The sequence below is a fragment of the Ammospiza nelsoni genome, chromosome 5 (genome assembly GCF_027579445.1).
Source record: "Ammospiza nelsoni isolate bAmmNel1 chromosome 5, bAmmNel1.pri, whole genome shotgun sequence".
NCBI lineage: Eukaryota > Metazoa > Chordata > Aves > Passeriformes > Passerellidae > Ammospiza > Ammospiza nelsoni.
This window is the reverse complement of record NC_080637.1, coordinates 19974445-20035392: the sequence shown is the minus strand read 5'-3', so window position 1 is coordinate 20035392 and position 60948 is coordinate 19974445. Positions and strand designations below refer to the sequence as shown.

The 60948-nt window shown below is 41.7% G+C and overlaps 2 protein-coding genes across 4 annotated transcripts; both read right to left on the bottom strand.

The window, feature by feature from the left end:
* Positions 1–223: 223 nt before the first annotated feature.
* Positions 224–14964, bottom strand: SELENOO (selenoprotein O). Its single transcript, XM_059472410.1, has 9 exons — positions 14456–14964; positions 12960–13163; positions 11802–11982; positions 8644–8774; positions 8000–8280; positions 7503–7653; positions 5567–5752; positions 4362–4518; positions 224–3695 (listed from the first exon to the last, which is right to left on the bottom strand). Exons 1-9 carry the CDS (start codon positions 14962–14964, stop codon positions 3504–3506), a joined length of 1992 nt encoding a protein of 663 aa, XP_059328393.1. The 3' UTR covers positions 224–3503.
* Positions 14965–18047: 3083 nt separating this feature from the next.
* TRABD (TraB domain containing) lies at positions 18048–49158 on the bottom strand. Of its 3 annotated transcripts, none has more exons than XM_059472887.1 (10): positions 49100–49158; positions 37185–37247; positions 34983–35061; positions 32157–32323; positions 31152–31292; positions 28564–28674; positions 27040–27179; positions 25604–25776; positions 23885–23996; positions 18048–21309 (listed from the first exon to the last, which is right to left on the bottom strand). In XM_059472887.1, exons 2-10 carry the CDS (start codon positions 37206–37208, stop codon positions 21135–21137), a joined length of 1122 nt encoding a protein of 373 aa, XP_059328870.1. In that variant the 5' UTR covers positions 37209–37247; positions 49100–49158; the 3' UTR covers positions 18048–21134. The 3 variants fall into 3 exon arrangements, with proteins under 3 accessions (XP_059328870.1, XP_059328871.1, XP_059328872.1); XM_059472888.1 differs by lacking the exon at positions 49100–49158 and adding an exon at positions 40145–40235; XM_059472889.1 differs by lacking the exons at positions 34983–35061; positions 37185–37247; positions 49100–49158 and adding an exon at positions 32461–33091.
* Between the last annotated feature and the right edge of the window lie 11790 nt (positions 49159–60948).

The window sequence follows — 60948 nt, the reverse complement described above, 5'->3', positions numbered from 1 at the left end:
ACTGCACTGCACACTAAACACCTCCCACTGTCAACACAGGAAGCATGAAGCCAAATGACAAGATGTAACCATGTAACCAAGGTAGTGGCAGCATTATTTAGAATTCAGACTGTGTGATCATACACTGGATGTGACACCATTGTGAAACCCTCCTGTTGGGTTCACATCTGTGATCAGTGTTGTTACCAGCAAAACTTTCAAGAAATAGGCATTAAGAAAAATATTAAAATTGCTATTTTAATTAATTTTAATAAAATAATAAAATCTATAGCACTTATTTGGAAAAAAAAAACCAACAAACCCAACCCAGAAACAAACAAACAAAAACCCCAAACCCACACAACATTCCAAAATAAGAGCTGACATTAAAACGTTCTGCAACTGTAGATTTACAAGCTCATGAAGCAGAGTTATGGTGAGATCTTACCCCAAGTAATGAAAGGAGTCCCACTATCACATGAGACTGTCCAGAGACTCATCTCCAACAGGTTCTCATTTCAGCTTTGTAATCTGGGTGCCACTTGATTTTATGTGAGGGTACTTCAGGATATATGGTATAGCCACATACATGGCTTAGCATATGGTATAGGCTAAGTCTGTGGAAATACTTGATCAGAAAGCTTTTGATAGGAAGAGTCACCACTTCATTTTGAGCACAACTCCATGGTTTTTATATAAACAGAATATTTGGCCAGTAATAAATACTATTTTCAGAACCTATTGCAAATACAAGCAGTAGAAATCAAGAAGCAAATTATGATTTAAGTATTTAGATTCCCAAATGCTGTAAGCTGCACTCCCTTCTCTCTGAGGAACTGAGCTAAGTGATAACATTCTAGTGATAATAATTGTGCTGCTGCTTAACCTCCTGCTTCTACACTGCTCCAGAAACAAGAACAGAAGGAACTCACTATCATCAGGGATCAAACTATGACCCACCTGCAGAAATGAGAGTGCTGGAAGAGCACAAGCATTCCACTTGGCTCTGGACCATCATGCTTCTTCAAACACAAAGCCCTGATGTTACTCATGCCCTGGGGAACCGAGCAGTTGGATGTCAGTGCAGCTGAACATGTGAAAACCTGAGTTTCTACTGCTGGTGAACATCTGTCAGACATACAACTTTACTGAGTGGCACACCAAGGGGCTGCATTAATCATTCCAACCCTGGAAATTGATTGCAAAACCTCTTGCACTTGATTGACATGTGAGCAAAGAGTATTTAGCAGCAAATAGCACTGTGTTTGCAGTTCTCACTGTACAATTCATTTTCCCTTTTAAAGATAAGATAATTGCTTGTAAATTATTTCAAAGTATCTCCTCCTGTGATTTTGGCAATATAGGTGCACAATAATTTGGTAGTTAATCCAAATTCTTGCATGTCCAAACACACAGTTATAATATTCTCCTTCTCTGTACCACTATTAATAGAGATCTACTCAACCCCCCCAAATTATTATTAGAATGCTGTTAAACAGACTTGATACTTTAGGCATGGTTAAGAATCATTACTTTTTACACCATTTTGGTCAGGAAAAAGCTTGGACAGAGCTCCTCTAAAACTCTGTTCCCCTCTGTGTCCCAAAAGAAAAGATATAAACTGAGAAACAGAATCAGCACAGTCATGTTGATCAGTTTGGAGCAGCTTCTCCCCCCTCTGTTACTCCCTTGTGGAGCAGGCACATTGTAAGAGAGCACAGGTTCTGCAAGGGGATGTCTCAAGTGTATTGCAAATTGCCAGCACACTTTCCCTCCCTGATGCAATCCTGTTTACCCAGCACTGACTTTCTCTTAAAGTTTCTATTAAATGGTTTGGTTTCAGTAACCCAAATTTAAAGGAAGGATAATCCTCAATGAAAACTTCGAATTCCCACAAAAATGGATTATTCCCAGCAGGCCTCTTTCAACTACACCATTCTTCCATGGGCTAGGTAATACACCTAGTCTGTCCTTTCTTTAAGGACTCCAAAATCCCAGAGAAAGTGCTGTGCTTGTCAGAGATCACAGTTCATCACAAATCAGTTCCTCCAGCTCCAAGACAGAGAAAATGTTTACATTCAAAGCATGCCCTATGTCCTGTGACAGTGAGGAGGATAGTCCAACTGACTATTAGTACAGTTGGAAAAGCAACAGTCCAGCTGTTCTCCATGTCTGCTGACAGCTCATACTGAGGAAGACTTAAAAAAACCACAATTCAACCCAAACTGGTAACAAGTTTGTATGGGGGTAGCAGAAGAATTTCTTTAAAGACACATAAATCACAAGTGTGAGACAGTGGTCTCTTTGGAAAGAGAAGCCTTTGCATTAAACCAAACCTTTCAGGTGTCTGAACTTGTAACAAACAGAAACTCAGAAAGCTCAGTAACAACTAACTACAGAACAACTGTGATGATGTGACAATAATGGCAACCAACCTTCCCCTGGAACCTCAAGTGAAGCATTTTAAGTAACTTGTGAGCAAGTCAGCTCCTCCTCTCGTCCCACATCCTCCAGCATCTTTTACCCCAGCTCAAACAGCACGTTCCTAAATGACAAACTTCCAGCTTGAAGACTTTCAAGAACCATGGAAACCAACTAAACAGTGCAAGAGTAGAGAAGGATTGGAAGAACCCCACTGACCAGTGTCATGAGCAGGTACCTCACCTGCCACACTTCTCAAACAGGCAGACTCTGTTAGAAGCACAGAAATAAATACACAACACACCTGGATTTGAGTGCTGGGGTAGTTCAAGGCTCAAGCTAATTTGGCTTATGGATCCTGCCCAAGGCAATTGGGTTACAAACTGCACTCCTGAGTTTACTAGATATTTATGGGTGTTGTGTGCAGACATACTGAACCTGAATAAATTTCATCACCAAGTTTTCAAGTGCAGATGTATATAATCTCCCTTAATTCTGCTCTTAAAAAAATTCAATTGCTCCCCCCAAATTCTAGCCTGCACACATTCTCAGAAAATAGATAATGATTAAATACCAATCTGAAGGTTCAGAAGAAATGAACTACTTAATTAAATGAAACACAGCTTCAAAACAAGCAACAATGAATCTGTTCCTCCATTAAAGAAGACTAAAAGTTTCTGCATAGAGAAAGCAGTAAATAAATACCACAAGTACTATTAGTTAAGACATCAGACAAAAACAGATCAGATTCCTGACTTGCTATTTTTGTCTTCACATAACAACAATTCCATTTGGATGATTGAAGTTCAGCCTACATCAAGATAAAATACTGCTTTTGACTTGCACTGTAGTGAGGATAAAGGAAAGACTTTGGGCCTTTAAACATTTATATTACTGATGTGTATGGACCGTTGATTGTCACTGGTCTGTTCCAAGATCCACAACTGCTTCAAATTAAGCACAGCTGAAGACTGCTGCAGATGCATCCAAATGTAGTGTTGTTTCAATAACTTAATAGCACTTTGATGTTTGCCTTGCTGAATTCTTCACTGCTGAAGGAGGATCAGAGTCTTCAGTTCACAGCAAAAAACAAAGCAAGGCAGTTATGAAGATCACGTAACGCAGAGCTCCGAAGCCCAGAGCGGAGGTTTGCTGCAATAGGATTGTTTGCTTCTGCTCTCCTGAGAACAAGCAGCTGCAGCAGCTGCTCCCTCCTCTTCTGCATCCTCCTTCACCTCCTGGAACCCTTCTGCTTCTTGGAATGGATGTTCTAAAAGTTTCAGTACATTTCTTACCTAGAGAGAAAACATAGCATGGTTGTTAAGAATTTAGGAAGTGAAGACAAAATGATATGGAGAAGAACCTCATGCCAAATAATGAGCAAGTGTATTGTACCTAATACATGAACTCCAGACAAGCCAAATGTTAAACAGATGAACAATATATATAAGATGCAAACTGTAAAACTGAACCTGGCTGAGTTTGTATGTGTATGGAACTCAGGCTCAAATAACTTGAAATGCAAATATTAAATACAAATTCTTATATAATTTCTCAAAATAAATAATTTTCCCATATTCTCCATGTAATGTTCCAGATGCTGAGGGTGAAAGTTGTAAATTTTAAAAGATAACATTTTCCAGAAAGGAACAAGTGAAAATTAATTCCTAACTTCCTTCCAAGCCACTCTCAGGACAGTAAAAGCAGTGTACATGCTTTGTCCTGAGGTCAGCCTACACGAGCTGGTGAAGTTCAGATTCAGAGTTTTGACTCCATTATTTGTACTGCAGACCTTAAAATTACAGTGACAATAAAAACAATAGAGATCTCCTGAGCAGTGAATTCCCAATGCCCTTACTGCCCAAGATTCCAGACTAAATTTTGCCTGGTATAATGTCAGTCATTGACAGCACCACTACACATCCACACAAACCTAGAGAGAGAGAGCAGTAATAGCATACCTCTGAGAAATCCCCATTTTCAGCTGCTTCTATGGCATTCTGGGCAATGTAATTCCTCAAGATATATTTTGGATTGTTTGAATTCATGACCTTGACATGCTCAGTGTTCCAGGCATCAGCATTACCAACACTTTCTATTTCCTTCTGCAAACGGACTCTGAAATTAAGCAGGTGACAACGACTGGTTTTTACCAAGAACCACATGTAGAAGTGGACACATTTTCTTGTTTTGAGATACTTAACTTGCAGTTCTTAAAAAATACTACATCATCTATAATCCTCTCAGTTTATAAAATGCAGCATGACAAGAGAAGAGAAAACACACTTAGTTTAAAAGCAGTACTAGGGACAGTCAGCAGGTCCTGACACAGCTCAAGGAAGTGGCACAGCACAGCTTTTCTGTTCTCTAAAGTCAGATGAAGACACAGGATATGGTCTGTTCTGCATTGCTCTGCAATGACTGACACAGTCAGGTCTTTTCTTTCAAGTATTTCTATATTGTTTATTGGTTAAAGTGTTTGCTGTTCTGGTAAAAGCACAAGGATGCAATACAGCAGAGGCAGTTTGAGGTACTTTCTATCAGTTAAAGAACTTTCTCAGCCCTGCTGGAGAACAAGATCACAGACAGCCAGGAAAGGAAAGATCTGCCCTAATCCACATACAGAGTACAAAAAGTTAAAGCTGTATTCAGGGGTTTTCTTAAAAAAAAAAAAAAAAAATCTCCTGCTAACACTTTTTAGGCTTTAGACAAGTCTGGATATTTGTTTTTCCTGGCCATGATTTCTGTTTTTACTCTTTGATTAAGAATACTTGCTTTCTATATTAACACAAATTTCAAAGGATAGAATGCTTAGAGGTCAATCAGTTGTAGTTACTGAGCACTTAAAAGTTCACAACTGGAATTAGTCTATGTCAGAATCAATATCAACACTGGTGAAGCACTTTTCATACTAGAGTTGATGCCTGGTGATTTCTACATCCTCACACTACTTCAAAATTTAGTAAACAAAGTAAAAAGATGACCTTGAACTTTCACAGCAACAAGGACACTGATCATGGCAGTAGATAATATTCTCCAGTTGCATGCCCTCCTCACCTTCCTAATCTGTATTGGAGACTTAGTGTCTTTTGTGAGACATGCACATTGTTCTCAAAATGCAGAAATACAATATCAATAGTGAGATATCAATACTGAGAAACTTTACCTGTATTTCTCCAGCCATTCCTTCCAGTGTCTTTTATTTCTGCTAAGTAAATCATCTGCTGTTAACTGCTGCAGTTTGGAGAACTGTTCAATGCGTTCCAGCTCTTTATTTATATTAGCTTTTGTTCCAATTAATGCTAACAGCTGAGGGTTAGACTGAGCCAACATCAGCATCATTGACAGCTGTCTGGGAACAAAAAGAACAAACAAAGTTAGATACTAAAGTTGAGCTGCTCATCAAGAACCATCTCCTTGCAATCAAAGTAGAAACAAAAACATTCACAACTGGGATTTCACTAGAGAGGTTAAGTAACAGAAATTCATAATTAGCAAAACAACTTTTATTATAAATGATCCTAATTTCACTGTTTCTTCTCCCTTCTTCAGTGTGTTTAATTCATATTCCTGTGGTATATAAAGTGCAGACAGTAGATTTTCAAAATTACTGGTTTAGTTGCACAATTCTTATCAAAATACCCTTTGAACTTCAAAAGGAATTTGCTTAAAAATTTTGATCTTATTTAGATTTTACGATAATACAGAATTCACAGGTTTTGTTGTTTGAAGGTTTTTTTTATTTCTTTAAAACCTATTTTTGCCAGTACTAATAAAAACCTAAATGATATGGGGAAAAATACTTCATTTAAGTCCCATGAGACCAACACTGTGTTTGACTTTTTTAATTAGCCAGTCTAAATCACAGATGAGAACTGCTTTCTGGTAATAAATTCCACACAATATCCAGACTACTCTGCTGCAGGTTTGACTACGATTGCATCTTTTAATATTTCACTGTGTTAGCTGGTGCTGTACAATAGCTCCACCTTAGTTTGCAATACTATGCTAGCTTTCATTTTTCCTGAATTAATAACTGCAGCATAGCATAAAGTAAAATAAAAACCCAAAGAGTTGCAGCATATCAAAATACAAAGTGTTTTTATTTCCTCTGTGAATCCAGTTTTAAGCAAAGGACAAAAGAAACATTTCTCCTGGCTTCAAAATAGACAACTCATTATATCAAGTTATATTGTCCTACTTTCAGTCAGCAGAGATAAGCCAGGTGCTTTGATTTCTGAGTTTATATAAAGTACTATTGAGACCTGATGTACACATCTGATATGCCTAGATCTGTGATATCAAAGGGCTGGGATTAAAAAAGAAATCAGTCATGCACTCACACTAACACAGTACTATTCCCCTCCAAAATGTCACATCCCTATCATGATGACCTATAGCTACTTTTCATGTTTCTCTAGTCCTGAATGCAGTGTATTTAAAAAATACTGTCCCATCTCTACCACAAAAGCTATCTCTGTATTGTGCTATCAACACACAGCAAAAGCTGAAAAATTTGGTGGGTTCATCCTTCATGGAGCACTTACTTAAAGAAGGCAGGGGGAAGGGAGAGAAGTATACCCAAAATATCTTTAATTTTTTTCCCCGTCTGCAAAAAGTGAAAATTTGCTCCAGTCACTGCAGTAGTTGAACATGAGTTATTATTTTTCCAGGCTCAGAGTAGCTGGGCTGCAGAACAAACAGGACATGGACTACACTACCTAAAGGTTATCCTGAGGCCAGAACTTCAGCACTTGAAAGTGACTTTTTGCTGAGAGTACACTAGCAGAACACAGCAGCATTGTAGCTCAAACCCATTTCTTCTGTAAAATACTCCCATATCACTTCATTATTTGGCACTCTCATTGCCTCAAGTCAGCAGAAACAGGGAAGGAAATGAAAAAAAAAAAGACCAAGCAGAAGCTCAGACAACTTTAACTCAAGAGCCAACTGCTGAAAGTCACTGTGTGTATCATGGTGCATCTTCTTAACAGTGACATTTCCAATCTCAAAATCAGTGAGATATTATATACCATGCAGAGTTCATTATGGTTATAATGAAATTAAAAGCAAAAACCAAAAGCATTTAAGCAGAGTAATACCTTGGATCCATCTGTGGTTTAAAAACAACTTTCAACTCTTCCACAGAAGCACACTGACTTGTAAGCTCTTCTAAGAAATCTTCAAATTTTGAAGGATCAATGTCTACTGAGAATGAACTCAGCAAGTAAAAAATATTTGTGAAGTCTCCAGCTGAAAAAATTAACTTTATTAGTAATGCAACTAATAAATCAGCAGGAAAGCAGTTTCCATACCTCCTTCTACCTCCTCCCCCAGCAGTACAGGTCACCATTCTAAAGAGGCAAATAAACTGTTCTCTCAGTGAGGGTGCAAATGTGAGACAGGGGCCCCGCATTAGGCAACAACTACTCCACAGCTCACAATAAGGTAATTATTTTCAGCTTTTTGTTCTTCTCCCAGATAACAATGTAGCTGCACAAGGCTACTTTCTTTTAAGGTCAAGATATAAATTGTGTTTTGATTTGATAATAGATTCTGACAGGCTATTAAATAAGCACCTTCTGTGCTGTTCACCAACCTGTGAGATGCATGGTTTCAAGCAGTTCAGACACCAGCTTACTGTCTTCTTCTAATTCCAGTTGGATTAGGCCTAGTTTTTTTCTCATCTTCTGCAAATAGTGTTTCTCAAATTCTGCATCATATTCCTCTTCCAGGATGAGTTGGCTTATTTCCAAGGGCAGCTCTGGAACTAAAGCTTCAGCAAGTTTCCCCAGGTTCCACTTGCAAATCTCTGGCTGTTTGTTGTAGGCATAGCGCCCTGTGTTATCAGAACCATTGCACACGTGCTCAGGGTCGTACCTACAGGAGAAGAAACTGTCAGCATTCTTCTGCTCACCTGGACACCAATACTGGGAGAAGTAGTACTTTTATTATTTTAGTCTGCTCTAGGTATTAAAAAATTGGAAGGAAACAACCCTTGATTCTTTTCCCAAAGCCACAGGCTACAAGAACAGTCTAACAGCTGAGATGCTGTGAACACAGTTGCAACTACATTGACAAGAAGAATTACAGGAGAACTAGAACTACCTCGATCTCCTTTGCCGTGAAGATAATTCAAGAATCTACTTTAGAATTAAAATATTAAAGCAACCATGAACACAAGGATTGTCCTGCAAAGTAAGAACAACATACCCACATTCCCACCAGTGATGCCCCACTGACCTGTCCATAAAGCCAAAAGGGCCATAGTCAATGGTGAGTCCAACAATGCTCATGTTATCTGTGTTCAGCACGCCATGGCAAAACCCCACACACTGCCACTCCGCAACCAGCCTCGCCGTGCGCCTGGTGACCTGAAAGAAAGGGCCTGGTGTTCATTTGGCACCACAACAACCTATTTCCAACACATCCATGTATTTCCTAGCCTGAACTGATGTTTCTACAGCTCCAGTGGAAGCAGATTCTGGCACTATGCACACAAACATCTTAAGCACAGTTTGCCCCTCTCCTCCTGTTTCCATGCCTCCCATTTCCATGTGCATCCACTTCTCTCCTTCCATGCTTGACTGGCCAGTCAACTGAACAGCTTTCAAATGCTCTGGGGACAGGACACTGAAATAAACTGTTTGACATCAGACCTGCATACTAGTGTAGTCATTATACTAATATATTATTTTGCCTAATATTAATTTTAAAGAGTAACTACAGGCAGGAAATCACATCAGCAAGCGTTGTATTTTGGTTTACCTCATATGTAGGGGTGATTTACAGGGAGGCTAAAGTGCTGACACAAAAAACCTATTCAGTGCAAAGAGGTTTTAGCACTGATAAACATTTATCTCCATGTTGTGAGAGTGGAAATAAGACTACAAGATTAAATGAAAGTATTGCAAGAATGATGGTTTTATTTAAATACAATTCTTCACCAAATGCATGTTTCATTAGTAATTTTCCACTGCTGAACTGAGAACTATTTGTATGGAATAAAATCACTGCATGTGCCCCATCCTTCAAATAAATAGTGTAATATTTTAAAGCAGTTCTAATTATTTAAATACATTAACCCACCTGGCAACTACAATACTAAAAATCTACAAGTCAGAAGCTAACATGGTTTTTAAATAAAACTAGTTGCAAATACTTTATTAAATTGCTGTAAGTAAAAATTTTGTATAGCCATTCACTAAAAGTTAAATCAAATTATTTTCATAGATAAAATAATTTTTCTTCCCAAACAGCTAACAATGCACAGAAATTCAAAACAACTATTTGCTCCATGCTGCAGTGTAAGTGTATTCCATTAAGGTTCAAAAACAATTGAACAATTGTTCAATTAGATGTTTCTATGCCTTTGTGTTCAAATACAGAATTTTTCTACCTTTTTTTAAAAAAATACATAAGTCAAGTAAAGGAGAAAAATTAGACAAATCTTGCCCTGACAGGCAGTGAAAACCACAAATGATGCATGAAACACAACCTCTTGGTCTACCTTGAGATCCCACACTTGTATTTTTTCCAATATTCTCATGGTAGGTACTTTACACATCTTTCCTGAATGCTGATTCATGGGGCAGCTGGAAGCCAGCAGCCAGCTGCATGTGTCCAAAACTGATTACCTAGGCCATGACCCAGTAAGAGAAGCACACCCTGCACAACGGCTCTGTGCCAGGAAAATGTAAAATTTAAAAATAAAAAATCCTGGCCACCAGGGTTGGGCTGAAAGCACTCCAGTGGTAAGGCAGTCTTTGTATGGATGCACTGCACACCACCAGGGCTCTGGTGAAAAGAAATCCCCCTGATGAGAGTGCCCAAAAGCAACTAAAGCTTGGGTGACACTCAAAGATGAGTATATTGATAATGAAGAGACAGCTCTGCATCCTCTTTAACCTTTATTATTTTTGATCAACATTTTTCTACAGCTAGACAAACCAGAAGGCAAGTATGGTGTGTGTATAGATGAGACTGTCAGCTGAAGGACATGCTCATTTAAATTTAGGAAACAGCTACAAATTATTTGAGAAGTACAGATAATGATGTCTGCTTTCTAGGCAGTGCTGTGAAATGCAATCACATGCAATGCAATGTACTTTTTTCTCCATTTCCTCCACAGTGCAGAAGGAATGACAAAACAAGATAGAGCTGAAGTGACAGCAGTTCCCTGTAAATAGATGTGTTTGTTCAATTAAAAAAGGACTGGGGTGATTTTCAGGTGGAGGAAAGTCTGGAAAGTCTCCACTAAGGATGAGAGAGAAAACATGAGGAGGCAATGATAGCACAGACATGGAGTGGGGATAGGCAGTGGCACGAGGAGCACAACAAACAAAAAATGGATCTGTGGAAACAAGCAAAGGATGCTAGGAATACAGGTGGGGGGAAGGAGAAGGAAACCAGTAGTAACTGGGCCAGGAAAAGCAGCCAAAAGCAGGAAGAGGCAGGACTGAGCACACACACACACACATCACAATGATCCCAAGTCCCATGACTTCTGTTCCATCCGGAAGCAAACATGCCACCACTACAGAGCTGGACACAACAGAGTGAGTGACAAGCCACAGCTCTCCTCATCAAACCAAATTGTTCACACACAAAGGACTTGTCCAGAAGAGTTAAATTCTTTGGAACATAGTGGTGAACCAAGCCACAGCTGGCTTTGCAGAATTAATGCAATATGCACAGGTTGTGGTAAAGAAAAAAAAAAAAAGGGCAAGAAACCAAACTCTGGAATGTCAGCTGTCAAGTCTGGGTTTTGACCTCTTATCAGTCTGGTATGAAAGTGCATCATGCTGCAGCCATTCCCTCAGTCCATACCAGACCATTTCAGGTTTCAAAGCACCACAACAGCTTTCAGATAGATTAGTCAAGTATTAGACACTGATATTTTTTAATTACTCTTTTTGCTGGCCAGTTATAAAAGTGCTCAACTGCCTTTTAACATTTCAGTTCTAAAGTCTGAAGTTAAACTGATTTGCAGACAACATTCCTGTTCATAATCTGGAAAATGAGACTCAGCATCTCAGTATTTTACAAAATGATGCCCTGCAAGTAATGTCTCAGCACCATCAAGTCATCATCTGACAGTCAGAGCCAGAACTCCTTCTCCCAGTCTAAGACAGTCCCAGAAAATGGAGACAAGCCTTCAGAAGCTCCCCCAACGCAGGGAAATCGTGATTTACCATTAGGAAGGTTACACTGTTTCCACTGGTTAGATCAATATCAACACTGTTTTCATCAATAAGGTCTACTAAGAGTGCTTTCTTCAAAGAAGAGTCCAGACATTTGAGTGATACAAAGTTCTAGCTGACTCCAGTCATCTGTGCCTGCAGATGGACTTCCTCAAGACGACTGGTATGGATTTATGAAGAGAATCTGATCTTCCTTACCTCTTTGAAGAAAGCAGCATTCCTCTGAACAGTGTTGTCTGAATGAGCCTCCTGGATTTCTGGGTAGAAAGTGCTGATCACATAATCGAGCATCTGTATTCGAATGTCATTTCGGTTCACGCTGGGGCCCTTCCGTCCTGTGTACTCATCAGGGGGCTTAAAAATTTCAAAAGAGCCAAACCTGTTTCAAAATGAAAACATGTTTGAGAATTATCTGATACTATTAACATAATTTGATATTGCATGTAATAAAAACATTTACTGCTATTGCAGTAACAGCACATCATCTCCTAACATCAATTCTTAGGTGACTGAGAGAAAAGACCTGCAAGATTCCTGCACTGAACGTGGTGGGGCTCAGTGACTTGGGGAAAGGAAGCTCCTACATCCACATGGACCTAAACTGACCAACTCTGCCAGTACTCAACAGCAGCTCATTAAAGTTCCTTACAACTACTCCTACTGAAAAATTTTTATCCTGCAGGTATGTAGAAGTTGTACTTATTTTAAATACTAGACTGTACATCAAGCATACCAAATATATTTTCCAGCTATGTAAACACACAGGAATGCACACAAATATACACATACATATGAAAGCACATATTCCTCATACCTCACCTTCCTCTAATTTTCTGTAACCTTAGAGGAAGCAATGCAACTTCCTGAAATGCCTAATAGCTTCTGCTGGAGCAGGAACCTCATACACTTCTCAGGCAGGGAAAGTACCCCCAAACTTTCACAGAACTCAGTAGAATTTTCACAGAACTTTACAGAACTTCACTTTCACAGAACTTTACATTAGAACTGGAATTAAGGATGGAGGTATAATACACCACTACTACTACTATTAAAAAGAAAAAATCATGTATTCTGTACAGGAATAAACACGAAAAATCTCTTCTCCTAAGTCTACAGAACTTAATTCTTCTTTCTACCAGGCCAGCATTCCTAGTATTTATCTGTCTCTGTGCAAAGACAGCAGCCCATCCCATCTGCTGAGCAAGAAAAGCAGTTTCCTACAGCCCAGCAAAAGAAGTTCCAAGCCTCCAGAACAAGAAACACAAACGGTGCTGTTAGAGAAATACACTTTAGAAGACTGCTTAGTTTTAAAGGAAAAAAAACAAAACAAAACTGATCAACAGAATAGGCTCCTACCTTATAAATGTAGAGGCTATTCTCAGAACGACTGTACACCTTTCATGTTTTGGGTTCCCATCATAAAAGACGTCCCGAAGGACTCTGGAGTCGGAGGTGACGCAGGTGCCGGCGCGGGTGGTCGGGATCCCCAGGTGGAACATGGCCTCGCTGCACAGGAACTCGCGGATGCTGGAGCGCAGCACCTTCCGCCCATCCGCCTGCCTGCACCAGGGACACACGGACAGGATGAGCCTCTAAGGCACCAACTCCTGTCTCCTCTGCAGCAGCACAGAAATAAAAGCCTAGGAGAAACACACTCTGTCCATGGCCCCAGAAGAAAGCAGTGGCAGATGTGAGAAGCTGGACCTTCAAACTTCTGTTAAAGTTCAATTAGATGGACACAACAACTTGCAATGAAGAGCACACATAACAGAATAAACCTTCCAGGCACACATATCCCTTCTAATCATTAACTATGTTTGTTTTATTGATGCAATACTATTTAATTTTTTTTAATTTGGACAGGTATAGCTATTTAATTGTATATCAACTCAGCGGTTTCCTCTTCATTAAATGAAATATAATGAAAAATATTACTTTGAATCTTTCTGGATAAGCAATCTAGAAATGTGGTCCTAAATATGAGCATGCACAACAGCTACACTAAAAAAAAATAAAGAGACAGACAACAAACTAGCTTATTTAATGGATACTAAGCAAATGGAACAGACACAGGTGGTTCTCAGCCCATACTCCCAGCACTTCCAAAGCCACAGGCAAGCAGGAGAGCTGCCCAGGGCAGACCTACAAAGCTACCGCCATATCTGGGACTTTCACTGAGATTTCCTTAACCCTCACAGACCTGAAGAAGGCCTTCAGAGGACCACATACATGAAACTAAAGTGTTACCAAGATTGTAGGGCTGGAACAGACAACACAGGAAATGCAAGTGGGAAAAATCACCTGAAATATTTAAAGTGTTTAAAGGCTAATGTGACTAATGCAGATACCCATCCCTTGCAGGGATTTGGCCAGTACGCCTGGCCAAATCTGGGGACTTTTCCACTATTGCTTCCACAGCTGGGAAGAGTGGAAAGAAGGACCAGCAGGACCAAAACGCCCAAATTCAAATACCATCTGTGTGGGCAGCAATTACACACTGCTCTCCCCACTGTCATCATGGCCTGCATCCTCCCAAAGGGAGAAACCGCAGGGATTACCAGGGTTATCCTTGGAGGATAACCAGGGACAGAAGTAATGTGCCACCTGAACGATGCAGTGAGATGCAGTTACACACTTGTTTCCCAGTGGAAAACTTTGCCACCTCCTGATCTGGCATTTAAGCACTACACTCGCTGCTGCCAAAGGTAAACAAAAAACAAATAACCACGAGGGCTTAAGAGACGACCTTTGCCTCAGGGAATGACCCTCAGCACGGCTCCAGCCCCTCGCTAATGCGATCTGCGGGCCGCCGAGTCCCTCCCCGTGCTCCCCGCACACCGCCCGGGCCTTACCGGGAAAACGGGGTGATGCCGGCGCCCTTGAGCTGGATCTCCCAGCGCTCGCCCCGCGGGCCCAGCACCTCGCCCAGGTACATGGCGGCGCCGTCGCCCAGCTGCCCCGCGAAGCTGCCGAACTGGTGCCCGCAGTAGCAGTGAGCCGCGGGCTCCGCGCCCGCCGGCACCCGGTTCCCGCTGAAGAACAGCGCGGCCTCGGCCTCGGCCTCCTCCGGGTCGGCCGCGGGCGCCTCCAGCCCCAGCAGCGCCAGCGCCGGCAACGACATGGCCACGAGCCGCGGGTTCTGCAGCGGGCTGGGCCGCACCCGAGCGAAGCAGGCGCCGGGCACGGCCCGCGGGCCGCTCTCCTCCGAGCCGTCCACGGGCAGCGAGCGCAGAGCCAGGTTATCGAAGCGCAGCGCGCCCAGCCAGCCCCCGCCGCCCTCGGGCCGCTGCATGGCCGGGCCCGACGCCTCCCGCAGCAGCCGCGGGCCGAAACGGCGGGCGCTGCGCAGCACCGAGGCCATGCGGCCAGGCCGGGGGCGGTGCTGCGGCCAGTCCCGCCCATGGGGACAGCCCGGCCGTGGGCACAGCCCGCCCATGGGCACAAGCAGCGCGGCCGTGGGGCCAGCCCGCTCATGAGACAGCCCGCCCATGGGGACAGCCCGGCCGTGGGCACAGCCCGCTCATGAGACAGCCCGCCCATGGGGACAGCCCGGCCGTGGGCACAGCCCGCCCATGGAGACAGCCCGGCCGTGGGACAGCCCGCCCATGGGCACAGACAGCCCAGCCGTGGGCCCAGCCCGGCTGTGGGCACAGCCGGCCCGTGGGACAGCCCGGCCGTGGGCACAGACAGCCCGCCCGTGGGGACAGCCCGGCCGTGGGCACAGACAGCCCGCCCGTGGGGACAGCCCGGCCGTGGGACAGCCCGGCCGTGGGCACGGACAGCCCGCTCGGAGAGCCGAGAGCGCGGCCAGGCCCGGCGGGTAAAATTGCTCCCCGGGCGGAGCAGCGCAGCCAGCCGGTCGTGGGGATGCTGGACCCACAAGAAGAAAAAAGATAAACGAATGTATGCCACAAGTCAGAACTTATTCAGAATGCGCCTGTTTTGTGTTATTTCAATTAATAGCAGCCACCACAGTGGTGGGTCAAGACCAAACCCCCCAAGGCTCGCACATTTACTTTCTCTGAAGGGTCTAGTGGACGCCTCCACTCAAAGCCGGACACAGCAGGTAAACCATCTGCAGACAGTAGATGGCACTAAATTATTACTATTAGTTGTACTTTCCAACTGAACTCAATCATGAGTCTCAGCTCTAAAGAACTGGGGTGTAACCATCGCAGAGAGGCAACATGGTGATGGCAGCAGGGAGAGGGAGAGGAGCTGCCCAGTGGCAGGTGATGCACACCCAGAACCCTGTTGCATTTGTACAGACCTGAGCAGCCTTGCCAGGCTTGCCCACACAGCTCTCCTGCAGGCCCTGGAGAAAGCAGATGTGCAGCTTAGCTGCTGCAGAGACACATCACAGTAATAACCAGCCTGCTCTAATCAAATATCACTTTTCATTACTTTGTCCAGTTTGTAAATCATCTCTGTAGCCAGAATCAGGGACTGATCTTACCACTGAAATAATGTCACCTAGCTGGGATAATTTTTTTCCACTTTCCCTCACACATTAGTTATGATACACAAGTATCTTGGATTAAGGCAAGAGCGAAAGGAGCTGTGTGCATCTTTCCCCCTGCCCCTATCATCACTAGAGCTTTTCCTGCACAAACCAACAGATAAAACATCCAACAAGCAAAAGTGTTTGCTCACTTTGCAGCACAGTCACTCCCAGCAGGGAGCTACCAAGGAGGAGCCAGAGCCAGGTCAGGCGTCAGGACTCAAAGGACAAGGGCTTGTGATGGAAAAGAGTACACATCCCCCAGCTCCCAGCCTTTTCTCTGCTGTGAGTGAGGGTAAGGGTAGTCCCATCTTTGCCGCTGTTGCCTCCCTGGAATACAGAAAGCTCCTCTCTGCAGCAGGCACAAGGCAAATGATGGAAGGAGAGGATAACTACACAGCCCCCAGCCAGCTTCTTCAGCTGGGAGCAGCTGAACAGGAGAGCTGCTTCAGCTGTTCCTGGAGTCCTCCCATACACACACGGACACACAAGACCTGCTGGTGTGAGGATATGCACAGCTGGTGCATTTTTGCACCCAAAGAGACAGTAGACTGATTTCAGGTGTGTATATCTTTGGAGCTACTTTTGTCCTGTGCTTAATGTCTTCCATGTGTCCTCTTTCTACAGCATGGGCTTGGTCCCCCACTGAAGTCTGTCCATCAGTCAGCCCCACATGAGTGACCCTTCTCCTGCCAACACTTAAAAACTCCCACATCTTACAAAAATGTCAGTCTTAAAACACTCAAGTCTAAAATTAAAGTTTATTTCAGTTTTAAAAAGAAATAGGGAAATACATACATGAGTATCTTAAGAGTTACACCAGTGGGAACGTGATGTTTCTTTTCCCTGTGTAGCTCCCACTGCCTGGCACTTAGAGGTAACTTGATATGTTTCTCTTTTTAGATGTTTTACAATTCACACAGAAATACAGCTTCCAGTGGAAACACAGACATTTGAATCCACTTCAAAAAGTCAATTTTTAAATTTTGTTCAGTATTTGGTATAGAAAAGACACCTCAAATGTGACGTGGGCCAGCAGCGTGCAATGTCATGCTGGTGAAGGATATGCTCCCAAAGCAGGCAGCTGCCTGAGCCAGCACTGCTCCAGAGCAGAGCTGCTTGCAGTGTCCTCTGCCACTCCCAGGGACAGCACTACAGTATTTAAAGTTTTTTTCCTTCCACCTAAATGGTTTTACCAGCAATCCTTTGCAGCCACGGCTCCAACTGCAACTGGAGGGAACTTTGCCTGATCAAGGAAAAAAGGGCTGCATTTTGCTTTACACACAATCAAAAAAGATGGACCACTGATTGACAAAGGGTACACACAGACAATACATTATCTGTATGGAATACAGCTTATCATATATATGAATACAGGGTCTTTGTATTAATATATATATTTTTAAGTAATGGTCATATTGATTTACCTGTGTCAATTTGAAAGATAAAGCTCTTTGCCATGATTCAACATCTTTTGCACTTAAAGGATCTTTATTTCCCACACAGAGGAGAGCACTTTAGGTACAAATGACTGTGCCTGATGTAAAGCCAATGTTGGAGTGCTCTGCTGGACTGGGACTACAGCTGTCAGCTGCTTGCAAGACTGAGCACTGGAGTCATGAAAAGCAACAACAACAAAGTCAACTCACCATGCCTAACTCTGAACTCTGAATTTAGGTTCTCACATTGAGCAGACAGTCTCCCTGTGTGTTCAGTAGGGCAGGGAAACTCATCCTTTTCCTCTTAACCAGTTACATGGGGTAGGTAGAGAAACTAGTTCCCCTGCTCCAGCATTACACTCAGCAGAAGATAATTAGTCCAACTAATGTTCTCCAGGAAAATGTGTTAGATGGTGGAATTATCCTGTACTAGATCTAGCAAACCAGTGTTTGCTCTTAATAAAAATACTGGTTAATTAGGAAAATAAATGCCTTCAACAAAAATGGTGGGTAAAATATTTTATTTTTTATATAATAGAACATACTGCTGTTTACTTTAAATCACTTTAAAAGGCACACATTGTTAAAAATACTTCAAATTTACATCACATGTACAAATGCATAAAACAGATGTACATGTCACCAAAAAAATACAATATGGCTTCATAAGGTTGAGGTGGGGCTGGGACAATTCAACATATACTTAAATTTTACAGGATGCTGCTAACATTGAAAGGACTGACTAGAACAGAAAAGAATGGACCTAAACCATGGATTATGTTATATAAACAGTACAACACATTGAATATACAACATCAAGAATCTGTGTATGGATTAATAGAATTGTTAGTTCTGCAAATTCACCACTTTCCAGTGCCACTGAATAAACAGTGCATGCGTATGATCTGCCAATTTGCAACAGTGGGAAGATAAATTGCAAATTCTCCAAGAAGTTCTCTGAAGAATCAGCTGATATGGTTTGTTAAAAAAATAAAATAAAACAAAAAAAGAAAAAGATTGAAACAATAGAATTAAGGTACTGACTGGAGAGTATAACTGAATAACAAATGGACACTTTAGATGGTAATCACTTTTGGCTAAAAAGCATAAAACAAAGTCTACAAGAATGCTCCATGACAATCATTTAGCATTAGTCCCACCCAAGATTAAGGCTCCTATCTAAAATTTACCTTAGATTTGTTTTCCTTTGTGTAAAATTACCTGAGCACAGATATCAAATATCTACAGAACTTTTAAAATAGCTGCAGATACTTTAAAAATCTGTAGATAACTTAAAGCAAAATATCCATATATTTAATTCTACCAGCTAAATATTCTCAAGAAAATAACCAGCAGAACAACATTTTGGTATGTCAGTAAAACAGGAGAAGAGTGAGCTTAAGCTTCTGCTTTCATCTTTTAAAAAATGTACATAAAACGTAATAGAATTATTCAGATAGTACTGCTTAATTGTAAACAATACATTAAATGTTTTTAAAAAACAGGAATCAAAATTTAGGCAGTTACTCTACTATTCTATAAATTGTTTACAAATACTGCTTCTCCTCTTGCTAGAGATGGCTGGTGGTTTCTTAAGCACTAATAAATAGAAAATAAAAGGACCTGCCCCCACTGTTTTCTGTATTATCATTTATACTTTGTGTCCTAGAAGCATGAATTGCTGTCATTCTCATTTGCTAAGATTTATTCCCTGGACACCTGTAAGGCCCAGACCCAGACGAGCACCTAGCATCACCTTAGGAGCTCTGCAGAATCGGGTTAGATTCAGTAAGGTTTAAGATAAACATGCACTTTAATCATTTGCTGCACTGGAACTCATACAGTTCTCAAAGATCAAGCCAGAAAAGCATCAGGTTGCATGGACAGACCAGCTCCCAGCAATATCAAAGCCATCACAGAGAGGAGCATCAGGCTCTTAAATTTAAAAGCTCAAAAAAGACTATACTGTACAGAAGACAGATGTACATACTTTTAGCAAACAAAGACTGTATGGAACTATTTCCAACACAAGCCTTTGGAAATATACCCTATTAAAAGTGGTTTCTGGATTTTATTGAACCAACTGAAAAACCACAATGAAACACAAAACACAACATCACCTTTTCCTCCTCCTGCCTCACATATTGGTTCCCATCTTTCATTCCCAAAAGAAATTAATACAGATAGAAACCTCACTTTAAGCAAGGAACAACTGTGTATGAGCCTGAGGAGCAAATGGGACTTTTCCACTCAAATATATTGGGTTAACTTTGATATGACAATGTTATCTCTGTTGTTGAATCAGGACTAGCTGATTGCCAAGGGCATTTTACAATCACTGACAATCCTATAAAAAGGGAAGGAACCAAAAAATTCCAATGAAATATGAAGCTAGGATTAAAAAAACAAAAGAAAGAAAGAAAGAAAGATTGATGATGGATGAGTGTTCCAGATAATTAAAAAAGAAAGTAACAGCAGTCTGTAGTACCCATAATTCTGCATATAAATAGCAGGTAATCCAAATAAAATGCTACATTGGGTTGAAAAACTAAATTGAACACTGCTTTCCTATTAAATAGATTAAAATATTCATCCACCAAGAAATTACATTGATAAATAAAGTATATTCATGTAGCAAAAACAAGGGGCAGGTTAATTCCAGGCTTTTTATGCCAAATACGAAAGGTCTGAGAAACAAAAGTAAATTGTACAGTAGTTCTAGTCTCTTAAATTTACAATACTGGAACCAGCAGGATTTGGCTAAATAATAGTTTAAATAAGCTAAAGGAACAGAGTGTCCTGTAAACATCTGACACAAACCACACTGCATTCTGATGGGGTGGCTACACCTTCTCTATGCAGGAGAAAGACAATTCAACTGGTGGTGGTAACAAGGGATGCAATCTAAAGGCAACATTCCTGTTCTTCGGTAAGGCTTGTAAAAAATTTGAGCCGTGTACGTATGACAGCCTGTACAATTCTGAAATTTCTGGAAAGCTCTTAAGTTTAAAAAAAGCCTAAATGTTTTAGGTATAAAACACACATTGAGAAGATGTCCTTTAAATTATGTGTAAAAGTGTCTGGCACCAGAAACAAACACTTGGTATTATTATACCTAAGAAAAAAGCAAAGAATCACTCAAGTGTCCCTGAACTTCAGAGGAGATGCAGCTGATTAGGATACTTTGTGTTGTTCTTTCCTCTGGAAAAGGAGCCATGAACACACACCCTTTAAGCTGCCTGTACTACATCATCAGTTTTATATATATATATATATTATATACAATGCATATATATAGTGTACATGTATATAGTATGCATATATAATATATATATATTTTTTGGATACACATTTCTTTTACCTCAATCTGGAATCATCTGGTTTCATGCAACACACCTATCAAGAATCAAAACTATTAATTAGATCATAGCTGGTGTAACTTCAGTACCAAATCTTTTATTATATAGTGATTGAGTGTTGCTCAGCATCAATCAGGTCTGACTAGAATCCTCATCCTTCAGTCCAGTTCATGCATTGCCTCCATCGCCCTTTCTTCAGCCACCTTCTTCACAGAGAGCCTCTACTGCTTGTTCACTGCTGAGGCATCTCTGTCAGCCTCTGAAGATAGCTCTGTGTTGCTGGCATTGAGAGAACAAACTGAACTGTCCTGTGACCTATTCGGTAGCAGCTGTATCCCAGCAGTCCAAACACTGTTGCTTTTAAAACAAATTTGAAAATCTTACTTGAAGCTGATGGAGGAGGCACACTGAAATAAAAGACAGAAAACAATATTAATATTTGCATAGCTGGAAACAGTAGGCATTTTCCAATTAAAAGAAAGAAAAGGGATTTTTTCCTCCCCTTCCTTCCCAGTGCAGGAAATTTTCACGTAACAGATGCATCATGAATGAACAATGTATTCTTTCATGTTCAAGGGCTACATACAATTAAATAACAATAAAAATTAATAAACACTAACAAAGCCTCTTCTACTTATGCCACTCTTCATGGCTAGGAACCTTTACTTGTCCATCACCCTGCTAAAATAATTAAGTCAATATTCAGACTTTCTGAAGTATACTAAAAGAAAATATTGAGATTTTCACAGAGCCGCTTGGAAGCCTCTGCACTGGCCACCTGAACCAGGAGGGCAGAGGACAACAGGCACACCAGGTCTGCCCCCCAACATTCAAGCAGTCAGTCTCACTGTGGGCATATGAAGCAAACAGTTAATATTACCTTCCCAATAAAGTTGACTTTGAGAGCACAGCCACATGCAAGTGCAGCCCTGTATCCCCACTAACAGGCTCTGCACCCACAGCAACTCATAATCCTCTCACAGGCAACTCAGAGGTTTCCATTAACTTTCAGAGGAGCCTTAAGTTATCATTTATTTATATCCAGAAAAAGTTTCTAATGTACTCAGAAGTAATCAACTACAATAGTGCAAAAACACTGGATGCTCTCAAACCAGGTTAAATGTGCTGAGATAAGGATACAACTAGACTGAGTTTAGATCCATGTGCTCAAACTAGGGAAAAGTTATCACTAGTAAGACTTTGCACATTACAGCAACACAGAGGAGAGTTTTAAAACAGTGTATGTATTGATCCAAGAATGGTGTAAAGGCATCTCTTTATATGTTCTTATGCCTTTCTCCACCTACTCTTTCTCAATTCTAATACCTCACCACAATTTTAAAAAACCATAATTAATAACAGCTGATCAGAGCACAGTGCTAATAATGGCCAGGTCATGGACTCAATCCCTGTATGGGCTATTCACTTAGGAGCTGGACTCGATGATCCTTGTACATCCCTTCCTACTCAAAATATTCTGTGGCAGACAGTAAGGTCTGGAGTCAGGCTTGGAGTCAGGTTCAATGCATGAACTTAAAAATTAGAAATATATGTATGCTTTTATCCAGAAAATCTTCAAGTTCATGTTCCAACTTCTAAAACTTAATTAAATATCTGAGAAAATCTTAAAAACTTGCCATCTTGGAGCAGTGACGAACACTAAACACACAAAAGAAAGCCCTAACTCTGCTCTGCAACTGCAGTGTAACAGCAGGAAGGGCAAGAAAGTTGAAAGAAAAATAATTTGCAAATACATCACTCTTATGAATGTCATTTGCTTCAAATTATTTCAGAAAATCAAGTTAATGCAATATTAATGCCTTGTGTAAGATACTAGTAACTCTTCTGCTCAGTTATGGCACTGGCATGTTAAAGGCAATCAAGTCAGAGCCTAAACTTTGATGAGAAGGACTTTCTGTGCAGGCTTGAAGACATGCACTTGGTCTTTGGGCTGTTCAGTTCTGTGCTGTCAATGATGCAACCAACAGCCACCACACAACTACACAGGTTATTTGTGAGGGTGCAGAGGAAAATGGACATCTAGTCTGTGACTCCAGGGGAGGCTTAGCCTGGAAAGAGAGTTAGAAATGGCTAGGCAGAGCTTCTATACTTTGCATTCTTGAATCCAGAAACAAAAGTCTCTCTAAATCATATTTTAGATGTCTAAATATAACAGTCATGTGGATGTCAGTCTTTTCTGGTTTTCATAGCCTCTGAAGAGATGAGTGAGGTGGTCACATTAACACCATAAACAGATGTGATAAGGAAAGTGTGAATTTCTGAAAGACTCCATAATCCTAGAGCTCCACAGACAAATACTACAGGGTTGTATTACAATCTCTCCTGTATTTCTGAAGTCCTGACCTTTGTGGCTTTATGGGATACACATAGTCTGAACGCTTTGGTTCTTCAATTCTGTCTTTTACAAAGCATATATGTCTATTTTAATAGGTACTTTGAAGCAAGAGTTCACAAGGTACATGGCTTGAACCAGCTCATAATTAGTTAGGTATACACATTAAAACAAGCCATTACTTAGACAAACACTTAAAATAGGGTACAAGCAACTGCAACACTAAGCTTGCCAGAACCAGCAGTGTCCTGACAAAACAAAAGCTTTAAATCCAGTGATTTACATTTACCTAAGTTAGACTAAAACCTTTGTTCTGGTTTCACCATCTTTAACAGCCCTCATTTGAATTTCATTTGAGAAGACTTAAATTAATTTTCTGTCCAGGCAAGGGCATATTCTCATCTCTACTTCCCTCCATATTCAACTTTTTTTTTTTTTTCCTGTGATTTTTTCTTTGCTGTCAGCACAATCTGCAAGCACTGCATAGCAAGTCAGCAAGCTGACAGGCCGGGAGGACAGCAGAGATGCTCCTTCAAGCTGTGACAATCAACCAAAAAAACTACAAAGAAACTTCAGATTTTTAGCAAAAGAAGTTGTTATATCAACATGTAGGAAAGCACAACTGTTACCTCATTATTTCCTGTATCTTTAAGTCAGAATTCCAGTTCTTTTCAATCCCAGGTACATGACCCATGCCAACAACACCAACTACAACAGCTGGGATATATTTTCTAGGTTCATCTGAGAAAAGAAAGATGAAGAGAAAGGAACATATCTGTAAAAGAACTATATTTCAAGCTATAAAGAAGTAGCCAATGTGTGAGACTACAAAATTGATTTTTCCAAGATATAGGGGCTTTCACTACCACATATTGAAACCCTGTTGTTGCATACTGATCTCACCTACTACCTCTTTCATTGAAACTCTGAAAAAGTCAGCATGGTTTCTGGATTTTCAGGAACCAATTATTTAATAAATAGACCTAGCCAGTGCTCATACTTCAGCCTCAGGGTGACAGGCTCAGCAGATGCAAGCTAAATTAACTTCTTTCCTTCTCTGTGTAGGTCATGTTTCTGTGCTGCTCAAGAGGAACATCCCTGGTCTTTGCTGTCTCCTGAACTTTCTCCGCCACTTTGGACAGCGGCACTTGGCACATAAAGTGTAACAAGACTTGGGCTCACAATCAGAGAACAATGCTTCAGACCACACCTGTTCCTCTGAAGCTCTCTGTTAGAGACCTGGCCTCAGCAACTGCAAACCCAGGCCAGAGACATCCAGTAGTTAGCCAACAACTATCAGACCAATGCAACATGTGCCAGCTCTCACCCTCACCTCCCATCTACCATCCATATTTCATAACACCCAAAATGTGGCTTCTGGAAGTTTTCCCCAATGAGAAATATAGCACTGTGCCACAATAAAATAACTCACAAAAAACTTTCTAAGGAATAATGATCAGGCTGCTTTCCTATGAGGAAAATTCTACATAATATATAAATATAAAATACAAGTTCTACTGTTTTGCTTTAAATATTCACCCTTGATTTTTCCACGAAAAAAGTAAACGTGAAGAGCAGCCGGCCTCAAAATGGAACAAATCTGTATTGAAAACACTAGAACTATTATACATATTTACCAAATTAGTTTTTCTAAGTTTTCTTTTTCTCAGTCTACTCTAGAGTTGCTCTAAAGCAGAACTGCAACAACAGTTCTGCACTAAAGTGCAGAACAAACACTATCTTCTTAAGATATTAAGTAAGAGGTAGCACACTTCAGTACGCTTATCTATAGGAAGGGCATGCCAATTACATATGGCAGCAGAATACTTCCAAAGATTAGTCAAGTACTATTTTTCTATATGCCTATACCTTGCTGAAATAGCAGTCACATATGATTATTACTGCCAGATCATCAAAGTTCCTAGCAGCCCAATTTACAATTATAAAAAAAAAACCTATGAAGAGTACTGAAATTGGGGAATTAACTTATCAAGAAACTAGACCCTCAGTAGCCAGTGGCAACAATGAATTTGGTGAGAAAATGGGACAAGCAAGATAGATGACAGTCCCATACTGTGCTGTCATACTAGACCCCTGCCTTTTGAAATGGTTGTCTGGCTAATTAGTACTTACCAGTTTTAAATAGCACAATGAGAAAGGAAACATAATTTAGAGTCTACTGCTCTACGTGGTTTCAAGAGAAGCCCTTTTTAATTTTTTTAAGCATTGTATCTTATGAGACATGTGGCATTCACGAACTGAACATCCCAGATTCCTTGAGAACTGAACTTTGTACCAGTACACAAAGAACACCTTGCTGATTATAATCTCTGCTTTAAAACAATTACTTTCTGAAGCTCGAGGTAGTTCTATCTGCTTTGCTGCTTGCTTCAGCATGTAGGTCAAGTAAATATCTCGTTCGGAGACAATCGTTCGGTGAAGATCAGGGAATTCTCCAATCATTTCTGCCATCATCTGTTCCAGTAAATCCTTCTGTTTGCATTTCTCCACATCATCTTTACTGAAAGAAAGGTAATTTTCTCAGTATCTATTACGCTTTTAAAGGTCAACATAGAGAAACTAATGTATCAAAACAATTGGGTGTTACAACTAAACACAGTCTGCAGTTCTCTTCCCCCAGCTTTCCTCTCCAGAAGGAAAATAATCTCCATAAACCTGTAGAACTTGATACCTAACAATGCCTTTGCAGTGAAGGAAAGGGAAAGAAAAGAGGTCACTTGCCTTTAGCCAGTTCAACTGGATTTTCTCCTTTCCCACTTTAAAAGCTGGCAACTCAAGTCAGCAAAACCACTAGGGCTTCAAAGGCCAGGGTTACCGTGGTGCCCCATTTTCAGTGTGCATCAATAAGCTCAGAAGAGCCTACACACAGCTCTTCTGAGGAAGCAGATCTGATCACTGAACACACAGATACTCTACTTAAGGAATGAAAAAGGCACACTGTAATGCACAGTCTGAGGGCATGGAGAAAGATCTGCAGGTTCCCAGTGTCAATCACAGGGCCGTGAAAGTTATAAACCAATTTGCAGAACAGAAAAATAGCAAACAGGCAGGAAATGCAAAAAAGGAACTGCAGGAGTAAATGTAATGAGCTTTTATTCTTTTCATAGATGCTATAAACCCTTCTGTTAGCACCCCTAGCTGTGGGTCATAGCTTGTGGCAATGACATTATCTGGTTTAGCATCACTGTCTATCAAAGAATGACGTCAAACAGGCTTCCTTTAGTTTCCAAGATGAAAAGGACACTACAAATGTCAGCAGGGCAAGATAAAGGAGAAATGCTAGCTTTCTACAGACCCAGAAACATCAACAGACTGACAATTTTGATGTTGAATTATTACTTCATTTTCCATCCAATCTCATGTTAATGGCTGGATGTGGAACTCTTAAGAACATACAAATTATTGTACTGAGGCCTTTCTTCTCTTATTTACAATATCCCCACACAGCAGTGAGAAAGATTTCATTTTTTGCATAATAAAATAATAATTTAAAGAAATTTTAAAATCATACTAGAAATTCTTCAGCATCAAATCTTACATTTCACCTGGAAGTAATGCACTGAAAGACAAAGAAAGACCTGACAAGATCAGAAAGACAGCTTTCACTTCAAAAATACATATTATTGCAGGATAGTTTGTATATTCATCCCTCTAACTAACTTCAAATTTCATTGCATCAGGCTGGGTACCCTCATACTAAAGTCAAACTGAAGAATTGAATAATCCACCCCAAACATAAAACATATGGGGTGCTTATTCATACCTGATGGGGTCAGATAAGAAGCAAAGGCCCCAGGCAAGTTTGACTTTTTGCCAGAAGGAAAGTGCAGCAATTGCTCTCTTGAATGTAACAGGGATGGGCCGGTCACCAAGGTGGAATTTACAGAAAGGTACTTTACTGGCCTGAAAGGGAAGATACAAACAACCAGTCAGCATTTCATACTGCAGCACAGAGCATTCTTATTAATGAACAGTAAGGATTTACTATGTTATACTAGGTATCTTAAAGAGCAAGATATTTCATACTTCAACATAAAAAAATATTTTGGCTTTGCAATAAGTAAAATTTACAAAATACTACTACATTACTTCATAAAGGAATAAATCCACTACACAATGCAGTTGGTATTCCATTAAATTGTAATGCCACACCCTTGAGGTTACCTGTACTGAAGCACAAAGCTTCTGAGTATTTACTATATAAGATGACAGTGTGGCTCAATATCTATCTGGGCCTGAATGAAGTCTGAGGTGAACCATCATTGGTGTCATCATTTTGCTTTTCCCTAGGATTTGTCAGGACCACTAACCTTACATTTGGTCATGGTAAAAGATATTAAAGAAAGAGCTTATGAGACAATAACTGATGCCAGATATCACATGATAATGGGAGACTTGGCTGTAGCTCACCGTGACATATTTTAGCACAGTATGGAATTTCTAGAAAATTCTTTTCTACGGATAGTTGTTTAAAAATTTCCAGCAATCACTTTAGAATAGGACAGAGCTAATTTTTTTTCTTTCCTGCTTAAAATAGGAAACACTTAAAATGTTTCATTCTGGTCTAGAATGCTCAAGAAAATAAACCTTGAAGAAGCTTTCTTTTTATTAAGGATAAATATAACAAATGATTCCAGATTATTTATCAGCAATGTCTCTCAGATTTCCTTACTAGTGCATAATTTACATTAAAATAGCAAGATACATTCTGCAAGATGGATGCACATACAGAAAATAGTGTCTCAGTATTCCCAGACAAAAAAATAAGAGTAGTGTAAAACACAGCTATGATTTAATTCCTGTATCACTGCTGGCAGTAGTACAAAAGGTGACATTAAAAGACCATACAGGACCAACAGATCGGTCAGATATTTGACTTCCCCAATCTTTGTAGATGAACGGAACAAATCAGATCTCATTAATCCTTTAGAGCTGCTTTTCACAGCCTGAAAGCCTGACACCACCAAACAATGGGACCAAGATCAATACTGAGAATTCAAAAATAATTATATAAAAGAAACGAAATCATTAATGAAAACAAATGTTTTCAGAAATATCATCAAGCAAATGCCTTATTTGAATTGCTTTCCTACCACTTATGTCTACAAATCTTTGTACCATAAAGTACAATTTGAAGTCAAAAATTATTTTTACTACTTCATTGGCTTCAGCAGAGGTATGGCCAGAGTGCTCTTTTCTAGGCAATTGCAAAATGGTTTTATTGAGCTCAGCTCTGGAAGCAAAAGGCCAGTAATCTGACCTCAGAAAAGGCATCTCAAGTTCTCACCTCTTTGAAAGCCTCCCTGAATTCTCCTCCTGGGGCCATTCCCAACTGCTCTGTGATGTGAGCAGAAACCTTCAGAAGCAGCATTTGCATCAACCCAGACATGACTCCGTTCTGGCAGAAGAGGGTGAAAAACATGTTAAAAAAACAGGCTGAAGAATGCACTGTTCACAGAAATGAAAAAAACCATTAATTATTTTAATGAAGAAACAGCACTGAAGCTACATTTTGGGGCCAATTGCACTGATCAATACAGCACATATGTCAGTTTTTATCATTTACCTCACTGTGTGGCCAAAGTATTCTGCCTTGCAACAAAAATGTACAAGTTTTTGTACATTTTGATTGTGTACAGGTTAAGAAAATAAAGAAGGATAGTCATATTTATTTCAGTCTGTATTTACTCTGTGTGCTTGAAGCAAGTGTCTGAATAACTTAATGGTTAAACAGTTCTGTAGTATGGACACAGAAGGGATAGTGGAAGCAGGAAGCCAGGGAGAAGGGAAGAAAAAACCTGTCTTATCAGTTTAGTTTGAGCCAACTGGTACTGCACATCTCCAGGTTATCCACATTTGAGCCAGATACCAGTCTGCACCATGTTGCTTTGCTTAATGGAAAGCAAACAGGTACTTCTCTGCAAACAACTGTAAGGGTTTTGAAATTCAAGGAGGAGCTAAAGGAAGTCTGGTTTTAACCTGCAGCAGTTACTTGACAAGCTGTGGCTGCCAGTGATCCACTGCAAATATGTATGTTTCATGTTAACATTGTGCTCAACTTCCAGCTTCAATTAAGACCAATGAATCCATTTTTTGCACTTAATATTTAATGTGGTTATAAAAAGACACCATTTGGGCTTTTTTCCCTCATTTCCAAACTTAAGGATAAAAATTGAAAGCAGCTTTGACTTTTAGTGAAGCTTTTGGGCCTGTCTCACTTCAATAAGAGGAGGCAACTAAGGCATAACTGAGCAACTTACCAGCTGGTCTGATGCTTATCAGAGAAAAAAAAAGACACTATCATTTGGCATGAGACAGTTGGACTGTTCTTCCTGGTTTTCCCTATATAATCTATACTGTTAGTGATTCAAAGGGAAAAGGTTGGGGAATTTTTTGGTTGAGACCATAGATAAGAGAAATACATTCTTTAAAAGGCCCAATGTTCAAATTTTATTAATTTGCATTATTCCTGCAAACAAAGGAAAGGAGACTAATACTGAGCTATAATAACAGGAAGGATCTTTGCAGTATTCTGTGGCTTTGGAGCCAATAGAGTCTGTGTTTTCTACTGTCTGCATGCAAGATCACTTCAAGCCCTGGTAGGAAGTGGTAACTGCAAAGTTGCCAACCTGACTTTACATCACAGAGAAAAAAAAGTCTGCTATTTTGTTTTCATTGTCCTTTTCCTCTTAACACAACATAAACTGTTGCATTTAGCTTTGATATAAAGAAAAAAAGTTTCTGTGCCTGTTCACAAGGTCAGAAGACCCCCAGCTATTCTGTTCCAGTTGTTGGACACATGCATTTTGGCTACATGCATCAGAATAATCCACCTTACCTACGATAAACAGATGCAACAATTCATGCAACATGCAAGTGTTTTGCAGTGTCTTTTCCTTTGATAAGGCATAAACAAAGAAAACAGGAAAGACACATTATTGCCTCCCTCAGTGAGTCAGAAAGCCAGCTCTGAGACCCTGTGTGAGCACTGCACAGCCCTGAGCCACTGCAAGGGCTTCTGCATGCATGCAGATTGTACTCCTGTGAGGGGAGGGTATACTCCTGGAAATCCCCCAATTACATCAATAAAGCAATTCCAATATACAGTTACCACACAATCAAAATAACAATCTACAAACTTCTTCATCCAACTGGACACACAAACTCTTTACTACTGATCAAGCACTGCCATTCTAATCAAGTGCCCTGACATTTTAAAGTCAACTTGGTGTTGTTGCACTGTGCCTAGCTTAAAATCACTCAAATACAAGCTAGCTAAGTGGAACTGAAAAAATTTGGGATTTTTTTTTTGCACAAACATCCAGACATGTCCACATCAAACTGCCAGAGTAGTTATAATTTGAAGAGAATCCCACACTTTTTAGCCCAAATTTTTCCTCTAGGGCCTACTGTCAATTACAAACTACTCCAAAGACAAGTGGATAGGTAGGAATTAAAGAGCAATACACTAGGTTGAAGAAGGAATGCAGCTAAACAGAAAATACCAAAATTAAGTGCTCTTTAATAGTTGTTATGCAGATGCAGATTGCAGGAATAATAATAACATTTAAATATATTAGCAGAGCATTGCAATTGCAAAGTTAGACCTGTGTCCTGCAAATGGAGCAGCTGTTAAATGCAGGAGGACTCCTGTCAAGGTCAACAATTTGCCCAACCAATCCCCTTGTGAAAAGAAAGCCCTCAATGCTCCATCTGAAAACAGAAATAACACCCAAACCTAGATTTGCCACTTTAATAGTACTCTCACCTACATCAACAGTGTTAGGTGGCCAGCTGGTGGGAGCACTGGTTTTGATTGCAATCTGACAAATTGTTCTCAACACAAACCTTTAATTCTCACTGTAGGAATCATACCTGTTTTATAGCTTGTTGAAGTTTTTCCAGATTTATTTCTTTGGCTTCTTTTAGTAATGTCTTTTCATCCATTTTTAACATAGAAACTCTGTACTGGCACAGTTCCACCACAACTACATCAGGCTGCACTTCTTGTATTGTCTGAAAAAGATGAATTTATTTATACTGCTTTAGAAAGGAATAAACAGAATTGCAGCCAATATCAACATTTTAAATAGAGACAGGACCTTAAAATCACATTCCAATAATAATTTTAAACTAAAAAAAAAAAAAGCAGAATAGTAAATAAGAGTTCTCCAAATAACTATGCATTGATAAAAATGTTAAGGAAGGTGACAGCAAAATGTCTTAGTTACTGGATGCTTTGGGACAGGATAATGGTGAACATACTGTGCTGGGGAGGGGAGCAGGGAAGAAACACTTCAGGTTAAACTCTTCACATTCACAAAATTCATTTGACTGTTTTCTGTGGTATTTTTCCATCTGAGACAGAATACACTTTGTGCCAGAACTGTCAACCCTGCAACCCTGCTTCTTACAAGATTTCTCCCCCTCTACCTCCTGAATAAAGGCAGTCTAAACTGCAGAGTTTGCAGGAGGTACCATATGAAATAGTTCCTACTTGCACTAGGACTTCAGACCTATTTGCAGCTTGAGAATGGAATCCAATTGCTGTGCAGGATGGTTTTATAGCCAAATAGTACCAAGGCACTGTAAGCTTCACTAGTGAGATTTCTACTTTCAACACTGATGCTGTATCTGCCTTTTTTATTGAAGGGCAAATAAAAATATTTGAGCTGGGAGACCAATGTATTGCATGAAAAATTATTACTGTAAATGTCTACTTCTCATCCCATAGTGCTGTTGGCCCTCCAATAGCCAATTACAAAAAACAGCCTGAAGGTTACAGCACAGAACCAAGTCAGAGAGCTGGACTTCATTCTACTTAGTGCTAAACTGAAACATTATAAAGATGCTGATGAAGGGCTCACACTGAGTATTTACCTTTACTACATCCTTTTTGCTGCTGTCACTGAAGTGGGCTGTTCCAACCACATACACTTTAGAACCATCCTCAGTATTAAGCTCAGTCACAGTGTTTGGTAAAGCAGGCCTTTTCTGCCTCTTCTTCAGCTTCATCTCCAGGAGGATTTTAAATGCATCTGCATCAGCTATAAATGTAAAGAAAAACAGAAAAGAAAAGCACACATGATATAAAGTGCAGGTAAGTAGAGACAGAAAATAAAAATGTCGCCACTAAACAGCAGAGCAGAGCTAAAAGGCCATTGATTTACCACTGTAATCTTACATTCAATTCTGAAGCTACATCATTGAGAGTGCCATCACTGGAGAGGCTGCCTCCAAGCATGGGTCTCAGTCCAGGTTTCCTACCCTGTGGACACTGGGACAGGTTGTCCACGCAGTTCAGTAAGGGAAAGAGAGAAGCTGTGTGGCAGGTGAGGTGGACAGAGAAGCAAAGAATACTTAGAAAAGATATACACTAAATTAGAGAAAAAGAAAAAAAAAAAAAAGCATTTTTTAAATTCTAAACCCAAAGTGTTCCATTTTGGGATTCTTATCTATATAAACCATAGCAACACATGGACACTGGTGAGAATATGATGGCAAAGTCACCTCCACATATTGGCACATATAGGATACCTACAGTACCAACCTTAGCCTTTTCTGGGATTAACACACCAGGGATCAGTACACAAAGGAAAATTAAACCTCAAGAGATATTTAGGTCAGGAATTCATTCATTCTTCCCTAGATTCAACAACTATTTAAGATCAAAATGGTACAAAGTGAATTTAGCTTCTCTATGTCAAGCTTCCTGGAGGGAAAACAGGAGGATCTATCAGCTTTGTCACAGATGCTCATTGCCAGGTAGCCTCATTGACTGAGACACAGAAGCTTTAACTCTTTAAACTCTTTATCAATGAGAAATTAAAGTTGTTTTGAATGAGTCATCTTAAAGCTGTAATGCATCTTAGGGAAAAAAATATCAAGCAGGAAAGCAGAGTTTTGTTTCCAACCAACTCTCTTTCTCTGGCAAGCTGCTGCACAAGTTAGCAGAAGTCTCAAGTGGTCTCCAGAAGCCTGGAATAGGATCATAAGCCCAGGGGAACAAAAAAAAAAAAAAAAAAAAAAAAGATTAGTGAACAGTTTGTAGGCAGGATGTCAAAGATGCAGATAAATTACAGCCTCCTACCACACATTCACTTTCTGAATCTGGTTTAGCTGTGTGGCTCTGGCCCCAGCTGTGTCCCACAAAGACTAATCTTGTAAGACTTTATGTAAAAAAAAAAAAAAAAAAAAACAACAACCCTAAACCGAAACCAACCAAACAAAAATCCCACCAAATTAGGAGAAAACCAAACAAACAAAAGAGAAAACCCAAACCCAAAAACCAAAAGCAACTCTTCAATATTCTTCTTAGCATTTGAGCAACCTGCTACTTCATGGTCAATACCCAAGAACATGGTGTGATGCAATCAGTACTGTCTGAGCTATGAAAATGTTGCTGCCAAAACAGATGGTGATGCTGAGGAGAAGGTAAGAAAAGCATGACTGAAAAAGGAAGTAGAGGTAAGACTGTTGCATTTGTAGCCCTCTCAGTCACATAATTATAAAAGCAGCCATAGCAGATGAACAAAAACCCACCTAAGCAAATATCCCACCACCCACTATGGTCAAAAGTGGATGCCTCATGGAGAACCTAACACATGGGGAAGTGTGTGTAATACCTGCCTCAAATACTTTCCTAGCCTAGAGCCATTTATGATTCAGATTCCCCCAACTGAAAGTGGTTTCTACACATTTGGTAATCCTTAAAGGGTGTAATTTCTATTTACTTTTCAAGCTTTCACCTCACACATATACTCAGTACTGGACTGAATAATGTTTCATGTGAAGAAAAAATGTGATAGTGGTACAGCACCAGGTGTTATAATTTAAGAACACAATTAAGGAAAACATCTTCAGGAGCAGCTATGTTTTTTATTGAACCAACTTCTATACCTGGAAAAAAAGCCACATAAAAAATTAATCTGCTTCTTTAGGTCTGCATAGCTTTAGTCAAAGCTGTGTTTGCTCCCATGAAAGCTGAGATCCCTAGGAATTATTCAGCAGTGTTATTGTTACACACTAATTTTCCCTAAGGTGGTTCAGAGCCTATTATTTGCCAGAAAGCACAATCTGAATGCTCCCATTGTTACAAATCAGCACCGGATACACTAATATAATAACAGTGTATCAATACAGATAAAGCAAATCCTAAGAAGCCTTTGTTTTTTTCCTCTTGAGAAATGCCTGTCATTATCTGAGCCTGCCAATAACAGGTAAGAAAAGATACTCTTCCCGGGCTTCACAAGACAGTTTTGGTTGGAATACTTGCCACATCCTGCAGTCTTGCCAAAACATTATCATGCTAGCATGGGCAAAGCTTTCTATGTGGGACAACTCATCACCATTGTATCACTAGATGCCAGACTGTCAAAGCAAACATATACTCATGCATCACTGGCTCTGAAAGCAATAGCTAAGCTTAAAACAATAGCTGAGTGTACCTATTAAATCTAAAAATATTTACTTTTGAAAGTATGGGATCAGCAAACTGACAATCTACATGTCATTGCTCTTTCTCAATTTGATTTACACAACTGGGCCCTGAAACAAATCAAGAACAGATTAAATCAGCCATGTCTTCATTAGCATCTCCTTTTTTTGCCAGCAGCCCTGTCCTTTTTAGGTAAGGCAAAGGCAAGGACATTTAGTTGAATACCCCTTCCAGTAAGATCACCCTCCCCAGCCCAACCAGAAACATACAGATATTCTGTGATATACTTGGTGCTCCCTTTGGGCCATCTCCTGGTGCATCAGAGGACGACATTGGATCTGCAGCAGCCTGTATGAAACAAATTCAAAAGGAGGCTGGGAATTATAATGAAATGTTTCAATACATCTTTCCCTTTGTGAGTTTACTCAATTTGTACCTACCAATAATATTCAAGCAAGTAAATAATTTAAGCAGTGTCACAATTCAAAATATCTGTGATTTTACAACTATTTTTTCCTAGCTGCCTGAGTATGAGATAGATAAAAATGGACTACTTCATGCCTATTTTAAGAGATAAGATTTATACCTGATACAGAGTTTTAAAATAAATGGGATTCTGGATAAAAATAACAAATTTATCCCTAACATTACTACAGTACTACAGCTACTACAGCACTTTGTGTTGAAAACTAAAATGTGCACTGATTATTTTATACCATTTGACTCAACTACCAGTCAGCATTAGTCTGTCAGGAGTCTGACAAAGTTAATCAGTACTCACAAGACTAAACACATCCATTCTAGAAAAGTCAGGCCAACTATTTCTTGGAATAAGGCAATTACACAATATGCACATCAAATCTTACAAAATTCATGCACATGTTGACTTTATACCTATCAGAAATCAAAGATACAAGGCACCTGCAGAGCTCTGCTCTCTAAAGGAACAGAAGGCAATTGAAAAGATTCACAAAGACTGACTCTTCAATATTATCCCTAGAAGTATGTGATACAGGTCTTTGGCTAACAAAACCTTTCTGATTTTTAATTAAATAGCAAGTTTTATAACCCGTGCATAGTATTTAAATAATTCCAGTTATTCAGCCAATGTCATTCAAGCAAGAGAGGCACAGTTAGTCCAGAAAAGACTCAGAAGTAAGGGAAAGCTAAATTATAAACTACCTTTAGGCAACTACCTTAATTCAAAGTTTAATGAGGATGATTATTGGAAGAATTTGGAATTTCTGAACAACACCAAGTCAAAAAATTAGAGACAGGATGAGAATCCATCACTGTTTAAGTACTTTCCAAATGAAAGACAATATTAATGAGTCAGCAAGCAGGCAGCCAACCTCTCCTGATGCATATCAGCTTTTTAGCTAAAATGACTGGTTTATGTACTTTGCACTTAACCTGGTAAGGTTTAAAGCAAGACTGTACAAAGCACACCCAAATGTTAAGAGCTTTCTATAAGAGTAATTATTTTCCATAATGCCAAACAGGAATTTTGAGAAAATAAATCCTGAGTCTTACCGTGGCCCCACTGAAGGCAAGGAAAAATTTATGATACATTTCATGGACTAAACCCAAAATGTACAACAGCTTTATAATGCAAAGTTTAAAATAGTCACAGCAACACATCATCCTTTCACTACAAAGCAGAAGTCTATTCATTGACAACTGCAAACTGCAATTACACTGCAAATTGCAATTACATTCACAAATCTAATTTAACACCAGCTCAGCCTTTGATCACAACATATGGCTTGACTACTGCTTGCATATGTTAAGTCTAGTCACAACAATATTTTGGAAAAATTTATCCATCTGTAACATATGGAATTAATCCTATCACTTGTGCTGGCTTTGTCATCACAACACTGCAATGAGCACAGCACTAAGCCACCATGTTAGGAATCTGTTGTCCTTTTTTCTATTAACAGGACAAAAGAACTGACAATCTTATACTTCATAAAATAAAAATTTCCTGAGTTTCACCTATTATACCAGAAAAAGGTTTTGAAATACATGGATATGAAAGAAGAAGGAAAGGAAGAGAAAGGATAGAAAAAGAATCTCAGTTTAATGTGGCAAGGAACTTCAGCCATGTACAATGAGATTATTTGTATATAATCAATTTCTGTAATTTACTCACAAAACCTTTTTCCTCCTAAAGGTTTAATCTCATAGGTTAAGCAATTTTATGCAATTCCTCACTTGCAAGTAGAATAATAGAAAAGATCCATTTTAGCTTTTGCAACTGGAGGGAAAGAGAACCTGAAAAGAACCTAAATGTATTAAGAAAAATAGCATTCAGCTCTCCATTCCCATTTTAAAAGGGGTCTCACACTGGCATTCTCAGTCTTAAGACTTTGCAGAATTTGCTCAAAATAAGTGGAAGAACCTGGCTGATTTACTCTTGATCTTCCCTGCAATTGTACTGAGATACAAACTTCATCTCCAAGCCCTACCTCAGGCTGTTGCTCCTCTTGCATTCCTGCAGCGTAGGCTTATTTTCACCAACCACACAAGAACTGCAAGAAGCAAAAACAAATGGGAGAGAATTAAAAATTATTGGCATGATCCAGAATATCTGCTCAAGAATTGTCCAGGGAAAAAAAATATCTATATGTCTCTACGGTCCCTAATAAAGGTTGAGTAATAAAAGCAGCAAAGTGAAGAGGCACAAATGTCACCTCTTCAACTCTACTGCCATTAAGAGAACCAGAACAAACCAACAGCAACTCCCCCAGGTAAAACCAGCCTGTTTCAGTATGGTTCTTGAGGTGGCTCAAGCCAGAGAACGGTTTCTGCAACAGCAAAAATCTCACTCAACTCAGTCAGTAGTTCTGTCTAGTTCATATTAACTACATCAAGACAGTTTTTAGGCAGATTCTAGGAATCATCTATATTTCTAGTATTTTACTGCTGCACAGAATATGAGAGCAGTCACAATCTTAATATTCAACTATAGTCATACATGTTGTTTTATCTGCATCATGTGACCACATATATTTATAAATATGCCAGGGTTAGAAGGTCAGCTAGTATCTGTGTGACAAACCCGTGAAACTGGGTTTTCAAACCCTTACTGAATGGTTTCCATGTTTTAGTTTAACAATAGGGATGAAGGAATCTTAAAAGTCCAAGTTCTCCGTGACGCTGGCAGAGTGCTGTGATTGGACTTGGGTGGTACCCTGAGGTGGCTACACAAGACACTGGATGCATGACTAGAGCTCATTCTGCTTCTTCTCACTGCCATCACTAATACTGAAGCACTTCAAAAAAGTGCTGCTTCTTTACTGCAGTGTTTTGTGCTACCTCCATTTGAGCTATTTCACAGTATATGTGATCAGTGTTTTGTTTTATTTTATTAAATAGAGAGAGAGCACTCCTGAACAACTTATTCATGGAATACATTTGCAGCCCCGCTCTGAGGAATGGACAGACAAGTCTGGCTCCTGCCCAGATGAGGCTGGAGAAAAGCTGGCTGGCACTTGGGTGACAGCACACTTCAGCACACAAATGGGATGGCAATGGCAAGCCTCTCCCTTCCCCAAATACAAAAGTCTCCTGCAGTTGGATCAGTGCTCTGCATTCTGGTTTCTAGAAAGCCATTTTACTTTCTAGCTTTGCTTAAAATATGTTTCTTTAAAAGAGCATTTGCCTGGGCAGTATAAAGCAAGTGAGTGTAATTCTGTCCACTGGCACATCTCCCATCATGCAGCAGAGGGATTTCAGGATTTTGTGCCTTCTGGCTATCCACTGCTCATGGTCAGCCAGCAAACTGGGATCACAGCTGCAGGCTGGGCAAGAAAAAAGAAGAGTGGCCAAAACCCTGGCTTCTGCATGGTCTCTAGAGCAAAATCCCCATGAAACCAAACAGATTCCCACAGCTTGAGCAGGTAACAGATACAGACACAACTCCTGAGCTGCAAGGCGAATACCTCATTAAAACAAAAAAATACACACTGCACACAGTCCAAGAGGTTCATTAAAACAAACGATTCAAAAACATGCAAGTCTGCATAGGCAACAGAAGCACTCCAGTTGTTGTGCTACAAGGCAAAATTTTAAAATGAGGACCTTCCTGCCTTCCAAGGAGTCAAGTCAAGGAAATCTGGATGTCAGAGTAAGCTGAAATGGCAGGTGAAGCTGAACTGCTCTTCTGCTTCAGTATTTCCCCAATTTACGAGCGTGGACGGATCTAAAGCAGTACAGCAGAAGGAAAGCCCTGCCTTGACACCTGCAACCTGACTGGGACACACCAGCCCACAGAAACCTCATTCCAGACAGTCTCTCTGTTGTGGGGTTAAGTAAACTCAGTACCTCTTTTTATCCTGTCCTGTGTCTTGACAGACTGGCTTGACTACTTGGCTTAGACAGTAAACCACACTGGAAAGCAGGCTCAGTTTAAAAAAACACCACTTTTCCCCCCTACTCTACCAAGGCATTTTTAGTTCACATGATTAAACAGCTGCAGGAAGAACTGCAGCACCAAAACTTGAGGAACAGCATGAAGCAGAGATGCTGAAACCAACTGCCCTTTAAGAAAATACTTGTTCAACTACAGCATCCCTCAGTGTACCAATACTCTGATGCTCAGCTCTAGGCTTGGTTCTCAACTGGTTTGTGTGCAAAATACCACAGAGTTTTTCTGTCAGTGAATCAGCTGGCCCTAAATACAACCTAAAGTTCTACACTTGATTAAGGTCTGCTGGCATTTGAAAATATGTCTCTTATCTACAGACTACTTTTCAAACTAATGAAGTGCAAGTTTTGTTTAAAAAAAACTTTACAGAAGCACTACATGGTATTTTTTCCCACCAAGTGACATTTTAGAAAATATCATCCCATTTTCACTACAAACTAAATTATATGTCTGATACTGGTGGGGTTGGGGGAGAGATCTTTGAAGTTTACTCAAGGTAACTCACACCAGTTTTTAACTGACCTATACCTTTGGAGAAAACAAGCTGTTTCCAGCTCACTGTTTCACTGCAGTTTTCAGGTCCAGGGAATCCATGGAACAATACTTCCATGGCCAGATGAGAGAATGAGCAGCCACAATGACAGGCAAGTCTGCCACCTTTCTCCTTTAGGACAAGTGGGTCCATGGGAATCTCATGAGTTTTAATAAGTACAAGGTACTGCACTGAGTTGGGGCAATGTCCCATTATCAATACAGGCTGGGGATGAAGGGACTGAGAACAGCCCTGCTGAGGAGAACCTGGGGGTGCAGGTGGATGAGAGGCTGGACACAACCTGGCCATGTGCACCTGCAGCACAGAAAGGCAGCTGTGTCCTGGCCTGCATCCAAAGCAGCGTGGCCAGCAGGAGAGCGAAGTGATGCTGTCCCTCTGCTCTGGTGACACCCCACCTGCAGTGCTGGGTCCAACTCTGGGGTCTCCAGCAAGGGAAGGATACTGACCTGTTGGACTGAGTCCAGAGGAAGCCACCATGATGGTAAGATGGCCAGAGCACCTCTCCTGCAAGGAAAGGTTGAGACAATTGTGTTTGTTCAGCCTGGGAAAGAGAAGGCTTTGGGGTGACCTAATTGCAGCCTTCCAGTACCTGAAGGGAGCCTACAAAAACCATAGAAAGGGACATTTTACAAGAGCTGTAGTAACATAACATGAGGGAATGGCTTCAAACTGAAAGACAGTAGATTCAAATTAGATATCAGGAAAAAAATTCTTTGCTGTGAGGGTGGTGAGGCACTGCAAGAGCTGGCCCAAAGAGGCTGTGGATGCCCTACCCCTGTGAGAGTTCAAAGCCAGTCTGAATGGAGCTTGGAGCAACCTGGTCTAGTTACAGGAGCTTCTGTCAGCTGCAGGAAGGTTGGAACTAGATGAAGATCCCTTCCAATCCAGGATTTTATGCCCTTGTTTTCAGGTGCTTAGATCTGCTCAAGTTACATTGGAGCTGAAATTTTCCATGCAGAGGTCTTGTTCTAGACTCACTAGAGTACAGGCAAGGCTGGGTACTCAGCTAGCAGCATCCTCCTCAGCAGCACTGGCAAAAGTCCATATATTTAGGAATTAGTCAAATACCTTGGACTCCAGGCTGATCTAGTTCATCCACATGAAAGACACTATCCTTGTACTTCTGTGTATTCACACAAGGTATGTGAGTGCTATGATATTTGCAATATAATTTGAAGCCTCTGAGAGAACACCAAATGTACCTTGCTGTTACACAGATAACCAACTGAAGTGCACAAATGCGTATGCACTGCCTTTCACAATGTCCAATAGTAAGAAGAGGGGCCAATTCAGATCAAATTCTGGCATCATTTGAACAATTTACATCCATGCATTTCAAAATTTCTTGGAGTTTAATTTTCTAACCTGTGTTATGGGCTTTTTTTCTTTTTTTAAGTTTACTTTCCTAAAGAAATGACACAAGGTGACAAGGCATCTAATTTGTTTGTGCTTGTTCGCCCATAGGTGAATTTTAAACTATTTTGGCAAGCAGGGAAGAGTCTCACAATCATTCAAAAGTGCAACACATAGCACTGCTCCTCCAGGAGAAAAAGATCACTAAGATTAGATGAGGTGCTTGTGAAAAAGAGGCGGTCTGCAGAACTTGCCAGGGAACAGAAGGAAATTCAATCCCAAGCTGAAAAGCCACAGGCAAAAAAACTGTTCAGACAATTATTTACAGTGTTCCATAATATGTACACTGCAGTATCTCATAACCTCAAGTTCTACTTACCATGAGATTTGGCATGAACATGTGAAACCAATCAAATTCCCCTCCTCCAGCTACTTCAAAGGCCTGGAAGAGCCCCTTGTGAGACATATCATACACTGAAAATCTCAGACATGACAGTGCACTTCTTTCAGATGCACTGGGAGACTCAGCTTTTAGGCACTCATAAAGATCAGAGATTAGGAAGAATTTCTGTTCTCTTATCTGCCAGGAGACTGTCTGAATCAGGGATTCATTCTCCCGGTTGGAGTACTACCAAGAAAATTCCTGGAGCTAGAAGAAACAAGGAGGGGTGATTGATGATTGAATGATGATTGAATCTCCACCTCAAACACCTTTTTCCCAGGCAAATGGAATTCTTGTGCTTATTGTATCTTTGTTAGTCTGAGGGGACCTGCCATTCACTGGGCCATTAAAAACTGTTGTTTATACATACATATGTGAAAAAACGAAGCCCTTTTGCCAACTCTTAAAATACCTCGGAACCAAACAGGAGTTTTTGAGACCACCAAATAAACTGCAAACCTAGAATATAGCCATTACTCATCTCTACTGATAGGCACACATTTCCTCTCAAGCTCTTTTTGCTCCTACAGCACACACAGGACAGCCATTGCTACTGAGAAAAGTACTGCCAAAGAGGGGCTGTATTTTTCCCATGCACATGGGCATTATTCTCTTTCCCCCAAAACAGCAAGTTCAGAAAGGAACACACAGAAAAGTTCAACATCTTCTAGCAATGCTTTCCCTGCACATGCTGACAGAGCAGAGGCAGAAAGAACTCCCTGCCATGCTATTTCACATCAGCCCTCCAGTTTTCCTAACATAAACCAGCTTCAGCAGAACTTCCTTGCACAAAATCTTCTCATGAACTCATTTTTATAGCCTTAGTCAACCAAAGTGTTTCGGTTCCAGCTTCATATTTAGGCATCTGAAACTCTCCTAGCTTGCAGTCTCGAGAACACAAGAGATACACGCACTCACAAATCAGCTTCTAGCAAGGCAAGTTAAAGAACAAAAGGCCCTTTCCTGTTTAATTTCAGTGAGAAAATTCAAACACCACACAGTTCATTACAGTATCCTCCTACAGTAGGGCTAAACTTGTTCCCTTAATGTCTTGTCTAAATTTGCTTCCTTCAGACAGTGATTCAACTGAATCGATAAAAAAGCTCTCAAAAACCTCTCAGGCTCCTATCTATAAAACAACATAGTCAGCTACTTTTTAACAAGATTTTTATTGGATGTTTTCCTCCTTCTCAGCTATACAGAAATTCAGAAGCAGCACTTTGTTTCCTCAACATGTTGACACTGTAAGAGGGAAATAAAAGTTGTCCATAGTCTTATAATATGCTCTGTATTTTCAATGTGCTGCACACACATCAGAATAGCTAGTAAAGACACTAGAAAAGGAGTCACCAAACTACAGCTTGTTCCACCTTTTATTGAAAGGAACAGGCAAAAATTTCTGTTTGATCTCCTTAACAAACAAATCTCAATTTATCTATTAGTGCTTTTGATAGCTACAGTATTCACTAACATTGCAGCAAGTACCCACATCTCTTGTGTTAATCAAAGTGTTAATATCAGTGTGTTAATCCTGTAGCCTCTGAGATAGGATTGTACATACATTCCTGCTTACAAATAAGTAACTGAGGTATATGAATGCTTAAATACGCCTACAAATCTGACTTCTGGTAGCCAAATAAGTAGTTAGAAGGCTCATGGAACTTTCAAAGCATTTCAATTTTGCAATCTGAATTTTCCTTTCTTTTTAATCATTGGTCCTTCTAGGATCCTCACACACCCCACAGGACATCACTTCCTCCTAGTAACAAGGCACCACCACCCATCCTTGTTCCTCTGAAGTTGCTGTGGGAAAGACAAGAGATAGGCTGAGGACTGAATTTTAGAGCAAGGTGTTGAACAACAAGGTGGGAATCCTCCAGTGAGAATATAGCACACCTCACATAGGTCAGGCAACAACTGAGCCAAAACTGCCCTGCACTGGACATAAGTCACAAGCACACACAAAAGACTATGTCACAAACAGACTTGTGTGCAAGTCCTCTAACACCAGTATCCCTGGCCAGAACACAGCTTCCAACACAGCTTGGCTTGAGATGCAGCAATAAAAACTTACCTGCACCTATGTGCATTAAGAGTGCTGTGCTCCTTTCATCCTCTAAACCTGCAGTTTCACTAGCAATGGATATTTGATTTAGCTGGTATAGTCTGTACACTTTACATTCATATTATGCACTGCATAAGCACATCTCATTTGAATACTGCCACCTTTTAACAGGATCACTTATTTTATGTAAACAAAAGAGGCATATCAGTACTTCAGAAGATACAGACCAAACTTTTCTCCCACTGACAAACTGCTGCATTCTTTACTTACTGCTGAAATACCTAACAAAGCACCTTCCATGCTTAACATTTAACCTACTAAGAAGGCAAAACCAAAATAACAGATAACCTCTGAAGTCTCATACTCTGCAACATAAACAGAGTATTTAAGATAGATGAGGTTTTTTCCATACTTATGCACAGAAATCTCACAAATGTTTACAAACAATCATCAGCTCCAAATGGTGTCTACTCTGTTGATAGCCTGTTCATACTCAGAAGGGTGCATCTGTGGAGACCTGTCTACCAATTAATGTAACAGCCACAAATTCAGAAATTGGAATGTATTTCAAAATTATCACCAAGGTGACCTACTCCACATATTGCATGTTATCTCTTTGACACAAACCCACGCCTTTGAAACTCAACTGAGCAACTGGTTCTGTAATCACAGATGGTTGTAGAGCGTGGCTCTGGTTTCTCACGACTCAGAAGTTCACAAATTTCAAAATGCATATTTTTACCCTCTGAGCATCAATGAGGTTTTCCTGCAAAAGGAACTGTGCAGACACATGCAGCCTAAACTCAGGTACCTGCACACTAGGGTCAATGTCCATTTGCAGGCTTTGGTAGTTAAAACATCAAAGTCAAAGACAACTACATTCATTTTGCTTGAAAGGAAGTGTTGAAACATGAGCATATGTGGCCTGGGACACTAAAAACACATTTATGGGTGAAAGACAAGATGGCATTCTCATATGCTCTGTGGTTTTACAAGTTATTGCTAATTACACTGACTGGGGCTACTTGATGAAATGAGTGAGGTATGAGGTGAATCAGGATGCTAATGCACTGCCTTGCAGATTTATGAACAAACATTAGCCCAAATCCTTACTCTTTTAAGAGGTTGCAGAGGTTACAAATATACTGCTAAATTTAGAAACATGGGACAGAAAGACCACAGTGATGTGGCTCAAGCCTGGACAGGCACTCAGAAACTGGCATTTTTTTAGACCCTACACATCTATTCAAGTCACCTTCCTATTGCATTCCAATGTGAATTATGTGAATTCAGCAAAGATCTAGAACCAAAATAATTTTATTGACTTTCCTGTATCCAGCTGCTCAGGGTAAGCTATCAGTACATCTCCCTCTGGGCCACATAAAGCTATGAACAAAGTGATACTTCTGGTTTTGGAAAATCCTCTGCAAAACACTCCCAAGCAGAACAGCAGGGAAATAGCACAGCTGCTGCACGTGTATGGAGTTCTACAAGAAGCAGCTCTTCCACTCTGTTCATTACCTACAAGCAGCAAGCAAAGGAAACAAGTGAAGAAATTCTGTGGCGTCAATGGCTGTCTGCTGCATCTCAAAAGTACCAGCAGACACATTCACTCTTGTTATAAACATTCTGAAACATGATCCTTATGCTGCTAAAATTGGGATTTCAGAGGACAAATAATTTTGCCCAACTGCCCAGCACATTATTTATCACTAGTGTTCTTTTGCTTGTCCCTTTCATCCTACTCTCCAAACACTATCTGTGAACAAGCTTTCAAAATCATTATGTGAACACAAAGCTGAAAGCAGTTATATGACATGAGCCCATCTTCTGGCAACAAGTAAAGAAATACAGCTCTATTGTGGCAGAGAACTGAAGAAAAACTCCTCAGAAAGAAAGCTCCAGGGTAGCAAATTCCAGCCTGCAGTCACAGAAGCCCCATGATAACACTAACAATTCAGTACTGTTGACACACTCACAGGAAAGCTGTTCTACTTCCAAGTTCATCCAGCTGTTGAGCCACTCATTTAACCTGTAAAAGACTCTGCACCTAACAAATTCAGTATATTCACGGAATTACTAGGTTGGAAGAGACCTTAAAGATCATTGAGTCCAACCCATGCCCTAACACCTCAACTAAACCACAACACTGAGTGCCATATCCACTCTTTTTTTAAACACATCCAGGGACAGCGACTCCACCATCTCCCTGGGCAGGCTATTCCAGAACTTTATCACTCTTTCCATGAAAAACGTTTTCCTATTATCCAACCTCTATTTCCCTTGGCACTGCTTGAGACTGTGTCCTCTCATTCTGTCAGCTGCTGCCTGGAGAAAGAGACCAACCCCACCTGGCTACAGCCACCTTTCAGGGAATTGCAGACAGTGATGAGGTCACCCCTGAGCCTCCTTTTCTCCAGACTAACACCCCCAGCTCCCTCAGTCATTCCTCACAGGGTTTGTGTTCCAAGCCCCTCTCCAGCCTCGTGGCCTCCTCTGGACGCGCTTCAGTGTCTCAACGTCCTTCCCAAACTGAGGGGCCAGAACTGGACACAGCACTCAAGGTGCTGCCTCACCAGTGCTGAGTACAGGGGAAGGGTGACATCTCTGTTACAGCTGGCCACACTGTATATATATATATACACACACACAAAACACCTCTATTTCCATGACTATCTGCTGCCCTCCCAAGAAATGAGAAAATCCCTCAACAACTCCTGATCCCAGCTCCTCACACACAGGCCTTCTTTCCAGGCTACACTGTAACCGGCTGTCTGGCTGTCCTTCTGAAGGACAGCTACCAGCGCAAGATGCAAGATATGCACCCTAGCAAGGCAGGCCCAGCATCTCCTGATGCAGCAGCACACAGGTGATTGGACACTTTCTTCCATTCCACCAGCAGTCATGGTGCTGTTGTTCAGCCATGCTGTAGGCTCCTGCTCTCTCTCAAAAGCGTGCACACCCTTCCTGAGATAGACACACTCTCAACATAAGAGCAGGACGTTGCACTATCAATAGAGACAGAGTTATTCAGCAGACAGCCTGAAGGGCTTACGCACTGGAAGATACACTCCTGGAGCTCCAGTGCAGTGCTTGATAGGCAGGGTCATCAGGACATTTAAATTCTTGCATGGGGACATGCTAAGATCCTGCATCCCTCAGTGATTTCAATCAAAACTGCAAGACAGGTCGACTAAAGGCAAGGGAAGGAAGGAGGCAGGAGTAGAAAAGAGCTCCCCTACCTTTTTTTTTATTATGAGAAAAAGAAGCGTACAGGAAGAGAACTTGTCACTGAGTGCATGTAGGTTTTCATACAAATCCATAAACTGTGGTTTAATATTAAAGTTATGTTCCCCTAGTCCTTTATTAGAAAGGGAAAAAAGAGTTTTCACTACAAAAGTTTTAAGTTCAAATACAGAACTGCAGTATTAACTAACATGTTCAAACCATCTGAAATTGAATGGGCCTTTAAAAAAGCATTCAATAACTGAAGGTCTGATCTCAGATTCAAGTCACATAGGTATTTGCAAATATGTTTCTAATCTAGTAACAATTATCACCAAGAGAATATATTGGTCAGATTTTGTACTAAATCATCTATGAAAGACAGCCCGTGTCCTGACTCCCCACCGGACAGGGAGAGCTACAGAATCCTTCTTTCCTACTGGCACTGGCTGGCAAAGCACATGCTGTGATATCACTTCAGACAGACACAGTTACACACCACTCCCATTAAATCTGGAGCACACTTATCTCTGGCCTGCTCTCATTTCTACATTTTCAAAGACTGCCCCAAATCTCTCTCTGCACTTTTCCTGAATAGCAAATAAGGAACAAGAAGATGCTTTCCAAAAAGTATTCTTTTAAAAAAAAGCACTCGTATGACTCTCCCACAAATAGACGGCAATACCACGTGGTTCATTCACAGTTTTGGTGGCAGCAGCAGCAGTGTTTCATCATTTTTACCATATGGAAGAAAGAATTTACTGAAAAATCAATCTAACTCTTCAAGCTACACAATATCCAAGTGGTGTACAGTTAAGATGCCAGAGTGCCAGACACTGTGAGGACTGACATTTACAATAAGCAACCTAAAACTGAAATTTACAATAGAATAGTCAATTCAAGTTACTGAATCTTTAAAGTCTACTGCCACCAACAGCAGTGCACAGCCACAACCCCAATATTAAACTCATTTAGCTTAGAATAATTAAATGGATACGTTTTCCCCCTACTGTGTAAGGTCTATTCCCTACTAAAATACAAATGAGAAACCTCTGGAATCTGTTTGGTTTGGGTTTTTAAAATTTTTTTGCTTGACTCTGTTAGCTTTCTAAGAAGGAATACTTCCATTATTTAGGTGGACAGCAGTTGCACAGATACACAACTCTACAAAATGGAGAAGTGTCATTCCAGACACCCTGGGTATTTTTTAAGACTAGTATTGTCACCACCACATTTGCAAAACAGCATCTAACTTGTAAAAGACCATCTCGTTCTCTCACTTTTCCAACCCACCAGTTGCAACTTCCTCCAAAGTTTTACCAAAGAAAAATACTCTTTTTCTTCCAGAAAGCTAGCAAAATTAAATACCTCTGTAATATGGACATCTGCATCAGAAAATGTATTTTCTTCAAGAGAAGAGCCCAGGCTATGCCTGTGACACGAGTTATGTTCAAGAGCTAGGTTAATTTGAACTATTTTCAGAGGTGAATTCAAAAAAAGACACAACTGTTTAGAAACCAGAAAAAAAAAAAAAAAAAAAAAAAAAAAAAAAAGAAAAACTGTGAGTCTCGGCTTTTCCGCAGTTTTCCGCCAGAACCAAACAAATCCCACGCTCTTATCACCCAACACCTGGACCAGGAGCGTTGTGCCACGTCCGTGAACCCCCAAACCAGTGAACAGCCATAACGAAGGAGCTGAAGACACCTTACAACCGGCCCCAGAGCCGCATTTCCCCCCAAGTTTCCTGCCCAGCCGCAGCTCCCCGGTCGGCAGCACAGCACAGCACAGGGCAGGGCAGCGCGGGGCCTCCTCGCGGGCCGCCCCGGGCACCGGCACCGGCCTCCTGTCGCCCCTCGAGCGGGGCCGATGGCCTCAGCCCGCCCGCTGCGAGGCGGAGCTCGCGAGGAGAGGCCCCTCGGTCCCGCCGCCCGCGGGGTCACCGGCGGGGCAGCGCCGGAGCAGCCCCGGCTGCAACTCTCTCGCCAGGCCCGGGGAGCGCTTCCACCGACGGGAGCGAGCAGGGCCGCCGCGCCCCGGCCACCTCCCTGCCCGCCAGAGCGGCCGCTGCCCGGCAGCACCTCCGGGCCGGCACCTGGCGGGGCAGGGCCGGGTGCGTGCCGAGGGCGAACAGCGAGGCGACACGGCCGCGCCGCTCGCGGCCCCCTCCCCTCCTGCGGGGCACCGGGAGAACCGCGGCAGCCCCCATCCGCTTCCCCTTGCACGCGCCCACCACGACCGGGGTCGGCCCCAGCACGGCCCCGCCGCCCCCCGGCCCGGAGGGACTCGGCAGCGCGGCCGCCCCCCGTCCCCGCTGACCTGCCGTGCTGGGCGATGGGAGCGGCGGACCCGCCGCTGGCCGGGGCGCTGCGGGCGGAGCGGGCGCGGGGCGCGTTAGCCGGACAACGTGCTGCACGAGTCAGCGCGGGGCGGGGCCACCGCGGGGCACCCTGGGCGCTGTAGTCCTCCTCCACTCCCGGTCGCGCGGTAGCGGGCGGCAGCGGACTACAGCTCCCAGCGCGCCAGGGCAGCCGGGGCCCCCGCCGCCGGCCCCTCCTCCCTCGCTCGCCCCGCGTGGCTCCTCCGCCGGCGGCCGCTCCGCTGCGGGCCGGAGCTGCGCGGCCCCGTGTCCGGGCCGGGCCCAGCGGCCGCTCGGATCCGTGCCGGCGGAGGGACCGCCAGGGGCTCTCCGGATTTCTGCGGGAGCCCCGGAGCGGAGCGGGCGGGGTGCCATCAACGGGTGCCTTCAGCTTCCGTGTGGGGCGGGGGCCCCTCTGGCAGGAATTGGCCACGTCTCTCTCTGAGGCTGCTTCTCTCTGTACTGGGGATCAACCCTGCGGCCGCGCCGGCCGCTCTCGGCCCAGCCCGGCTCGGTGCAGGCGGTCCGGCTAGGCAGCGACCTTCAAGCCCTGGCCTGGGAGCCCGCAGCGCTGCCCAGGTGTCCGTGCCTGCTGGGGCCGTCCTTGGAGCCCTGGGCATGAAATGTGTGCGGCTGTAAGGAGTAAGGGAGAGCCCTCAGGGGTGGGACTGCAGGGGTGTCCATGTGAAAACACGCCTGGGGTCTGGGGCTGAAATCGCAGGGATATCACTCTCCAAACGACGTCATCTCTGAATTCACCCATTACTTCCTCGATGTGCAGCCCTGCTGGCCACTGCTGTTCTGGCCCTTCGCTTTCTCTCTTGCAATGAGTCTTTCCTGCTGGAAGAGTTAAATGTTTCTCCCACAAAACATGAATAATCTGTGTTACGCCACCTCTCTAAGTACAAGGGGCATTTGGTGATACTCCAAATTACTAGGCTGACACATAAAAATATTTTACTGATCAAGAAAATATTTGTTTTCAGAAAGATGTGTCAAGAGCTGATTATAACAACTGGTTGTGTCCTGGAATTGTCTCTATCCTTTTCCTGTTTCTCTGTTCTGTTTCTGATAAGTCACAGTTCAGTGACAGTATGGCTCAACACCCATTTAGTCTGAGCACACATTTGTTGTCTAAATACAGTTTTATTTGAACGGATGTGAAGGTTTGTTTTCTTTTTTTTTCTTACTTCACACCCTGAGTTAGTTAAGGATTAGGCTGAGCTTTGCAACTATGTGGTATGTGGAAATCAAGTCCAGACATGTTGAGACAGTTGGGAGTTTTACTTCCTGTTTCAACTTGCTATAAAAGCCCAGACCAGGCATTTCACGTGTGAATGAATCAAATAAGGTGCAAGCTACACAGACCTTCAGTTCTGAGGAAGAACCATCCAATGTCTGACATAAAAGGAAAAAAAAATCACTTTGGGCATTTTAATCCAGAGCTGTACACTGATTCCAAAGACTTTTTTTTTTCCCCACAACTGGTGAGTGAAGGCCACCAAGAAAGATGGGACACTCTGTTAGATCAGAACAAGTTGATTGATGCTTTTGAGGAGCGTGCCTGATGGCTTTATTGGCATCCAAGGACATCAGCCCCAGATGCAGCTGCTCCCCCTGACACCACAGCTCCTTGCTTCTGAGTCTGCTTCTAATCCCACCTTTTCCAGCCATCAGCCTTGCCCAGCCACAGGCTTTCTGTGGTGCCAGATCTTCCCCAGGCCTGTCCTGTAGCAGGTAAAGCCCTGTGAACATTGGCTAAGCAGCACGAGAGGCCCTTATGCTTCGCAGCCTGAATATCAAGTTGCAGTAGGGTCCCTTACACTGCTGATCACAGATTTTATCCTCAGATTTGCTCAGCTATCAGTGTGTGCCAGGCTTAGACTCAAGCCCCAGCTATTTGCAGTGTCATGTGTTTGGTTCAAGCTGATACTGATACTGAGTGACAGCTCAGTATTTTTTTGACTGCAGCTCCTCCTACTACCCCACCAATGGTGTTTTGTTCAAACTCTGTGAGCCCCTTGACAGAATCTCTTCCCAAGCTTCCCAGATGCAAAAGTTCAATGATTCTTTGGTCAGAGCATGGGAGCACTGCCTTAGCCTGCAGGAAATGCCTCACCTGATCTGATCTGATTGACAAGCCCTGTGCTTTTGGGAATAGTGAACCTTTGCTGGCCTGATTTTATTTTAGCTTGTGATGCTGCACCCTGATTATGTCAACAGTGTCGGTACTTTTGTGTATACTTCAGGCAGCGTTTCCTTTGCTGGCTCAGCAAGAGCTGTGCTGGCTGAACATGCCTTTACAAGGATTAAAGTAAGATGCAAGTCTCTACTGACACGAAACAATGTGGCTGGAGATTCTGCCTGTGCCTTTTCAGCTTTGCTTGTGGTGCACAGCACCTCTGAAAGTGGAGAGGGAGCGCTGAAATGGGAGGAAGTTTATCAAAAGCAAGGACCTCTGCCAGCAGGAGGTCAGAGAGGTTCCCTTGAGCCAGGACTGTGCCAGGGATCCCTCTGACAACTGCGGTGTCTCTGCAAGAGCCTGCATGACTGTAAATTGTGTTCTGCTCTGAGTAATGAATGAGAGAGTTGTGGTAATTTAATACTCCATTAATTAGCAATTGCAAGATGAGTCACTTGTGTCTTCTGAGAAGCCTAATGTGACATGTAAATCGTGTTCTTAACATTTAATACATTGAATATCTTCTTTAAATGTTACTGTTGATGTGCGATTGTTTTGAGATCAATGGCAAATACCAGTAGTGAAGAGAGGGCTGGTAGAGATTCCCAGATTTCTTCATTCTTTCAATTCTACTTAAAATGCACTTATTTTTTATACTGAAACTGATCCTCATGGAATGGTTACCAGCCACAGCACGGTATATCTGAAGTAAGTTTGTTGTGTAAGGAGCCAGAAAGGCTCCTCATGAACATGCCACTGTTCTTATGCATAAGAATTTCCAGCAATTTTTGGGATTTCCAGGACTAGGAACGAGGAGGGGAAGTTAAGTGCACTTCTGCCTGCCCTCCCTTCCTCTCTTTCCTTCTTTTCTTCCCTCCCTTCTGCCTTCATCTTCCATCCACTCTGCCTTCTTCTTTCTCTTTCTTAACAAGTTATTTTTACATAAGGTTTCTGAAGAATTGAAAGGAGTAACGGTGACATCTGCCAGAAGAGCTGGATTGTCTTCAGTGATCTCTAGTGTGTAGCAAATAGAGACCCAGTGCAACATTTGAATCAGCGCCTGAGCAGATTGCCAGGGAAGGTTCCAGGCTGTTTCCTGGATGGCCATATGTCTGTCCAGATCACGACAGGTTTTTAAGAACTGGTAATAAAGAAAAAATCACCACTACCACACAAAACAAAAAACCTTGAGCATTAGAAACGTTATTCAAGCATCTGACCTAAACTGGTGTTTGCCTGTATTCGAGCCCAGTAGCTGATGCTCTGTGGGACTGGAGGACAACTTTCCCTTTGTAGCAGCCTTCAGCTGTTTAAACATTGTCACGCCTTCTCTTGCCTTCTCCAGATTAGTGAGCCTTAAGATTTTCTCCGTGAGTCCCATCCTCATGGATACTTGGCTGGGGTCGGTACTGCACACTGCCTGGAAAACTCACCTGGACCCAGCACTGCTGAGCGCTCCCCAGATCAGCAGGATCCTTCCCCGCCACCTCCGGCGTTTCCAGCCTGGGAGCAAGGCGGGGGTGCCGTGACCATGGCTCGTCGGGATACCGGCGGGAGCGTGTCACGGGCGCGCTGGGGCAGCGGCGGGGAGGAGAGGGTGGGGAGCAGAGGGAAGGGAACAGAGGGAAGGGAAGGGAACAGAAGGAAGGGAACAGAGGGAAGGGAAGGGAGCAGGGGGCGGGGACACGGCGGGGCTGGGCCCGGCCGGTCCCGCGGGGCTGCGCCGCCCCCTGGCGGCCGCGCTCCGTCAGCGCCCCTCGGGGATGCTGCGGCCCCCAGAGCCGCCCCAGCCCCGCACCCTCCCTCAGTCTTCTTTGCTGGGAGACACCATGCATCTCCGACTGCGAAGCAGAAGACGACAGGTAGAGTGACTAGCAGCTTCGCGGAATTTCTTTGACCGTCCTCCCTGGAGGAGATGCGTGGTTCCGTCATTTCGAGCTCACTCGCTGCATGTTACGGCTCAGAAAAGCCCCCGAGGGCCACCTCCAGCGTGCTTCACTCCCTCGGATCGGGAGTATGGTCTGAATTCACGTTGCTCCTAAACAGCGTCATCTAAAATGCTAAGAGGGAAGTTAGAGAGCGCTTCTCTGCGCCCAGGAGGGATACGGCTGTTGTGTCACTCGGGAAGCACAGGGATGGCTGCCTGCCATGTCAGGAGTGCCACCCAGACCCAGTGCCACCCAGACCCAGTGCCCTCCGTGCACCGGTGTATCTGCTCCTGCGGCTGGGAAGGTCTAGGAGATGTTCCTCCTACACTGCCTCTGCGATGGAGCTGCTGTATGTGGCTAGAGTTGGCTCCAACAAAGCTGATTTGGTAAATCAGAAGAACCCAACCACACACAGGACTACTTCAACTGTCTCTAGACTTTACAGTTTTCCCTTAAAACTTGTGTGAGGTGTGGGGACAGTTCATCATGAGTGGTTGCTGTGAAGGGAAGCTGATGACTGTGAGCAAGGCTTCAATAGCCCGGGTCCAGCCCTAGCTTCTGTGCTGGTGACTGCAGCATGGGCACAGGCTGCTGTGCAGTCCACAGCGAGCATGAGGAGGAGGATGGTGCTGATGGCAGAAGGGGTGGAAAGGCTCCAGCTCCTTTGTTCTTCCTCTGCATCATCCCCACCCCCTGCTCTCCCTCTTTCCATTAGATTTGTAGCAGACCTGCAGAGCACAGTGCATTGCAGAGGCATTCCTAGCGCTTGTGGGTAACACAGCTTTGATACAGAAGCTGCATCGGCACAGAGCTCTTTGTGAGATCGTTCTTGTGGGAGGCATGTGGAGAAACATGGCATTGCTGTGACAGCAAGGTGGGTGTGAGACACTGGCTCTGGGCTTTCCTTGTCCATGAGGCAAATTAGCCACTGCTTCTCTACAGGAAAGGCTGGAAAAGAAGGCAAAACAGATTGTACACAGATGTACCTCTGTGAGGAAGCTGAGGATTGCACAAATTAATCTTTCTGTTCACCAGAGGTAAACACAAGTCTCACAACAAAACCTAACCCCCATAAGCTTTGGAAGACAAGGAGACACAACAGAGCTATTATATGTGGTCTTGTTCCTACACATGAACAATTAAATTGCACGGTGCTGCCTTCAACTAATAACAGACTGGATTAGAGCTACAGAGCAGAAAATCTGGGCTAATGCCAGTTTGCAATCCATAATGCACACTTGTCTGCCTCAGATTTGGAAGCTGTATGGCATTACGGGAGGCTTTGGTTGTAATCCCTGCAAATAAGTAAACAAATGAGTTGAAGATAAAGACCAGTTAATGAAGCACTGAAAATCACTGCTTATGTCAATGTGACATGTGGACACAATAAATAGAATGAGGGGTCCAGATACTTGGTTAAAGTTGTACTGAAAACCCTGGTTTGGCAATGGGATTTTTTTCTCTTAAATTCCTCTATTCTCAAAACCCTTGGGGCATACATATACAGTAACAGCTTCTCCTACAACAAATTGAACTAGGGATTGAAAGAGCTGGGTGCTTTCTGCTCTCCACTGATTCCCCAGGGGATCTTTCTAAGCAAAGAACAGCAAGTTAATTTGAGCAGGTGGTGCAAACATTTTCCCACATACTGCATCCATATGTGGAATCAGTGAAAGTGCTGTAATCAACTTGCCCACTCATCAGCTCCCCTATTTGCATGAGCTGTAAGACTCCTTATGTTCACTTGCATTCACTTGAGGACATTCATTTGAGGACTTGCACAACTGAAGTCTCTGGCAAAGTTCTCTCTTGCTTCAGTGGCTACAGGACCTGGCCACTGGCTCCAGGAGCTTGCTGTGAGTGGCTAAAGATGGAAAGCCTCAACACCATTAGTATTGTATTAGTTCAATTATGTAATTCAATTAAAAGATAAATCAACCCTGTTACATGATTACAATCCCTTTCTTACTAATATCTAGAAATACTGTGATTCACAAACCCCAGCTGCTTTTACCTTCATAGATTAGATGAAGAAAGTGCTTAACACATGAAAGGTCCCTTCATAATGCCTTTCTCCTGAAAAAATAATTAAGTTGCTAATAAAATCATTAGGGCACCGTATTGTTACATTATGTTCATGTGTACATGTTTCAGTAGTAGGTAGTAGTTGTACAATGCAGAATCAGAACCTAAAATCCAAAATTATACCTACTACATATCAGAATATTCAATTGCCTCTCAAGGATTTGAGTCAAAAAGTCAATTCCCGTGCCTGTGTCCTCTAATGGACCTTGAAACAAAGAGGTGGGATTTCCAAGAAATTAAATATGTTCAAACTTTCTGCAAAAAATCCTGGGCCATACACCTAAAGATAAGAGTGAAGAGAAGGAAGGAAACATCCTCAAGATTTCTAAGAAGGTGGACAACTTACTGCTGAAATGCAGACAAGTTTGAAAAGGACTCTATTAGGAAGAAAAATGAAGAATAAAATTACCTCATGATTGGAGGTACACAGTTTGTGGTAATTGGGAGTGCAGCTGTGGCAGAGCCCCATCCCTGATGCGCTACAGCTGTGAAAGGCAGGTGAGCAGCATTGACAGCAATGAGACATGGAGTGCCCACAGTGCACTGACCAACACCAAAGGACACACAGGTGTAATGCAGGAAGACTATAAAATATTGGGCTAAAGAACAAGGACAGCAGACACTTGAAGCCTTCTGCTGTGATGTTGCTCTGTATGGGCAGATGCTGAAAGCTTTCTGATGAGGTATAGTGTTACTTTGTATGGGTGAATGCTTAAAGCCCTCTGAAATTGCATGGTGATACTCTGTGTACTGTGGCTGTCTCAACTGTGGCACGTGCTGTGACACATGGTCACAGTGAACAGCTTCTGCTCACCTGCCCTTGTGGCCCTGGTGGAGCAGTTTAAAGAGTTATTGCCCTTCAATCAGAGTTTAGTGCCCCTAGTGAACTTGAGAGGGATTATGCAAATCAATCCTACCTGCCATGACAGTTGCCTAGAAGCACTCTTGTAATCTGTCCCTCCATCTCTGGTGAGAATATAGGAATTAACAGCAATAACTTCCCAAGCTACTTGCTTAAGGGCTACCAGTGCCCTGCAACAAAATTTCTCCATCTGAAAACCTGAATAGTTCCCAGACAGGTTACTGCTTAAATTGGTTGCTTTTCTTGAGAAAAGAAATCCAAACTACAACAGTATAAAATCATACTGTTCATGTATTATGGACACATCCAGCTGTGTGTGCTGGGCATTTTGTCCAGAAGGATACTGTGAGAGACTATTGAAAGCTTTGCCAAAATAAAGAGAATCCCACATCTGCTGTCTTCCCTTGGTCAGCTAGATGGGTGACTTTGTCATAAAGGAAAATTAAGTTAGTTAAGCAGGATTTTCCCCTCACGATCCCATGAAGATCATAACTTTAAAAGTACATGAAAAATGTGTCACAAAAATAAAAGAATAAAGTTTTCAGCAATTCTTCCTATGGGAAACTGTAAGAAAACTTCTTGTAGTTCTCATGTTTCTGCAATGCTGATTAATGCTTTACTGTCTACAGACAAGCTATAGAATTAATAATGTAACAGGCATTTTTAATACAAAATTATGGTAAGAATACTTAAGATTTTATCTTCTTAAGAGAACAAAACAAGATCCTTCATATCTGAGTATCAGAGAAGGACTGCAGGCTGACAAATGATTGTCCTGACTAAAGCAATGAAGCCAGTGTGGGGTGTTGTTTGCACACAGGCTGTTTCCTTTGAATAAGCCTTTCCTGACCTTTACAGCAGGCAAGAGCAATGCTTGCTTGAGGACAGCACAAGGAAATTGCTTCATGTGAGCAATTCAAGGAAGCTGTAAAAGAACATGGATCCAGGCCCCAAGGCTTGGAAAAACCCCTGCTGTTGTACTGTTGTTGTGTTACAGAAAAACCATAACCAGTCACCTCAGCAAGGACATGGGTTTGAGTGACCCCAGGATAAGTGTGCTGCTCTTTCACCAGCCCACACACTGTGTGTGGTCACCTTGTCCTCTCCTGTGATGGCAAGATCTGCCAAAACACAGAGGCACGGCAGAGACAAAGAGGATATGTGTGCAGGTAGGAATCAGCAGGTACCTGCCTTTGCACTGGACATCTGTTTTCTGCTAAATGCTTCAGCTGTGCAATTATCCATGAGATTTCCCAGTCCCTCACCCAGGGACATAGAAAGCATGAACCTTGCTGGTAACCAAATATTCCTTTTCCCCATTAACCTTGTGCCAAGCACCAGTAGGAAGCAAGGGATTACTGATAGGTATTTTTTGATAAAAGCACATTATAGGCAATATATAGATCACCTCTATACATCAGGTTGTGTGCATTATATCTTTTTTATATAATCAGTACTGACAGCTGTTCATTCCATAAAGCTACACTTAGAATATCACTAGAAAGTCTACTGTCCATTGATTACATAACAAAATAAAATACATGGTGTATTGGGGTCTGTTTTATGCATCCAGAGGAACAGTCTTCTCCCTTGCATCAGCATTTATGAACTGGAAGCCCCCACTATTGTGATAAAATTAAACAGAGAAGTGGTTGTTCTATGCAATGTGATACCCCAGTTTACTCTGTTTTGGATTGGCTACTCCACATTTAGTATCATGGCATTTGTTTAAGATGAGACAGGAAAAGGGGCTATAAAGAAATAAGGTCATTAACTTTCAAACCCGCAAAGGTGATACAAAATTACACCAACCAAGTGAAGAGTGGAAGAAATCTTTCTTGCTGCAGATCTTGTAAATCTCAAGTATGGAAATCTGTATTGATAAGTGTTATATGAATGATGACTTGCAAGTACACTGAACTGCTGTCACTATGCACATGACACAGATCCCACATGTGAAATGTTTAATACCCTCAGCTCCTAATACAACACGTGGGAACAGAGAATTAGTAGAAATATGTTCAAATATTTTAAAATTAAGTGTAAAATTTGCCAATGTTTAATCTTATCTTGTTCTCCCATTGCTCCCTGAAAAGTTTAAAGATTTACTTTTTTTTTATTCCTTTGACATGGTATTTTGACACATTACCACCAACCTAGCCTGCATGCTATTTGGATATACTAGTGTTGAAATGTATCTGATGTCTAGCATATAATAACTTTCTGTGGGGTCAGTGGAAAGTGCAATGAATTTTGCCTTGAGAGACTTGCTCAAGGCATGGATCATATTTTCCTCTAGTTACAGTGAAGGTACAGCTAAAATTAAATTTTGTGCTCTATTTTAAGGTTAAAAAACACATTAGAAGTAAATCATTAATTCAAAGAATCTCCGATCATTGCTATTAATAGCAAACTGATATATAGCAGAGATTACACACCTGAGTTCCTAAAATAAACTTGTTGTGAAAAAAATAGTGCTTGTGCTAGTACGGTTGGTAAAGTACCATAGTACATTCCAAGAATCAGTAGGCTGAGTTCTTCCTCAGGATCATAGCTGCTGCAGGTGGAGACACCTGCTCAGCTGTGCAAGCTGGTAGGAACCCCACACAGATGCCTCTCTGCTCTGCCCAGGCTGCACCTCTGAGTCTGCTGATGAGCAGAAGCAGTTTATCCAATATTTCCTCTTGGACAAAGGGTTTGTGATGGGGCAAGTAATACGTGGTGTTTCATAATCTATTAATTTTCCCTGAAGAGACCTGGAGTTGGAATTGAGTTCTGTTATGAAATGTTGACATATTTCCTTCCCAGAATGAATGGAAAGATTAAGGGGAAATTCTCTTTCCCCAAGTTTATCTTTTCTTGTTCAACCTGGACTTGCACCACATCCATTCTGCACAGCCCTGGGAGTCTGTAAAACTATGACTTCTGTTTCATCTGATTAAACTTAAAGATAACTTTCAGTTTTAGATAAAAATAATTTCAATAGGAATTAGGTATCTTACACTGAAACACTGCTTTTTCTATTAACACTTCTGTTGAACTCAAATGGACTTGAATTTAGGGTGTAAGAAATCACTCAACATGACGAAGCACTGCAATATCAGACTTTACTATAGGAGACCCTTTTGTTTTGTACTTACAGGGATCCCATCCAGTTGGCATCTTGTCCATGGGAGGAGCTCTTAAGCATATTGCCAGACAATGAACTACCAATAATAAATAGTTACAAGACCAATGGTACACTAGTATAACACCAGCAGAACCTATGCCGGCATCATAGGACTTCTAGTTTTCCCCAAGGTAAATATACAGGTACTTTATGAGCTCTGCTATCACTCTGTAAATTATGACATGAAAATCTCATTCAAGTGTCTGAGGAAAATTTGAGAAAACTTGACAACATTAAACCAATACTTTTTAAAGCTACTCTTGCTACCCATATTTTTGTGGTAGAGCTCCTAACTACCTGATCTGGCTCTTTGTGCCAGTACTGCCACTCATTCTTCTAGCCAGAGGTACCTTAAATAGTCATGAACTGAGGACCACAAAAAGGCTCAGTTTCCTTGAAAAGCCATGAAGAATCCCTGCATTGTTATTCCCCTCTGTAACAGAGTGATGGGAAATAGTCGCTTCAGATTTTCAAGTGTAAACTCCAGAAAAAAAAAAAAAAATCACAGGAAATCAAGAGGATCACTTTAAATCAAAATCATCATGCATCTGCCAGGAAGAAGATGTAACACTTAAGATATTATTACCAAACCAAAAGAGTAAGGAAACAGGAAAATTCATGCTTCAAGCAGACAGCTTTTCCTTGCCAAATAGTATTGCAGAGCACTGCCTAATTAGGCATCTCCCATCACCCACATGTCCTTCAGATGCACAGTTTGGCAGGCAGCTTCTTGCATCACTAAGCACCAGTTTTCTCTAGGATATATTAGTTTGCATTTTCCAGGGTCAATCTCAGTGTATTTCATACCCAAGTTTGTAACCACTCTTTGAAAATCAGTAGTGCTGCTCTTAGTGGGGTTGGCGCATCTGAATCCTCCCTTCTTATGTTATTTCCACAACACTTTGCTTTCCAAAACAACATGGAATGGGACATCTCTTTCATCAGATTGTCAGTCCACATATCACATGTAATGCAATAAAAATTTATTCATTGTATGATTTCATGAGATTCTTTAACTGTTTTCTTCCTAAGTGTCAATACAATTTATGATTTGGCCAATGTCTGAAAAATCAAGGTGTTCTAGTAGATTTATTTTTCAGACACTGAAGCTGTTTCACCATTTCTTATACACTCAGGGAGTCAAATCCAACCTCCTTTACTTACGCAAACAGTTCCAGGAGCATGGATTATGAGAATGGACAGAATTTAAGGCCTCTAATAAAGAACAAGTGATTTTTCAGTTATGATTATGCTAAATTATTGGTTTGACGCCTTTAATTTTCTGGTTGTGCATTAAACCTGTGCATTAAGATGTCACACATAAAGCACTTCCTTTCCCTCCCTAAATCTGTTACAGAAAGAAATCAAGAAAATGTGACCACTGAAACACAAGTAAACCTCAGAATTCAGTCCCAAAAGGGTTTGATAAAGATGTCAACCACAACAACCTGCTTTTTTGGTGTGACTGTTGCACATACAAATTAACCCCTGGAGATGCTAATTCTACCTCTGACTGAGACACTGTCTCTTTTACAGTTTCCTACTAATTTTGTTTAACCTGGCTTGTAGGAGTAGCTTACCTT

What these genes read in the sequence shown, in the direction of transcription:
- TRABD (XM_059472887.1), bottom strand. Translation starts at nt 37,208, where the DNA reads ATGCAAGAGGAGCAACAGCCTGAG. An exon ending in TTCAACAAGCTATAAAACAG is followed by an intron (nt 28,675 to 31,151) that starts GTATGATTCCTA and finishes CTCTTCTGCCAG; the next exon opens with AACGGAGTCATGTCTGGGTT. An exon ending in TCAGGGAGGCTTTCAAAGAG is followed by an intron (nt 27,180 to 28,563) that starts GTGAGAACTTGA and finishes CTTCCCTTTCAG; the next exon opens with GCCAGTAAAGTACCTTTCTG.